The sequence below is a fragment of the Cricetulus griseus genome, chromosome 2, assembly GCF_003668045.3.
Source record: "Cricetulus griseus strain 17A/GY chromosome 2, alternate assembly CriGri-PICRH-1.0, whole genome shotgun sequence".
In the NCBI taxonomy this organism is placed as follows: domain Eukaryota; kingdom Metazoa; phylum Chordata; class Mammalia; order Rodentia; family Cricetidae; genus Cricetulus; species Cricetulus griseus.
The window spans coordinates 122990146-123062234 of record NC_048595.1 but is presented as its reverse complement, the minus strand read 5'-3'; positions in this window follow the sequence as shown (position 1 = coordinate 123062234).

Genomic DNA, 72089 nt, shown 5'->3' with positions numbered 1-72089 from the left:
CTCTCTCTGTCTTTCCCTAAATCCAAGTTCATACAGTATGTAGATGATATTTTACTTTGTAGCCCCTCCTTGGAAGTTAGCCGGACTGACACTTCCACCCTCCTAAATTTCCTGTCTAGCAGGGGTTACAGAGTCTCACCTTCTAAGGTTCAATTGTCTACCACTCAGGTTACCTATTTGGGACTAACCATTACCCCAACCCACAAAGCTATTACTGTAGACAGGAAAAACTTAATCGGGTCTCTTGCAGTTCCTTCTACTAAAGAGGAGATTTTATCATTTCTGGGAATAGCTGGCTTCTTACGTACCTGGATCCCCTCTTACTCCCTCCTTGCCCGCCCCCTTTATGAGGCAGCTCTCGGACCTCCCCATGAACCCCTCCTTAACCCTGTTACTAAGCCCTTTCAGAGACTTAAACAGGCTCTCCTAAAAGCCCCTGCTCTTCATCTACCAGATTTAACTCGTCCTTTCTCCCTCTATGTAACAGAAAAAGAAGGATTTGCCCTTGGAGTTCTAGGTCACCAGCTAGGACCTTCCTTTGCACCTGTAGCTTATCTGTCAAAGAAGCTAGACCTAACCACCCAAGGATGGGCATCCTGCATACGTGCTTTAGCAGCTGCTGAGCTTCTTATCCGTGAGTCAAAGAAACTAACCTTTGGGTCACCCATCACTGTCTTCTCTCATCACAACCTGTCCCTTCTCCTAACCTACAGAGGCTTACAAACTCTACCTCCTTCCCGAGTTCTTTCCCTCCAGGTGGCATTAATAGAAGATGCCACACTTACTTTCCAATCTTGCCCACCCCTTAATATCTCAAATCTTCTACCTCAACCTAATGCTAACTATTCTCCAACTCATTCCTGCATTGAAACCTTAGAGGAACTATTGCCCCACCCTTCACACATACAGGAAGGCACACTACCTCAGGCCACCTATACCTGGTACACAGATGGCAGCTCCTTTTTACATGAGGGGACCCGTAAAGCGGGCTATGGCATAGTGTCAGACACCAGGGTGGTAGAAGCACGGGCACTTCCTGCCCACACTACTAACCAACAGGCTGAATTAATAGCCCTCACCCGTGCCTTTCAATTGGCACAGGGACATTCTCTAAATGTTTACACAGACTCTAAATATGCTTTTCATATCCTCCTGTCCCACGCAGCTATTTGGAAGGAACGTGGGCTACTTACTACAAGAGGAGGATCCATAACTAACTCAGATTATATTATGGCTATGCTAAGGGCCTCTCACCTCCCCAAAGCTATAGGAATTATTCACTGTCGGTCACACCAGACTGACAGCTCCGTTATCTCTAGGGGCAATAATCGGGCTGATAGAGCAGCTAGGGCTGCAGCCCTCCGAGGCCCAGATCTACCTCACCCACCACAGGGAGTTCATACACTACAACCCACATCCTCACAGCCACCTCCTAACATGAGACAAATTCTGTCCTACTTACACCAGCTCTTCCACCCTAACAGTAAGGCTCTTTCTCTGTTTGTCAAGGCTCACCTCAAACCTACTTCTGAGGACTTAAATTTCTTAAAAACTATCACTGCCTCCTGTAAAACCTGTCAGATGTCAAACCCTAATTCCAAGTATCGTAACTCCCCTTTTCCCACCCACCAGGCTAGGGGCTCTCTCCCAGGGACTGACTGGCAACTTGACTTCACCCACATGCCCACAGTCAGGCGAGTTAAATACCTCCTGGTACTAGTGGATACTTTCTCAGGATGGGTAGAAGCGTTTCCTACTACTAACAAGAAAGCTCAGACTGTCTCTAACATCCTTCTCAGGGAAATTATCCCCCGGTTTGGGATTCCAGCCTCTCTTCAGTCAGACAATGGTCCTGAGTTTACCTCTCAGATCTCTCAAACCCTGTCTAAAGCTCTCAATATTCCTTGGCATTTTCATATTCCATACCACCCCCAGTCCTCAGGGAAGGTGGAGAGAACTAACCGTTCTTTAAAGACTGTTCTGGTTAAAATGTCACAGGAACTTCACCTTGACTGGGTAAAGCTTCTGCCTCTGGCCCTTTTCAGGCTTAGGGCTCTCCCTAAACAACCACTTTTCATCTCACCCTTTGAACTCATGTACGGGCGGCCGGCTCTAACACCTGGCCTCTCACCTAAACCCTCGCCTCTCCCTGACCGCTTGCTCACACCTTTACTTCATCATCTCCGTTCCCTCCTTTGGGAATTTGCTGACCACTCTCTACCTCGGCCATGTGCCACCCCCTGTACCTCTCCAATTAACATAGGGGATCAAGTACTTCTTTCTCCTCCAGACCAGAGCCCCTCCCCCCTGTCTCCTAAGTGGAAGGGCCCTTTCAAAGTAATTCTTGTCACTCCAACAGCAGCTAAGCTTGAGGGCCTTCCCCACTGGATTCACTTATCCCACCTCAAGCCCTTTACTTCTCCACCTGAGACTCACCCTTCATACACAGTTTCTACAACAGGACCCTGTTCCCTTGGGTTTCAGAGGACACTGAAATCATCCACTTTACCTCCTATTTAAGAAAAATAAGGCTCAAGTTTTACAAGGCTGATTTAAACTTTCCTGCTTCTAATTACACTCTGCTCATTAATTTCCAAAGTATCTCACAATAATTTACTTAGCTGTTGTTACAGGAATGCCAGCCTAAAAACCATGGATCTAAAGATACAAGGATCACCAAGTGTTTGTGCCTTCTGGTTAAAGGTAACCAGAAAGATTTCATACCACCTAGATATGATTTAATATGTCTAATCTTTGTTTTCCCAAACTTTAAGGACTCTTATAAGTTCCAGGGAGCCGAATCAGATCCAAACAGGTCAGATTCACTCCAGGTAATATCCAACCCTTCCCCAGTCCCAATTTCCCTTCCCTCATCTTGGGACTCCTCGGGAACCCCTCCCTCATCTTACAATCTTCCCGTCAAATGACAGGACCTAAGAAAATTTTTTTTCCTAAACTTAACCTTGTCCTCTATTCTACAAACATCTTGCCAGGACTAAAAGGCACCAGAGTGGCCCGGACTACAATGAAACAACAATCAACTCCAGGACGTGGCAGCACCCCCAACCCCCCAAAGACGATCAACGCCCCAGGCCAGCAGGAAGCAGCCTTAAGACATCTTCGCCCCTACTTCCCTAACCTGCCACGCCCAATTCTCTAACTTTTATAATAAACAACAGCCGGGATTGTAAGAACAAAACACCTGGATGACCCTAACCCCGCCCCCTAACAAGCGGGTACTCACTCACCCGCCATGCCTTTCGACCTTTGCCCTACTGCGCATATGCAATCTTCCCTTTAAAAGGTCCTGCCCCACACCCCTCGCTCTCTTTCTCTCGGCTTCCCTAGGGTTGGCTGACTGCCCATTCCCCTTTCCCCCCTCTCTGATAAATAAACTCCACGTGGATTGCTTATTCGTTTTTCCTTTCCTTATTAGCAGCTGCAGCTTAAACAAAAGAACAACAAAGTAGAAACTAGGAAAAGAATAAAAAGAATCAATGTAACCAAGGTTTGGTTCTTCGAGAAAATCAACAGGATAGACAAACCTTTATCCAAACTTACCAAATGACAGAGAGTGAACATGCAAATTAATAAAATCAGAAATGAAAAGGGGGACATAACAACAGACACTGAGGAAATCCAGGGAATCATCAGATCATACTTTGAAAACCTTTACTCCTCAAAATTTGAAAACCTAAAGGAAATGGAAAATTTTCTGGATTGATATTACTTACCAAAATTAAATAAAGATTCAATAAGCAATTTAAATAGACCTATAACCCTTCATAAAATAGAAGCAGTCATCAAAAGTCTCCCAACCAAAAAAGGCCCAGGTCCAATAGTTTCAGTGCAGAATTTTATCAGAAATTCAAAGAAGAGCTAATACCAATACTACTCAAATTGTTCCACACAATAGAAGTTATGAAACAAGGAGGACCCTAAGAGATACCTACATGGTCCCCTGGAGAAGGAAAAGGGTCAAGATCTCCTAAGCCAATTGGGAGCATGGGGCGAGGGGAGAGGGAGTTAGAAGAAAGAGAAAGGGAGAAGAGTAGGGGAGGGGAAGACAAGAGAGAGCAAGAACATTGAGTCAGGGGAAGAATAGAGGAGAGCAAGAAAAGAGATACCATAATAGAGAGAGCCTTTTAGGTTTATAGAGAAATCAGGCACTAGGAACATGTCCAAAGATCTACAAGGTTGGCCCCAACTAACAATGTAAGCAATAGTTAAGAGTCAACTTAAAGCCCTTCTCTTATAATGAGCTTGATAACAACATCATATTCCATCCTAGAGCCTTCATCTAGTAGCTGATGAAAGCAGAAGCAGTACCAACAACTAAACACTGGACTGAACCCTGGGACCCAGTTGCAGAGAGGGAGGAGTGATGAGCAAAATGATCAAGACCAGGTTGGAGAAACCCACAGAAGTAGCTGACTGGACCAAGGGTTTGCTCATGGACCCCAAACTAATAGCTGGGAAACCAGCATATTACTGTTCCAGACCCCCTGATTGAGGATGTCAGTTTGGAAGTCTGGTTAATCTATGGAGCCTCTGGTAGCAGATCAGTATTTATCCCTAGGATATGAATGGACTTTGGGAAAGCATTCCACATAGAGGGATACTCTCTCAGCCTAGATACTGGAGGGTGGATCTAGGCCCTGCTCCAAATGATATGACAGACTTTGAAAATCCCCCATGGAAGACCTCACCCTCCCTAGGGAGCAGAAAGTGAATGGGATGGGGGTTGGTGAAGGGCAGGGGAAGAATTGATGTGGAGGGAACTGGGATTGAAATGTAAATGAAGCTTGTTTCTAGTTTAAATAAAAAAAGACATAAAAAAAGAAGTCATGAAATGTTCAGGTAAATGGGTGCTATTAGAGAAGTTTATATTTAGTGAGGTTACTCAGAACCAGAAAAAACAATGTTATGTTCTTTTTCATCTGTGGCTCCTGACTTCATATCTGCAGATGTGAGTGTGCAGTGTACATCATAGAGTAAACTCAGAAACCAAGAATGTAAAAGTGGAATATGGTGTGTGTGTGGGGGGGTGGGATTTGGGGAGACAGAGAAAATAACAAGGTATAAGTGATTTGAAGAGAGAAATGGGAAAATGTGAGGGCGTTTTAATTAGGGGAGAGAAGAAGGATAAAATAAAATAAGGATTTCTAAACAAATCACATGAGGTTATATTACCTATGTACCTGAAATTATGTGTATTACATATAAATCTATGTATACATGCATACATTTTAAATGAAATTTCCTTCTCTGGAACGGCAATGGTTGCCCCTAATGCTATAAGCTATCTAACAAAAACATCCACTAACACTCACAAGAAGCCCCTTTCAATTTGGTAGTCAAGATTGTCCAATAGATTCCCAAAGCATTATTGACTATTTCTGTTGCCCTTTGTTTTCTCCCCAAAGCTTAAGGTGAGTTCCCGTTACTGAAGATATCATTCACTTCAGGCAAAAAGACCTGAAGGATCTGAGTTGGGTCTAACATGAAAGCCATGAAAGTGGCATGCGTCCTTCCAAGTAGGGAAGCAACCAATACTCCTACCTAGCTTTGAAGCTATGAACCACAACAACAAACAGAATGGTATGATAGTCATAAGTGTTCAGTAATAGCACACATATCTTGGAATTAACCTACAGCTCTCTGATTTAACTGCTCAACAAGAGGACAATCATTCCTGGTACTGGCAAGTGGCCAACTACCCAGGGGTAGTGAGATCATGAATCTTGGATGAGAACCTCCAACCACCACTTTTCTAAACCATCTAAATTACTAACTCTTCTATAAATATTTAGAGTAGATTCTCCTGCTTCAAATGATCCAATCAACAGTAGTTCTTTACAGGTGCATGACTCTAGATCTGATCAAGCTGAAAACCAACATTTACATCACAGTGTAATTATTTTAATTTCAAAAGATAGAAAAAATAAAGAATGAAGAAACATCATTCTCAATATTTGTGAAGCCAAAGATGTGTGTTTTTCTGCTACCCAAAATTGAAGAAAAAAAGAGAAGGCACATAATATCTGCTCAATGAAATTAAGCAAACCCTCCTTAATTCTAGAAAAGACATGGATGTCTGTATACTGAAGGCTTACAGAATTCCAAATAGACGTGACCAACAATGACATTCACTATGGCATTATTATGGTCAAATATTCAAACTTACTGGACAAAGACACCGTTTTTAAATACTGTAAGAGAAACTGTCATGTCATTTCAAATCATATTTAAGGGAAGTTTTATTAGACTAAGACTAGAGAGCCCACAAGCTAGGAGAGAATGGAATGACAAATTTTGTGTACTGGGAGAAAATACATTCTAATACAGATTCATATACATAGAAAGGCCAAATATAAACTTCCTCAGAAAAACAAGAATAAAGAATTCACAACCACGAGACTAATATTATATCCAACATTTAAGGAAGTAGATGAGAGATAACTATCAGCATGGGATTCTGACAATGTATAACTCCTGCCAGAAACATCAAGAAAATGACTAGTATAAGTATATGCCTTTGAATAATATCTTGAATGTAAATGGTTTAAGTTCTCTAATTAACTGATACATACTAAATCAGGCATGGTATGCATTCCTATAAATTCAGCACTTGGGAGGCTGAGGCAGAAGTATCTTTAATTTGTGGCTAGTGTCAGCTACACAATGGTTATCTATCTCTACGTTAGTTAATTAAAAATTACAGTGGCTGAGTGAATTAGTAAAAAAAATAAAACCCAACAACATGCTGCCTACAAGAAACTCTTTATGAGGCTAACTTGTTTTAAAAGCTATGAAATCTAAGTAATAAAACAGTATGACACAAAAATGAATCTAGTTATAGGTGAAAAAGAACACATAGCCAATACTATACAAATATAAAGGATTATTTGGGATTGCTATGGGGAAACTGATACACTAAGAAATTAGAGAAATATAGAAGTAGACAAATGTATGGAAACAAATGGCTAACCTAAACTGAACAATGAATACATGAAACAGCTAAATATCCAACTACAAGTAATAACACTAAACCAGTAAAACAAGTTTTGTAATATTGAAAAGCCCGGGACTGGATGGCTTCACGATTGAGTTTACCACTTTTCTCTAAAAATTCAGCCAAAATCCTTTATATAAAGGATTTTGATACTTGCACTAGAAAATATCATCCTAATTATAGGATTGTAGCAGGCCTAAAAATAATGTAAACATTCCTGACTGACTGTGTGAGAATTTTAATTAGTCCTACCTCTCATCATGGGAATGAGACATTCCTAAATCAATCTGCCATTGTCTGGAACCTCACAAGGCCAGAGAAGTGGGAAGAACCAATTACACTGGAGAGGACTATATGGCACACTGGTTTGGAAACAAAATAAAATATACATATATTCCCAGAAGCAATAACAACCAAACAATACCTTTAGTCCTGCTTTATTGCTTGCACACACTTGGGAATCATGAGCAGGCTCCAGGTTTCTGCTGGCTTCCATTGTCTATGCCAAATTTGAAGAGGCCCTGGTGGAAATCATACAGCTGTGGATGGTCTTTCCTCCACTCTCATGAAACACTTTAGCTGTTTTTGGAGTGATGGTTAGGTATTTATTCCTCTTGATGCTTGCCATTAGACGTGCCTTTTATGTTTCCCAGGGTTTTATCATCTCCTTCTGCTGAGATATGATTTCATTTTTGTTTTCAGAGACCTTTCCATTCTGTCTCCTTTACTTGAGAGCCCGACTGTAACTCTTCAATTCTCTAAGCATTTTCCTTCTTGTTTGTCTCAGTTCACTACCCTAGCTCCTCACTCTTGTTGTGGAGCCATTCACTCTCTCAGCAGCTGCAGTGTTGCCTCTTCCACTGTTCTACCCTGCTTGCCAACTCCAGCAGCACTGTGGTCAGCCAGGCATTTCGATGCCACAGGGTCTGTAGCTTATGATTGCACATTTCATGTTGATATGACTCTCTGCCAAAGAAATATTTAGCTTGTACTCAGATTTGAGAGGTGTTGGCTGGATCTGGACAGAAGTCCTTTTTTCATGCATCCCATTGACACTAGATGCCTGAGTATAAGATAGGGTTTTTACACAGATTTTTGGGAAGGAGGGTGCTTGAGGCTTTAGTTTTCCTGGGACTCTTGCTACTTTTTTCTCTGTACTTTTACCTCTTGCAATTTCTCTGCAATATGTCAACTGATGCTCAGAGGAGAATCCCAAATGAACATTACACTGTTCTGCCTTAGGCCTACAGCCCAGTTTTTTTTTTTCCATGTGTTGGTGATTTGGTGTGATTGTGCTATTTGTCACTAACTTTGCTCCATCCTCTCTGATGATCTGATAACTGTTCTTCAAAACATCACAGACTAGGAATTTTCTTCAGGCACAAAGTTCTTGGTATTAGGGTCAGTCTAGAAGATATGTGCTCAGGTGGTGAAGCGACCCTTTCTCCCCATCTCTGGTGTTGCTTGGCAGCTGCTCCATGGGGACCCTTGCAATTACTCTCTACCCACTCAGCAGCTGCTCCACCACCACAGGGCAAGTGATGTGGCCAGTGTGCATCCCATTCAGTACCCCTAGCACTGCTCCATTACTGCTGCTGGTGCTTCAGTTGCCAGGCATGGGCATCTACCAAACCTTTAAAGAAATCAATGCTAACCAATCTACTTTGGACTGTTCCAAATGATTGAAAAGGAAGAAACTCTTCCAAATGTTGACAATAATACCCCGTTAATAAAATCCAGATAAGGATAAAGAAAGCTATAAAGCAATATCCCTGATGGCCACTGATAATAAAAACAGTAAACATAATATGACCAAATCAATTCAGTAGATCTGCAAAAGGATCATTCATTAGGATTAAGGTAGTTATTGTATGCATCCAAGAAATGGATGCATACAATAAATTCCACCAATAGAAAAAAAATCATTTAATGCATAAAAAGAATTCAACAACTGTAAATTTTCAAAGCTCTATATTAAAAAACCACAGGCAACATCATATTGCATAGAAGAAGTTGAAAGCACTTCTTCTAAGCCAAAGAACGAGACAAAGACCTCCACCTTCACTCAGTATAATACTAGAAATTTTAGCAAGAACAGTTAGACAAAACAAAAAATTAAAGGTAAACAAACAGGAACTGAGGAACTTGTGCTCTCCTTTTTTTTTACACATAGAGAAACCTAAAGACTTAACTAAATGATTAGAAACAATAACATTCAGTAGTAAAGTTGTTGACCAAAGAAGAAAGATAAAAAAATCGATAGCTTTTCTACATAGCAACACACACATAATGAGGAGGAAATTATACCAGCAAACCTATCCACAGTAAGTAAACCAATGTTACATACCTAGGAATGAACAACTAAAAGGTGTAAGAATTCTATAATTCTAAACAGTTTGTGGGCTGTAAAGATGGCTCAGAGGTTAAGAGCACGTGATGCTATTGCAAATGACTAGGATTTGATTCCTGCTACACTCATGGCAGCTCATAAATATCTATTCCTAATTACAGGGGATCTAATAGTCTGTTTCAGGCTCTGTAGGTAACTGGTATATTTGTGCAAATCACACACACACACACACACACACACACACACACACACACACACGACATTTAAGATAAAAAAAAGTCAAAAAAGTTGCTGATGAAGCAAATTGAAAGAATTCACTAAAGGATAGAAACATCTCTGATGTTCCTGTATTGGAAGAGTTAATATTGTTAAACTCTCCATATTCTCCAAAGCAATTGACATATCCAGCATTATCTTCATCAAAATGTCAAAATCATTCTTCAGAGAACTAAGCAAGATAACCATTAGATTCATAAGGAAGCAAAAATAACCAAGAATAATCAAAGCAACATTGAATAAAAAGAATTAAGATATCAAAATACTTTATTTCAAAACATACACAACTCTAGCATAATCAAAAACACATGGAATTGGCATAAGAAGAAATAGAGCAATGAAAGAAGATAATATAGAACCTAGAAATTTATTTACCCAGCTATAGAAAAATGACTATTGACACAGTTGTCAAAATGCATGCACTGGAGAAAAGACAACCTCCTCAATAAGTTATTACTGGACAGCATGATATGCACAAATGGTCAACACATAACTTCCAACTCTCACCCTATAGAAAAGTGGATCCCTAGCTCCTACTTTTGTAGTTGCTTTGATGTGAAGAGGTATTCTTCAGGAGACTGAAAGAGAACACAGACACCAACCCACTCACAAAACCTTGACCTACAATCTGTTCTACCTGCAAAATATGCTAGGTCAATGGTGTCACAGAACTTGTGGGTGTTACGATAAATCTTTCCACCAAAAGCTGCCTGAGTCCCACCGCCACATCTGAGCTTTACGCCAGCCGCCCGCCCGAGTTAGGCCCAAATGAATACACAGAGAGACTTGTATTAGTTACAAAGCTGCTTAGCCAATGACTAGGATTCTCATCTGTTAGCTCAGTCCCAATTATCATACATCTATATATTTTATGAGACTTATCTTATCGGATGCCTTATTGGTGTCCCTCCTTGCTGGTGAATCACATCCGCCACTGGAGCAGGACCAGGAAAAGAGAGCGACACTTCCATTTTCCTCTTCTTAAATATGAGTCTCCTTGCTACGTCACTTCCTGCCTGGAACACCACTTCTCTACTACATTTCCCAGAATCCTCTTTGACTCCTAGTCCAGCCTAACTTGCTGTCTCATTGGCCAAGCAAGTACTTTATTTAACCATCAGTAAGATAAACATACACAGAAGTATTTCCCCCATCATGTGGGAGTAGCCAATCAATTTCTGATTTGACTTAAAGCCCACTCCATAAGAAGGAGCCCATACCTGACACAGTTTGAGTAACCAAGATCAAACACAGGATAAACCAGAGACCTAGAGTAATACCAAATACGACTGGTCTAAAAACAAAACAAAATAAAATAACAAAATAAAAATCAATAATTACATTCTTCTATACTCACAGATCAGTGCCTTACCCAGTCATCATTAGAGTGGCTTCCTTGAGCAGCAGATGGGAACAGATGCAGAGATCCACAGTTGGAGCTCAGGGAATCCCACATAAGAGGAGGTGGAAAGATTTTGAGAGCCAGAGGAGATGGAGGACACCAGGAGAACAAGGTTCATTGAATCAACTAAATCGGGTATATAGGAGCTCACATAGACTGAAGCAGCAAGCACAGAAACTACTCTGGTCTGCAAAAGGTCCTTCACATGTCTATTATAGCCATTAGCTTAGTATAATTTATGACTACGACAGTGAGAACAAGTGGGTTTCTGATTCTTTTATCTGATCTTGGGACCCTTTTCCTCCTGTTGGGTTGCCATATCCATCTTCAATATAATAGTTTTGTTTCATCTTATTATATTTCATTTTGTATTGTTTGGTTGTTATCTCTTCGAACTCTTTTCTAATGAGAGACAGAAAAGGAATGGATTCAGAGGGGAGAGGAGGTGGGGGGACTGGGGAGAGTGGAGGAATGTGAAACTATAATCAGTATATATTGTATGATAAAAGAATATTTTCAATAAAAGAAAAATAAAAAATCAAAGATGGATTAACTATTTAAACTTAAGACCTGAAAATTTGAAAATACTAGAAGAAAATAGAGGGAATACTTTGAGACAATGGTAGAGGCAATGATTTTCTGAATAAGACCCCCAAAACACAAGAAATGCAAGGAAAAATTAAAAAGTTCCATGCAGAAAGGAAATAGAAGTGAAAAGAATCAATAAAAATGAGAAATACTTTTTCCAGCTGCTCTGTAACAGTGTGTCATATGTAGAATATAAAGCAACTCAATAGAATATTAAAAATATAATCAGATATTGGGCAAATACCCCATAGTCACTTCTCAATTGAATAAAAACTAATGATCACAGAAAAAATGCAAATCAAAACTTGAGTAATCTGTTTGTCCTATTCAGAATGGCTGTTATATAAAAAGCAATAACAAATGTTGCCAAAGATGTGGAGAAAGAACTCTTACACAATATTGTTATGTACATCATGAAGAATTCTATAGGAGTTCATAAAATAGCTACAACTTCATTTACAGTTTGATTAATTAAGCAAGCCAACACTTGAGCATATGCAGAAAGTAAATGAAATAATTACAACAAAGATATTTATACTCTTTTATTTATTACGTTAGTATTATATTATCAGGTTGTGGATTTGACCTTGGTACCCCACCAACAGATGAACATATGAAAAAAATGTGCTCCGTAATGGAGTACTACCTAGACATTAGGACATATTAAATGCTGTCAATTGGTACACAATTCATGGTAAATTAAATAGGCCAGTCACAAAATGATACATTTTTCTCATATGTGAAAACTAAAATGTTTACCTCAAAATAGGGTTGCTAGAAATTTGGGAGAATAGGGGAGGAATGCTGCATTCTAGAAGGCATGCCAACATGCATGGAAATAGAACATTTAATCCCATTAATACATACAAATATATGCTAATTAAATAACTTGAAAAGCACAAAAAAACTAAAAGAGAAGCAGCTACAGATGTTCATACATTTCAAGGGGATTAAGTATAAAACTGTAATGTTTAATTATATAATTCATTTAGGGAGATTTAATTAGGAATTAGAAAGGGCATGATAGGGGAAGAGTGAAGGAGAAGGGATAAATACTTAAGAAGGTTTGACAAATTTAATGATCATAAGGAAACATTATTTATTGTTTACTCTAAAACACACATATATAGAGTATATGTATATATACATACATATATATCATTTGAACAAAGTGACACCACATGGGGTGATAATGCTTTCCCCAAGAACCATTGACCTTCAATCAAAAACCCAAGTACTAGGCATGGGAAACATCCCTTCAAGGTGTTGATCAGGGGAGTCAGAGACTGCCAAAATAATATAGGCTATTGCCATTGTCCATGACTGCCTGTCACAGCATGAAGCTAAGACTCTATTACTAGTGGAACAACATATTAGGGGTTAAGACTTGGAGGAATTGATCTGGAACTGACCTGGAAAGATCAGGTGCTCTCTGTTTTTTGACAAGCTGTGACTTTCTGCTGCAAAGTTAAGTTCTTCTGTTGGAAGAAAGTATATGAAGATGGTAATAGTAGTTTCTTCTCCGGGTACATGACCACACAGTCATGGGTACCAGGCATGAATTCCTGCCTGCTAATTAGGCTTTAAGTCCAAGTGCACAGCTGTTGGTTGTTCCTACAATATAAATATCACAATTGTACCCTTTGGGATATCTTGTCATGCTGGTTGTCATGGTTCTTAGGCTTTATAGCTGGGTAGGGCCATTGGCTGGTTTTTCTCATTAGCAGATTGTATAGCATCTTCCGAAACTATGAGAGCTAATCCTTATAGAAGAGGCTTCCAGGTGTTGGGAAGCATATGGAGAAGTTGGAGGTAGTGAGGAATTTGGAATGAAACCAATCACATTTCATTTGTCACATACATAAAATTCTAAAAGAAAAAACGGAAAAGGAAATAATTTTTCTATTATTGACAATTGGTTTTTATGTAATATATTCAGAATATTATTTCCCCTCTCCAAACTTCCCCAACAGAAAGAAAAGAAAACATTCACATATACACTAAGTTATATAATATAAGTTATATAATATAACTTATATATATATATTATATATATATTATATTATAATATAATTATAAGTTATATAATATAAACATATATGAATCATAAGATCTCTAATTACTGAAGAACATATACATGTATAAGGAAAGCTGATAGCATAAAGCTGTATTGAACCAAAGAAGTTACACCAGATGGTAGCACATCTGTATGAAGAAAGTCGAACAAGTGCACAAGGAGAAAAGGAAATCCTTGATAAACAGACCAGAGCACATCTACAAAAATCCTCAAGAAAATACTATCAAGTCAAATGCAAGAGCACACTAAAAGACTACTGACATAATTCAGAGGAATTTATTCCTGGGATACAAAGGTATCTTAAAATATGGAGTGAATCCATGTGATATGCTTACTACACAATGAGAGACAAATTATATTATTTCAATGTATATAGGAAAATCATTTGACAAAATGTAACACATGTTCATAGAAAAAACTCTTAAAAGTATAGAAGAATTCATCTATAATACAATAAAAGGCATACATTTCAAGCTGAGCTCATATGCATGGTGAAAAATTAAAATTTTATTCAAAATAAGTAACAAAACAAAGATTCCCACACTTATTGTTTCTGTTCACTATAACTCTGTAGCTCCTAAGTGAAAGATGAAACAAGAAAATTCAAGAAAAGCAAGGAAAATATAGTGGGAGGCTTGGAAAGAAATGGAGGTAACAAGGAGGGCCAAAAACCTAAAAGGCATCCAATTGAAAAGTAAGAAGGTAAAATGTCCCTGTCTGCAGATACTATGAAATATGAAGATGTTTGACATATACACAATAGTACAGAACATGTAGACTGAATTAGACACAAGTAGGTGGTAAGGTATGCTGTGTTCATGGATTGCAAGACTCACCATTTGCAATGCCCATTCTTGCCAAAGTCAGGTACAGATTCAGTGCAATCTCTATTGGAGTCTAATGACTGACACCCTTCACCCAGAAATGGGAACAGAAAAGCTAAACCTTGCATGATATCACAACAGATCCTGAAGAACCCAAGAAAACTCTTGGAAAAATGATCAAAGCTGAAGATATCACACTATCTCAACCAAAATCAACAACAAAACTATAGCATGGTATCAGTGTAAAAATACATGGTTCAACAGAGAAAAAGAGAAAATACGCAAGTAAACTGTGTTTATAGTCACTTGGTGCTGATAATGATGATAAAAAAGGCAAGCACTTACAGGGGGAGAAAGACAGACTTCAGTAGATAGTACTGGGGAAACCAAACATCTGTAAGAGCCCTCCCTTACATGAAATGCATAGAATTTAAAACCTGACTAACGACTTAGAAAACCTGAAACTGTAAAACTACTGGAAGAAGACATAGGGGAGATAACTATGACACTGGCTTTAATACTTTTGATATGATATCAAAGGCATAGGTAACAATTTAAAAAATGAATAGGTAGAGTTCCATCAAAAGCTGCACAGTAGAGACCACAATTTTTAGAGTGAAGAGCCAGCCTACAGGATGTGAGAGCATGTTTATGAGTCTTACATCTGTGCACCAGTGCTATCGATGCATCTTTCATTCTGTAGGAACTCTCTACTGTTTAAATGACTCCGCCATTTTCAAAACTGTACCATTGTATGTAGTATGTAGCTAGATTTTGTGACTAAATATTAATGGTACCTGATAATTTCTAGCATGTAAAAAATGAAACACACCAGGACATGTGGCCTTCTCATGGCTGGCCCTAACTCTACGACTGCTCATGCAGCTGACTCAGAAACCTGTCAGAAGGTAGGATCTGTTTCCTCAATGCAGAGGAATATTTTTCATGTTTTATTTTATTTTTCATATTTTTAGGCCATTAAGAAGGGAGTGGAAGCACAAAACTCCTTCCTCAGGATGCTTTATATAGACTTGCCTAGGAAACAACATCAAGAAGTCTGTTTGAAAGCCAATTCTTCTTAATCATCATACAAAACTTGACCCTGAACAAATTTGTTCTTACCCAAATTGTGTATGTTTTCTATAATGTAGAAGAAAGATGGTGAATAACATCATTTAGCCTGACATGTACCACTCAATACATAATTCTTTGTTACTGTTGGGTATAAAAAGTCACTGAAGTATATACAGTCACATATAGAAGGGTATATGTGATAAACATTAAAGTTGAGTTGATATTGCCACCTAGGATTTTTACATTTGAACAAAGCTGATAAAGAGCATTATATATATATATATATATATATATATATATATATATATATTGTGTGTGTGTGTGTGTGTGTGTGTGTGTGTGTGTGTGTGTGTGTGTGTATCTTACCCATACAAAATAGAGTTGTAGTCATTAGATGTTATACCAAATTATTCTACTTAATCCTAATCTCAAACCAAGATATTTACTTTGCAAGATAAGTGGGCATGAGCTAAGTAACGTGGCTAACAGTAAATAAATTTAAGCCTGTATTGGTCTATCTTAAACTCTCAATCCCAAATCAAATCAGGAAGCATTTGCTGTGACATTAGATGGCTCATAGGTCTTTAGGCATCTTGGCTTTCCCTTGGTTCCTATGACATTTAGTCCTCAGTTTACAATCCCTGCAATACTTAACTCCCTCCATCATGACTATGAAAGCATCATATCTCATACACTCAGTTGCTATGTTCCTAGTATTTTGAGCATTTAAAATTTTTTTTCTCATAGGTTCAGTTTCAAGGAGAGAATAAATTTTAATCCAGAATTACTCTATTTCAGGCACTGTTATCAACAATGGTTATTTAGAACAGTAGCTTAAAATAAAATTTCTGGGAATAGTCTCTGTGTGTCTTAGCCTGGCTCCATTTACTAGCCAAGTTATGCTGCCTACATACATTAATGAGAACCTTGTACCCCAAGCTTTAAATTTCTCACCAATATTAATGGGGGGATACATAGCCCTAGTATATTTTATATATGAAAAAGACAGAGATGGAGAGAATCAAATAAAAATAGAAATTATATAAATTATGTAAAATTTTCTAACTCTAGATTATCCTACATATGTATTTGTTTAATTGACATTAAATTCCTTATCTCTATGTATAATATCATAATATGCTTATGGCTCATACTCAGTAACAGTTGTGAATAAAAATCTGGGACTACCGGCCAGATGGTTTTAGTGCAGAATTATACTAGACTTCCTAAGAAGAATTAATGCTAATACTCCTCAAATATTCCACAAAATAGAAACTGTAGCATGAATAACATAAAAAGCCAGAGACCAATATTGAGGTTCAAGCTAAAGATCAGAAAAGCAAAGCAGCCAGCCAGTAGCTCTTACTTCTACCAAGGCTGAAATGGAGATCCTGTCTTCCTTGTGACTGAAACTGAAACTCACATGAGACCAGTAGCTTCTTCCTTATACACCTCTGTATTTCTGGGATTAAAAGCCTGAGCTCTGTTACTCTTTCACTCTCATGTAACCCTGGGTGGCCTTGAACACATAGAGATTCATCTGCCTCTGTCTCCTGGTTCTTGGGATTAAAAGTATGTGCCAACACTGTCCAGCTTCTATGGCTAACTAGTGTGGGTGGCTTCGCATTCTGATCTTAAGTGGCTTTATTAGATCATAAATGATATATCACCACATGAAAAAGAAGGAGAATTGCCCAATTTCATTTTATGAGGCACACTTACCCTGATACCCCAATGAAGAATGAGAATCATGGTACAATTTCCCTCATGAATATCAATGCAGAAATACTCAATAAAATATTTGGAAAATGAATCTAAGAACACACCCAAAAGATCATCCACCATGATAAAATAGGTTTCATCCCAGAGATGCAGCGATATATGAAAATCAATAACTATAATCCACCAAATAAACTAACTAAAAGGAAAAAAAATCATGATCATTTCATTAGATGCAGAAAAAAATAGGGAAATGTCCAGACATCTACAAGTTTGACCCCAACTAACAATCTAAGCAATAGTCAAGAGGTTACCTTAAATGCCCTTTTCCAATAGTGAGATTGATGACTACCTTGTATGCCATCCTAGAGCCTTCATCCAGTAGCTGATGGAAACAGAAGCAGACATCCACAGCTAAACACTGAGCTGAACTCTGGAATCCAATTGCAGAGAGTGAGGAGTGATCAGCAAAGGAGTCAAGACCAGGCTGGAGAAACCCACAGAATCAGCTGACCTGAACAACGGGTTGCTTATGGACCCCAGACTGATAGCTGGGAAACCAGAATAGGAATGTTCCAGATCCCCTGATCGAGGGGGTCAGTTTGGAGGTCTGGGCAATCTATAGGGCCACCAGTAATGGAGCAATATTTATCCTTAGTACATGAATGGATTTTGTGAGCTCACTCCACATAGAAGGATATTCTCTCAGCCTAGACACACTGGGGAGGGTCTAGTCCCTGCTGCAAATGATGACAGACTTTGAAGATCCCCACATGGAAAGCCTCACCCTCCCTGGGGAGCAGAAAGTGGTTGGGATAGGGGATATAGGCATGGAAGGAGGGGAGGGAGAGGGAACTGTGACTGACATGTAAAAGAAACATGTTTCTAATTTAAAATTGGTCTAATTACAATTATGAAACTAAAACAGAGAGAATAAAAAACTTCCAATACCCTTTCACAATAAAATACCTGGAGTCTAGGGATACAAGGAACATACCTCAACATAATAATGGCATTTTACAGATAGCCCACAGCCAGCATCCAGTTAAATGGATAGAAACTCAAAGAAATTTGTCATTGGTTGTTATTTTATTTTTTTGGCTCTCTGTTTTTTGGGGAGCCTGCCACCCAGCTCCCAAATAAATCATACAAGGAGAGACCTATTATTCCTTATAAATACCCAGCCTTAGCTTGGCTTGTTGCTAGGCAGCTTTTCCTAAATTATCCCATCTAACTTTTGCTTCTGGGATTTTATCTTTTTCTATTTCTATATAATTTTTCTTTACTTCTTACTCCATGTCTAGCTGTGTATCTGAGTAGCTGGCCCCTATCATCTTCCTCTCCTTGTTCTCTTGCTATTTTCATCTTCTCCCAGATTTCCCCTCCTATTTATTCTGTCTGTCAGCTTCAGCTGTTCTTCCCCTGCCTCCCTATTGAGTGTTCAGCTCTTTGTTAGACCACCAGATCTAACACAGGCAAAGAAACACACCTTCACAGAGTTAAAGAAATGCAACATAAGAGAATGCAACACATCTTTGGATCATTAAAACAAATATCCCACAGTATAAACAAATGTAATACACCTTAAAATAATATTCTACAACAGCAATTTCACTAAAGTCAACAACAAAACAAGATTTGTTCACACTATCCATACATATTCAATATAGTACTTGAAGTCTTAGCTAGAGCACTAAGACAACTGAAAGAGATCAAGGAGATAGAAATTGGAAAGGAAAATATTTATAAATGATATGATAGTGTACATAAATGACCCTTAAAATCCCACCAGAAAACTCTGACAGCTAATAAACCCTTTCAGCAAAGTAGCTGGATACAAAATAACATAAAAATAACAGTAGCCCTTCTATATACAAATGACAAACTGCTTGAGAAAGAAATTAAGGAAACATCACATTTCACAAAAGCCTCAAATAATATAAAATATCTTGGGGATAACTTTAACTAAGCAAGTGAAAGACTTGTAGGATAAAAACTTCAAATCTTTGAAGAAAGAAATTGAAGAAGATATTAAAAGATGGAAAGATCTCCTATGCTCATGGATCTGTAGGATTAATATGGGAAAAGAGGACATCCTACAGAAAGCAGTCTACAGATTCAATGCAGTCCCCATCAAAATTCCAACACAATTCTTCATAGATCTACAAAGGACAAGTCTCTGCTTCATATGGAACAACAAAAAACCCTAAGAGAGCTAAACCAATCCTGAACAATAAAAAATTACATGGGGTATGACTAGTCCAAATTTAAATTTATCCTACAAAGATATAGTTTATCAAAACAGCATGATATTGCATAATAACTGACATGTTGATCATGTGAATCAAATTGAAGACAGAGACATAGATCCACACACTTCTAGACAGTTAATTATTTATAATGACCCCATTAATATAAACTGAAAAAAAGACAGCATCTTCAAAACATTGCGCTGGTCAAACTAGATGTCTGCATGTAGGAGAAGGCAAATAGACCCATATTTATTACTATGCATAACACTCAAGTCTAAATGGATCAAAGGCTTCAAGATAAAACCAGATACAGTGAACCAGAAGAAAAAGTGGAAAATAGTCCTGGACTCATTAGTGCAAGAGAAGACTTTTTGAACAGAACACTGATAACTAAGATCAACAATCCGTACATGGGACCCAATGAAACTGAAAAGCTTCTATGAGACAAAGGACACTGCCCTTAGAACCTTGCGGCAGTCTACAGAATGGAAAAAGATTTTTACCAACTCCACATATAATGAAGGACTAATATACAAAATATATAAAAACTCAAGAGACTATATATGAAAAAAACCAAATAATCCACTGGGCAGTGGTAATCAATCCTTTAATACCAGCACTTGAGAGGCAGAGGCAGAGGCAGAGGCAGAGGCAGGTGGGTTTCTGTGAGTTCAAGGCTGGCCAGGTCTATAGAGTGAGTTTCAGAACAACCAGGGCTACACAGAGAAACCCTGTTTCAAAAAAATCCAATGAAAGAATGGGGTACAGATCTAAATAGAGAATCCTGAATAGAGAAATCTCAAATGGCTGAGAAGCACTTAAAGAAATGTTCAACATCCTTAGCCATTGGGAATATGCAAATCAAAACTACTTTGAGATTCCATCTTCTACCTGTCAAAATGACTAAGATCAATAAAACAAGTGACAGTTCATGTTGGCAAGGATGGGGAATAAGGTGGACACTCCCATAGGAGGGGTGATAGATTTTATGGGTGGACTGGGTGCTAGGAGAACTGGAACAGGAAAATCAGATGGGGGTGGGAGGGAGTGGGAAGTGACAGCTAGAACTGAGGGGCATTTGATGGGTGGTCGGGAAATCTTGTGTAGTGGAAACTTACTAAAATATATGAAGGTGGCCCTAATGAAGTCTCTACAAAATGGGAGAGACAGAGTTTCACAGGGCCATCTCTTATTACCAAGGAACTTTCAAGTTCCTGGACTGGGTTACAACCAATTGAGTTTTTGGCCTCAGGGGTCCCATGGAAATCTCCAAACAACCCAGCTTCTATTGATTGCCAAGACAGGTTGCTCTCCACAAACTGACAGCAAGTCCTCATTGCTAAAGACAACACACACACACACACACACACACACACACACACACACACACACACCCTCGCTGAACATGGTGAGGTCAAGGGCTACCTACATAGAACATTTACCCCTACATTCTAGTGTATTTGATGTGGGAAGGTATTCTGCAGTCTACCAAAAGAGGAACATAAACACCAACCCAGGAACAACTTTTGATTTACAATGTTTTCTACAAGATTTGCCAGAGCAATAGTCTTATTTGACTTAAGGTCCACTCGACCCGCAGGATGGAATGCATACCAAGCAGTGTTAGGGTGACCAAGAGTAGATCTTCCAGACACTTAGGGCAAAATCAGATTGTATTTGTCCAAAAAAAAAAAGTGCTGATAAAATGACTCCTAATAACATTCTGCTATACTCATAAGTCAGTGCCATACTCAGCCACCATCAGAGAAACTTGTTCCTAAAGCAGATGGGAATAAATCCAGAAAACCACAGCCAGACAAGATGCAGAGAGTAAGAGACCTTGGAACTCTCAGCTCTAAATAGGATGTCTCCATCAAAGCCCTCCCCTCAAAACTGAGTGAAGACCACAGCAGAAAGTGTGGAAAGAGTGTAAGAGCCAAAGGTGATGGAGGACACCAGAGGAACAAACCCTTCTAAATCAACTGAGCGGATTTCCCATGACCTCACAGAGACTGAAGCAGCATGCACAGGACCTGCATGGGTCTGTACCCACTTTCAGTTTACTGTTTTTATGGAACTTCTGAATATGTGAACAAGTGGGTACCTGATTTTTGTGCCTGCACTTGGACTCTTTTCCTTCTGTTGGTTTTCCTTATCCAACTTTGATGTGAGGTTTTTGTTTTATTATATTTTGTTATGTTTTGTTTTTATCACATAGAAGCCTGCTCTTTTCTAATGAAAGACAGAAAAGGAGTAGAACTGGATGGGGGAGAGGTAGAGAGAAACTGGGAGAAGAGGGAAGGGAAACTATAACCAGAATATACTGTATAAAAAAGAATATTTTCATGAAAAGGAGGGTGTGGTAGTTTGAATATAATTGGCCCCCATAATCTCATAGAGGAGTAACACTATTGGGAGGTGCGGCTTTGTTGGAGCGAGTATGGCCTTGTTGGAGCGGGTATGGCTTTGTTGGAGGTAGTATGTCACTGTGTGGACAGCCTTTGGAGTTTCCTATGTTGTGAAATTATTTGTTTAACTAGGCAAAGATGTGTTATATTGTTTTGTTTATGCTGCCTTTGATAACAATGGAAAGCTGTGTTGCATTTGTGTTAATTAAATAAAATTAGTCTGGGCTCAGAGAGGCAGGGTTAACAACTAATTTGACAGGAAGTAGGAGGGAGGATCTTAGTGTGGGCTTTTTAGTTAGGGCAGTATGGAACAAGAGTGGCTTTCAGAATGCCAGATAAGAGGGAAAGTTAGGCAGTTGCTACTCTAACTTTCTGAGCTTGAGGGTTTCACCCTAGCTTTTGAATATTGAGTTTTATTACAACAATAGAGACTTAGTCAAAACTTCCTTTAGTGGCAACAGCAGAGCCATAATGGGGGGGGGCAGGGGGCGAAAAGGAATTCCTCCAGTCTATGGCTTAGTAGCCTGGCCACTAGTAGTTTGAGGTACAGCCACTGGGAGGAAGATAAATCAGCATTCTATGCTCAGGATGCTGCCCATTGTCTTCAGGTGAGGTCCTGTTGCCTTCTGGTCAAGATGTAGCCAGCACCACATCTGCCTGTATGCAGTCATGTTCCTCATCATGATGGTGATGGACTGAAGCTCCGAAACTGTAAGGGAGAAACCCAGCTAAATGTTTTCTCTATAAGAGTTGAATGGTCATGGTGTCTCTTGACAGCAATAGAAACCTTAAGACATGGAGAAAAGGAAGTGTTCTTAGAAGGCAGACAGACAGACATATGAAACAAATACCGTCTTTCATGTGGCAAGTCCATTTTGCTTCTTGTGATCTTATCCTTTAAAATACAAACTATGAATGGAGGCAGAGGCAGGCAGATCTCTGTGAGTTCGAGACCAGCCTGGTCTACAAGAGCTAGTTCCAGGACAGCCTCCAAAGCCACAGAGAAACCCTGTGTCTAAAAACCAAAAAAAAAAAAAAAAAAAAAAAAGAAAAAGAAAAAAAAGAAATTGATGATGAAATATAATTTATCTTTCATCTGTATCTTATGCTTTAGATGTCACATCTAATAAGGCTTTCTTAATTCAAAATTATGTTTACTATGTGCTAAAATTTTGTTATGTGTTGAGTAGGTTTTTGATTCTACATTTATATCTAGGATACATGTGATGAATAAAATGAATCTCAATTTTCTTGTATGTGGAAAAAAAAGCAGCCAGTGCTCTTAACCACTGGACTATTTCTTCGGCCCCTTAGATTGTTCGTTACCCATAACAGGAATTACTACTAGAGTCATAATAATAAAAATAATAATAAGAAGAAGAATGATAATTATACTATCTTCTTTTTTAAAAGAATCTGGGACTTTATTCTGGGCTGAACAAAAATCTTGATCACTCCTGTGACAATAGCATATCTGAATGCAAATGTGTTCCAAGTGGTACCCTTGAACTTTATTTTCCAGCCTTGCTCTCAGCTGTGAAAGGTCAAGCTGTACCTGTCTTTCTCAGAAGAGTAGGTACATGTGAGTTTATTATATTGTGCAAACAGCTGGTACCCTGAAAGGGACCATTGCAGGAGAAGGAAGGGGGTCCACAAAGGTATGCGCCTCCCTTTTAAAATTGTTTTGCTTAATTATTATTTGTAACCCAATAGAAAATAAATGACACCATTATATCTTTGAAAGACCAAGACTTGCTGGGGAATTTAAGTTTGTTTAATAACCATGAAGGTATTTTTCCCCATGAATAGAGTGAACGATAGGTGGGGATCTTCCACCTGGAGGCAGAAGCCTGTGGACTGGATGGAAGCGTGTGTTTTATTTCCTTCCTAGCAGATGAGAGGGTATAAAAGCAGTCACCTGTCAACCCACTCCAGCAATGAAATTCAGCAGCCTGTTGTCCCAATCACTACTCTCAATCACTCTAAATGGCCTCGAGAGACAATCCTTATTATAGGACATGCTCCTAAGAGTAGATAAATAGAGCTCCACCTGCCAGCCTGCATAGGGAAAGATGGACATTCTTGGCCAAAAATATGAAAGGGCCTGGAGCTTTATTGACATTTACATCAAAAATAGTTAGCAATGAAAGCAGCTGTTGTGGCATGCTTTCGCCACGACGTGTTTGGAATATGCTGGGAATTGAAATACAGACCTCCTGACAAGCAATTTACCTTCTGTCAGTCTCCATGTGCTTGCAGCGTTGCTGGTGCTTGCTGTGATAGGCCACTTAAAGCTGCACATGTGTACAGTTTGGATGAAAGATTAACTACAATTTGAGGCAGGAAGTAACGAGTTGTGGAGTGTCATTCATAATGGCCTACATTGTCATCTGCAGGGTGACACCATAGCAAGAAGGTGCCTCTGTTGTGACCGCCTTATGGAATCAAATGCCATTCATTCTAATGAAGATCTGACTACAATCCTAATAAGCAGAGTGCAAGACAGCTTGGGACTGGAAGCATTAATCTGCCTTGTTTGTTGACATTACAGTAATGACTAAAATGCCATTATGCAAGAATTTCTTTCAGGAGCCATTCAATAGGGGTTATTGTAATACAGAGTATAACAGCCTGGAACAAAGGATGTGCCCGGAGTTAATTTCTGTATTCATTCTTTTCAGTTGATTCAGTATATTAAGTTTTCCTCTCTTAAAAATTTCAGGAGATGAAATATTATGATGTCTCACGACTGCTTTGCATGAATGTGGCACACAATGCAGTCTCTTCAGTGCAGGCCTTCATCCTCTGTGTTTGGGTGGCACTTATGATGTAGACTTACATCTGAAGGATGTTACTCAGTTGCTCCTTCCTGACTAGTGTTGCTTTGACCCATGCTGTCTGACATTCTCCCAACAATGCAGTCACATCTACCTAGTCACACAAAGAATAATTAATAGTTTTCTTCCCATAGCTAAAATGCTCATCATTTGTGATATGATAAGATGCTTAGCAATAAAAGGTCAATGGGTAACTGACACAGTGACCCAACACCTACAAATCATCATGCATTTGGCTTCATTTATTCTCTGCATTTGAGGACCTGCTCTTTGACTTCTTGGCTAACATTTGATCTTTGGTGTTACAGTTCACACGCCTTTTAGCTTTTTATCACCCAAGAAGGAGAAAGGCATTTAGAACAAGAGCCACTCAAACACTCAGTGCTTTTGCACTGTAATTACATATGTAAGACCCTTGTAGATGGTCCTCAGTCTGTTAACAATCTTTGAATCTAGTTTTCATAGTGGTCGTAGTGTCATGGTGTAGAAAACTTGCCAGTGAACTTGTAATGGTGGCCACACCTCCTTGGGCGTTGTCTCAGGCAGATGGAAGTGAAAAGAGAGGAGCTTGAGACATGGCTTTTCTTGGCTCACTCTTTCTAGTAGGTCAGCAGATCAAATAGGAAGAGCAGAGAAATGCTCCAGCAGTTCTTTATATTATTCTGTGTAATTGTTCCCTAGTCAACACCCATTTATCATTTATCTTGTGTCTAGTGATGTAATTACATCCTCACCTTCATCATGGACTGTATGTTTCTACTACTTTTGAAACAGAAGGGCCTTCTGAAGTTAGTGAGGGAGATGGTCTTCCCTAGGGAAGAGCACACCAATTGGTTATCCAATACCAGTAATGATCATCCCTGAAAATATATATGAGTAACATTACATAGGCCGAGTATACACACTCATGTGCGTTCACGTGCATGTGCGCGCACACACACACACACACACACACACACACACACACACACACACACACACACACACAGAGTTATACACATGTTATAACAATGAAAAAAGAGGCAATCAATGCCGAGGAGACCAAGGAGGGTTATATAGGAGGGTTTGGAGAATGAACAGGGAAGGGAGGAATGATGTAATTATATTATAGTCTCTACAATAAAGTAAATAAAGTCCTTAGTGAGATTGGGAATCTGAGCCTTGAAGCTTTTCATAATAGCTGTGGCTGTAATAACCTAACACAACCAGCCAAACAAGTTTTTCAACCAAGCACTTTAAGAAAGGACAGTATAATTACTATCACTGATCTCAAGGACAATGTAACTACTGTCACTGATCTCTGAGAAATGCTGAGACACATACCTAAGCCAACTTTGGGAACACAGTCCCATAACTAACTATTCTAAACACATTTCTACAAGTATAAACACAGCCCATGCCTTTGGGAGACTGCAAGTCCCCAGAATCCTTTGTTGTAATTGGTTCTCTGGAGTTTGGTGTCTAATGCTGGCTCAGCAGGAAAAGTTTATGTGAGGTGATGTGGAAGTGACCTTAGCCTTCAGGGAAACTGCTGAGTGTGAGCATATCTTCTAATCAACAGAGAAAAGCAGCAAATCTCTGTCAGAGATTTGGCAGAGGTGGGCTTCAGGGCAGCCATGCATATTAGTCTATTCCTGGAGCCCCTCCCTGAAACACAAAGTCATAGTAAACACCAGATCCAGTGACTTCTGTCTCTGTTAATTCCGGCCAATTCCTAATTCTTGCTTCTTTTATTATTGGTGCAACTAACCACAAACTTAATGGCTTAAAGCAACACAAAATTTATCAATTTACAGCTCTATCTTTCAAAAATAGTTTTTATAGGCCTGAAAAGAGAATTAGCAGCTAGCATAACTTTCTGGAGGCTCCATAGTCTCTCTCTCTCTCTCTCTCTCTCTCTCTCTCTCTCTCCCTCCCTCTCTCTCTCTCTCTCTCTCTCTCTCTCTCTCTCTCTCTTCCCCTCTCCCTCCCTCCCACTCCCTCTCTTTTCCATGGGTACCTATTATTTATAATTTTCACTTGTTTAAACAAGATGTGGCAGTGATACCTATAATCCTAGCACTTGGAATTACAAGTGCATGCCATTATGCCTACTACCCACTTCCATCTGTCCTCAGGCCTGTACACTGAACAGGTCAAACACAAGTCTCAATGCTGGGCTCTACCTCTGATCTCTTTTCTTCTTTACCACTTAGAAGGAGTAATTACAATGTAGTAATTTGGTCCACCTGGGTAACTCCACTCCCCTAAACCTGAACTTACTGTCCTTCACAAGGACACTCAACAGGCTCACAAATTCTGGGGTTTAGGGTATGTAGGTCACTAAAGGACCATGTTTCTTCCTGTCATACTTGCCAGATAGAGACACCCTTTTTTCTTTGCCTTTTTTTATGTACAGTCTTCAAAAGTAGTATGGAACCAAAGCTTAGAAACATTTGTGACTTGCTGGACATCATGCTACTATAGGCAGAATCACATACTTAGTGGTGATGAGGTTGGGGTTGAAATGAATGTAAAAATCACAATTTGGATTTACTGGAGAGAAACATAATATGTTCATGTATGAATCCTCAAAGAATAAAGAAAAATAGACTTGAAAAATAGACCCAAAACAACAAGAAAGCCTCTCTCATTCTGACACAAGTGTCAAGAGAGCTAGGCTGCCACATCCTGTAGGATGGGGGCAGGGGTTCAGCCCTGTGTGTTCCCAGTCAGTCTACTTCTCACAGCTTGAGTCTTTGCTTTCTTTGGCCTCTGAAGCTGGGCCTAATGCAGACCAAATATTTGTCTTCCTCTCTTAAACTGTTGGTCTCCTCTTCTTGTTAGTTATCTCCTCTCATAAGAAACCACTCTCCTAAGAAAATCATCAAGTTCAACCTAGAAAGAAATGTGAGCAGTACATTAAGTTGTGCTTTCCATCAGACAAGAGGGAAACAAACAGCCATGGCATCACAGTTCTGATGTTTCAGTGATGGTGAACTTGTTTGGATAATGTGTCTCCAAATGTCAATGTCTTTTTTTTCAAGTGGTGGTAAAGCTGGGTGTGGTGTCAGCCACCCATAGTTCTAGCACAGAGAGTCTGAGGCAGGAAGTTAAGGTAACACAGTAGGTCTCCATTTGAAAACATGAGTGGTAGTCTGGTATAGTTTTAACAATTAATTGATAAAGAGAGTATCTGATAGTTAGGATGCTGGCATGGAGAATGTGCCGTTTGTTTATTCCAAAATTTTTCTCTTATAGCCATGAAAGAAATAGAGTTGAATGGCAAACAGTATACCATGCATAGACATGTTTCTAAATAGGTTCCTTCCAGCTAGTTCTCAAGTCTTTTCCTTGGTGTAGACTTCAGAATGTAGGGGACCAGTGAATCTAACAAAGTACATGGGGCACTGCTGCAGCTGGGTGATAAGAAATGATAGAGTCAATACACATCTCTTTTCCCAAGGCAGGAAATGGTAAACAAAGCTCTTGTTTTTATCTTCCTTCTTCTGCCCGGAGCTCACTCACTTATGATTTGTCCTTTTATTCACATCTTTGCTATTTCTTGAGTCATTGTGCTAGTTTTGTCAACATAGAGGTTTTACTTTTAACAAAGCCTTAGTTGTCTTATAAGGCATGGGCACCAGAAAAACAATGATGTAACTATAATATGAGATCAGAGTAGGAGGCCATCTTCTGCAATGACTGAGAAGAGAGGATCAGGAGGATCTTTGTGGGAATAAGACATCTAACACGAGGACTGGATAGGTAGGGATTATCCTGGTGAGGAAGAGTTCATATTCTTAGAACGCAATCTTGTACCACCTTTGAGAGGTGACAATGTGCTCCTGTGTTAGCAACATTTCTATCTGTTTCTTCTATCCTGGTAGATCATTTGAACAGCAAATGTGGAAGTGAGGGTCACTTTCACCCAGGACCTTCATACATATCTACAACATCCCAAAGAAGGCAGCACATGCTCTTTGGGGGAGAAGTTGTTTTATTTGGATTTAGGCTTCCCCAGATGTGTCCATGTAATACTATGCCAGCCTTTTTCTTTTAGGCTACCAATCAGCTCCGAAATCATGACATGGAGACTTAATATTAGTTATGAATGAGTAAACGTATCTTAAGCTCATTTCTGGCTAGCTCTTATAACTTAACCGGTTTCTCTTCATCTACATTTTGCCTTGAGGCTTTTTACTTTTCTTTCTTTCTGTATATCTTACTTTCCTGCTGTCTCCATATCTGGCTGGCAGCTACCTGGCTTCTGGCCCCAGGCATGTACTTCTCTTTCTCCCTTGTTCTTTCCTTCTTTTCTCTTTTCTCTTTATCCCAAGCCTAGATTTCTCCTTCTGCTTATTCTCTCTGCCCACAAACCCTGCCTATCCCTCTCTTTCCTAGCTATTGGCCATTCAGCTTCTTAGTAAACCAATCAATTACCTTAGGCAGGTAGGGTGAAACAAATGCAACACATCTTTACATAATTAAACAAAAGCAGCACAAAAATGTAACACAGCTTTACATAATAAAAAAAGTCAGCAGAAACAAATGTAACCTTCACATACTTAAAGCATAAACAAGTGTAGCACGTCTTTACACAGTTAAAATAATATTCGACAAAGTAATGCAGAACTATTTCTCCCCTCAGAGCTACTGATCACTTTTCTTCTTGTTTGTTTTTGTTTTCAGAGACATGGATTTCCTTATGTAGTCCTCACTGTTCTGGAACTCACTCTATAGACCAGGCTGGCCTTGTACTCATAGAGATCCTACAACTTCTGCCTCCAGAGTGCTGGGATAAAAGGCATGCACCACCACCGGCTGGCCTTGACCACTTTTCCATACCATACTTTGGAGAAAAATAGCCCCATGCTCCAGATCCTGCCATAGTGACTTTCTCTACAGAGCTAGAGAATATGTGTTGTAAACAAAATCAGTGGTTGGCCTACCATGGAGCTACCTGAAAGTAAGTAGAAAGAGCTCTAGTTCTCCTGCTTTGGGTTCTCCAGCTTGGGCTCCAAGGTGCCATTCAGTTAGGAGAGTAAATGGCTACATACCACTGAGGGTTGCTGCTTGGGTGCCAACCAAGAAGCTTCCCTCCTATCATACCATGTGTAAGAATTCATAACAGTAGTAGAAACGCTCACAATTTTAAAGTTTGTCAGCTTTTATAAAAATATCCAAGCAATAGTGATTCCTTTTTTTTTTTTTTTTTTTTTTTTGACTTCACAGGATTTAACTGATGCTTGGACATTGTATGTATTCGCATGGTATTCAGTGTAAATAAAGAAACACAGAAAGGGTTTAAGAAAGAGGTTATTAGGAGCTAAAATGGGGAAAAAGAATGACAGGGTTGATACTGGGAGCAAAAGCATAGTTGTAGGAGTTGAGATTAAAAAAAGCTTCCCAATGGTAAAGGCTTGTTTATTAGTCTCTGGCGCTACTGGATAGTGATGAAGCCTTTAAGAGGCTCTATGTCAAATGTTCATATATGAGTGAGTATGAACCATGTTTGTCTGGTTTACCTCACTAAGGATGGTTTCTTCTAGTTCCATCCATTTGCCTGCAAATTTCAAGATTTCATTGCTTTTTTCTGCTGAATAGTACTCCATTGTGTAAATGTAACACATTTTCTTTACCCATTTTTCAGTTGAGGGGCATCTAGATTGCTTCCAGTTTCTGCCTATTACAAGTAATGCTGCTATGAACATATTGAACAGATGTCCTTGCAGTATGAATGTAGATCTTTTGGGTATATGCTAAGAGTAGAATTGTTGGATCTTGTCATAGACTGATTTCCATTTTCCTGAGGAACCACCATACTGATTTCCAAAGTGGTCGTACAAGTTTGCACTCCTACCAGCATTGGAGGAGTGTTCCCCATTCTCTACATCTCTCCAGCATAAACTGTCATTGGTGTTTTCGATTTATCCATTGTGACATACCTGTATCTCATAAGCTGGTATCTCAGAGTTGTTTTGATTTGTATTTCACTGATGGCTAAGGATGTTGAGCAATTTATTAAGTGTCTTTTACCCATTTTAGATTCCTCTATTGAGAATTCCCTGTTTAGCTCTGTACTCCACTTTTTAATTGGATTATTTGGTGACTAGCTTCTGGAGTTCTTTGTATTTTGGAAATCAGCCCTCTGTCAGATGATGGGTTGGTGAAGGTCTTTTCGAATTCTGTGGGCTGGCATTTTTTTTTTTTTTTACTGACTGTGTCTTTTGCCTTACAGAAGCTTCTCAGTGTCAGGAGGTCCCCTTTATTAATTGTCAATCTGAGTATCTGGCTATTAGAGCTTTCTTATGCCTTTCCTAAAACCCCTCTTGAGCCCTGTAAATTGCAGTTGCCTGCTACCACACAGCCAGCCGACTTCCATGCTGGATTATGGGCAGCTATGAGATTTGCAACCTGTCTGCCCTTGTGTTTTTTCCTTTTCTTTTCTTTAACTCAATTGAATTGCCTGTAATCTTCTACTTGAGTCCCTTCTTAAGTTTTTTCATGAATGGGAACCCATGACAGGACCCTGATTTACCTGGTATCACACAGTGATCTCCTCATCAGGACTTCCACAATTTCCAGTAAGACTTCTTTGCTGCCTTTTAATTCCTTAGCTGGTGAAGAAAATGAGCCCATTCCTGCAATCCTGCAATCCTCGAAAGCATCAATTTGTTATCACACACCACATACATGCATTGAACAATACTGTACTGTATAAATGTGCACAAGTTTCACATGCCAATTAAAACAAAGATTAACATACCCACAAGCCAAAGTGCTGTATTTTGAGGTTTTATTTACTGAGCCCCAACATGTTTCACAAAGGAAAATATGACAATCAGAACCTATATTTATTGCAATCTTGCTTCTTCTACATAAAAAGAAATCTACAAATCTAACATCATAATGGTGTTATATATGAGTATAAGTTTGAAAAGTCTAAACAAGAAGGTTCACCCAATGCATTTTTTCCAAAGGCTACTGCTATACTTCTTAAACTAATATAGAGGTTTTCTTCTTCTTTTTTTTCCTTATTCTGTGCAACAGACTCTGGAAGAACAGAAGAGTCTGGACTTCTTTCTGTGCATTCCTCACTTGTAATTGGTTGTATATCAGTACAAACATAGCTGCTCTCTACAAATTTGTCTCCCAGACTAAGGCAGTACAGAAGAGAATCCTGTCAAGGTCAAGAAAGTGCCTTTAGGTAAAAAATAGGAAAGATATCCTAAAGAAATGGTTCCCATTCTATGGGTCGCAACCCCTTTGGGTAAAATGACCCTTTCAAGGTGTTACCTAAGACCATCTGAAAACACAGATAATTACTTTAGGATTCATAACAGAAGCAAAATTGCAGTCATGAAGTAGCAACAAAAATAATTTTATGGATGGGAGTCACCACAACATGAGGAACTTTACTAGCATTTGAAAGATTGAGAACTACTGTCCTAAAAGTTCAGAGTTCTGCAAGACTGGCAGCATCTGAAAATAGTTGCATGTGGCTTCATTTTGTCCAATTTACAACAGGAAGGCAAGACTAGTCCTTGATATTTCTTCATAGCCAATAAAAGAAATGTGGACTTTTTTTTTTTAGTTTTTTTTATTTGAATTAGAAAGATTATTTTACACATCAATCCCCATTCCCTCTTCCTCCCCTCCTTCCCTGCCCCCAACTAACACCCTACCTATCCAATACCATTTCTGCTCTCTAGGGAGAGTGAAGCCTTCTGTAGGGGGTCTTCAGAGTCTGTCATATCCTTTGGGATAGGGACTAGGCCCTCGCCTGTGTGTCTAGGCTGAGGGAGTATCCCTCTATGTGAAATGGGATCCCAAAGTCCATTCCTACGATAGGGATAATTACTGATCTACTACAATAGGTCCCATAGATTTCTGAGGCCTCCTCACTGACACCCACATTCATGGGGTCTGGATCAGTTCCATGCTGGTTTCCCAGTTATCAGTCTGGGGGCCAAGGGCTCCCTCTTGTTCAGGTCAACTGTTTCTATGGGTTTCACTAGCATGGTCTTGACCTGTTTGCTCATCACTCCTCCTTCTCTGCAACTGGATTCAAGTTCAGTTCAATTTTTAGCTGTGGTTACCTGCTTCTACTTCCATCAGCTGCTGGATGAAGGCTCTAGGATGGTATATAAGTTAGTCATCAATCTCATTATCAGGGGAGGGCATTTAAGGTAACCTTTCCACTGTTGCTTTGATGGTTAGTTGGTATCATCCTTGTAGATCTCTGGACATTTCCCTAGTGCCTGATTTTGCTTTAAACCTATACTGGCTCCCTCTTTGATGGTATCTCTTATTTTGCTCTCCTGTATTCTTCCCCTTACACAACCTTCCTGCTTCCTTATGTCTTCCTCCCCCCTCCTCTTCTCCTTTCTCATTCTCCTAGTTCCCTCTCCCCTTCCCCCATGCTCCCAATTTGCTCAGGAGACCTTGTTAGCCATCTTTCTCCATCTGCTATGTGAATGTGAAACAGGCTCTGTATAGGCTGGGTTAACCAGTGTTCTCCAAAGAAAATACATATTAAATGTTATACTGGTAATTTATAAATACTATAGCAATCCTATCATTATTATGTTACCGTAAAAAGATGAGAGGTTCCACAATCTCCCAATGAAAATATGTGAAGTTCTGAGAGCCAAAGATGTGTTTTTATGTCAAAACTAGAACAGGTCTTAAGGTCTGAGAACCAGGAATGCTAAGGCAAAAAAAAAAATGAAGTCTTAGCTAAAATAGTCAAAGAAAGAAAGAAATCTAGCTTCTTTCTCTGTTCTTTTGTATTCAGGCCCCAGGGGACACATTCAATGAAATAGATACACTTGACTCAGTTTTATTGTTTTCTTCCATAAACATTGCCACGAAGAAGTATTGTTTGTCCAGATATCTGGGCATCCTATAGCCCAGGAAAACTGACATAGAAAATTATCCATCATATGAGGTTTTTGTTTTCCTTTCCTTTTTGTATAATTTTTCACAACATTTTAAAACTTTTGATTTCTAGTTAACTTCCAGTTAAGTCATAAGTCCCAAATGGCTTAAGTATTTAAAATTGCAAGACTAAACAGACTGGAGTTAGGAGATAATGCCATCTAGCTCTTGTCGTGTAAGTACATGATGTGTTGGCATCAACATGACCCCAACAAATTACATGATTACCAAGAGATGTCCACAGAGAACATGGACATCTTGGGGGAATCAAAAGCATGGTAAATGGCCTCCTAACTCCTCCTCTACTCCACTGTAATAGTTTGAATATAATTGGCCTTCATAATCTCATAGGAAATGGCACTATTATAAGGTGTGGCTTTGTTGGAGTGGGTATTGCCTTGTTGGAGGAAGTGTGTCATTGTGGGGACAGGCTTTGAGGTTTCCTATGCTCAGGATACCAGGGATTGTCTCAGCTGACTTCCTACAGGATGTAGAACTCTCAGCTCCAGCACCACATCTGCCTGCATGCCACTATGCTCCAGTCATGATGATAATGGACTAAACCTCTGAAACTTAAGCAATCCACTCCAGGTAAATGCTTTCTTTATAAGAGTTGCCATGGTCATGGTGTCTCTTCATAACACTAGAAACCCCAACTTGGACAGCCACCAAATGCTGTCTTCTGAAGGCCAAAGGATTTTCTTATGGGAGATTTCCCTCCTTGAGGTCATACTCACTGTGTTCAAATGCCATCTACAGAGAAAACAAAGTTACCATCCTTTCAGAACTCTGAATCAGGTTACTACATAGTTAAGTTCCTGCAGTAACAGTTATTTTGTTATTACTGTTGGAACACGAATGATTTGGCTTTCCTGATACGGGGACAGTGATCTGTTCATAGGGTTGAGTGACTGGAGACACTTGTTATGGCTCCCTAGAGGATGCTATGCTACTATCCTCCAGCATGCACAGATGTGCATTTCCTCATGGGTGCTCTGTAACGCCTCCTATCCACCTTCTACGCCAGCCCTACTTACTCCCACAGTCTCAGAAAGAGCAAACATTTCATTATCAGAAAAACTCCCCTGTGACTTCTTTCCCTCCCCTCTGATTTCCACTCTAAATGACTCAGTGTAAGTTGATTCTTTCTCTGCTGCCACCTGACTCCTGAATAGCAGGTCAGCTGGCAGATGTGCTTATGGCTTCTGGGCCAGGTGGGTCAGCCCTCTCAGCTTGGTGATGGATGACATACTCACCATGTCATACAAGAAAATGCCATGTGCTGATGAAGGCACAAGTGTCTTTAGTAGTCTGGATGAGTTCAAACCATGATCTATTATCATTCATTCATTTCATGAAAACCACTTAAACAATAAGCATCAGAATGCTAGTCCCAAGAAGGAGTAAGCAGAAAAAGAGAGGGGGTGTTTGGCAATTTGGGGTTAATGATAACTATCTTACAAATTGAATTCAAATCTGGTACAGCAAAAGTCACATGCTGTCATTTATTTCATTGAGGTTGAGTAGGCAGTATTTTGAGGTTTCTAAGTTGGATGACTCAATTATTAATAATAGCTATGTGTGAGATTGTAGGGTATCATCTGAAAATGTTTTCTTGGATATGATTAATAAGTTGAATTTAAATAAAACTATCCTGTGTGCCCCAGAATATCTTCAGTTTCTATGGGTTCAAACAGCAAGCAGTCTATTATCATCCACTCTTTGTGGAATAGGATGGAAGAAGTGTTTAGGCATTTCAGACATTTTGAAGTTTAATAGCTACCAAGATGAGAGTGGCAGGTAGACTCTTACAAATGCTATTCTTTTTTTATGTTTCAAAATTCCCAAGGAAGCTCCATAGTAACATTTGCAAGTGTTTCTGTAAGAAAGTAAGTTTAGGAAACATTTAAATATTTATGGAATGTTAGGAGTGAGGCATTAATTGGCAAACAACTTAATTAAAATGCTTTCTCAAGTCATTAGCAACAAATACTTCCCTATCTGCTTTGCATGCCGTTTGTCTTGTTATGTTTGTTAAGCCAGCCTGTCAGTCAAACTTTGCTTCAGGTAATTTTTTAGCTCTGTGGGGAAAATCTTCAAAAATTACATCTGAATTTAAAATATTTTGATTACCATTTTTATCTAACAAATTCTCTTTTTCACTTCATCTTCTATATGTCCCAGTAAACCTCCATCCTGGGAGTTTAGGGCCTGAAGATGAAATTCTGCATCAAGCATTACCAAGTCTCCACAAATGCTCTCCAGAGAACAAACTGAATCAATCTAGAATCAACAAACAGTGCAGTTAATTAATGAGAGCACCATGAGGGAGCTTTTTTAAACAATGTTGACGGCTGCTGCCTCAGGACCAATAGTACCAGAAGTTATTGCTGGTTTGAAAGAAGTGACTCTTAGGGTTCCCCCAAGGCACCTCTTGCTTGCATTAGCTATTTACCACAACTTTTCCTTTTATTTGCACCCTAGAGGAAGAACACTTATTTCCTAAATCACTTTAAAAGTGGTGCTTATGCTTGCCAGTAGCCTGAGGTACAGAGTGAAGGTAGCACAGAATAAACAAAACAGAAACTAAGTCTGAGTAACTATTAAAACAGTCTACAGGAAAAGTACTTATTCTGGGAATTGTATTTCAAATCACAAATACTACAGTGCTATGTGAAGGGTGAGGCTTGCTTGATACGGGCCTGGTCTAACTAGGGAAAGCATGAGGCTATGTAGCAAAGGGTGAGGCTTACAGAGAAGGGTGGTGGACATGAGTGAGTAGGGAGATAGAAACATCTACCTTAAGAAACCCCATTAAACTAAGACAACAAAGGGGCACTTAGTTCTTCCAAGTATTGCACCATGGTATCTCACAACATCATTGCCCAAAACTGTCAAAAAAATTCCAACTTTTACAAAGATGAAGACATGCTGTTGTGTTTCTTTCACTGCTCCTAAAACAGTGCCTGACACATTGTAGTCTATTAAAACGTGCTAGTAAATGAATGAGCAGACTGATGACTGAAATGAACGGAAGCTGGTAAAAGTAAACCTACATCTCTACCCATGACTTTCTCAGCACGGAGAACCACCTAGTGCAATCCTTACATTTAGAACTGGCTATTTCCCTTCATGCCTAAATTGTGGTAAAAGATATAAGATCTATGAATATCAGTCATTAGATAATTATTTTCAATAAACCTGCTAGATGCCATGCACTGGGCTGGACTAATAGGGGTTGGAGAAGAGATCTGGTTCTTGCCCTTAATTCTTACTCTGATGTGAAAATCTGATCCCAATTACTAATCACACCAGTATATAACTTCTAAAATCTGATAAGTAGCTTAAAACCAATTCTGGGTTGTGTTATGATGTATCTATGAGTTCAGAAGTTTAGAGTTTTCCTTTACAAAAATAGTTTGAACACAGAATGGTTAATTTAAGAAAGATATAGGGAGTAGGGCTTGATTAGAATACTTATTTAGGGTTATTTCTTGTGAACTGAGATCTTATAAAACTCATGACAAAGGGTTAGTAAAGATGTCAGCAGCTCAGAGTACACAATGTAACTCTCAGCCCTTCAACCTGTGTCATCACATCAGATTGCTTTGTTGGAATAAGAAGGCCTCAAATTCACGAAATCATAACTCCCTTTGCTACTGAGATTTTATAGTATGTCTGAAAGAAGAAAAATTACTCCTTTAATTAATAAATAACAAAATATAGTTGCCAATTTAAAAATATGGTTAATTTTAACAATAATACCATGGAAATATGTCAATTGGTTGTTCTTTGTACCTCAAAGGACATTTTACATTCTTTTACCTACTTAATTACTTATTAGTAGTTTTATTGGGCTATAAATTTGTATTTGATTTTCAGGCAAAAATACCACGTGTGTGCATCTGTGTGTACGCTTTAATGTTTGTGTGTGTGTGTGGGGGGGTGCATTTGTTTGTCTGGTTATTTGTGTGTACATGTAGAGGCCAGAAGAAAATCTCAGCAGCCCTATATCTCACTTAAAAATAACAAAAACACAAAACAGGGTCATTCACTGGCATCTTTGGCTTACTGAATTGGCTGCCTTCCTGGTGAGTTACAGAGGCCCTCCTGTGGCTACCTTCCCAGTACTGGGATCAAAAGGGCACATTACCATATCTGGCTATCTTTGTGAGTGTTTATGACTAAACTCAGCTCCTCATGCTTGCATAGCAAGCACTTCATTGAGTCATCTCCCCTGCCCCAACAAGATTCTTTTGTCCATGTCATTGTTTATCTTAGCCATTTTAATAAAAATTATTAAGGAGAATTATTACAAGTCATGTCATTGAATATATTTGAAATTTAAGAAATATTTGGATAGAAAATTCCTTAGCTTGGTGGTGGTGGCACATAACTTTAATCCCAGAACTTGGGAGGCTAGCCTGGTCAACAGAATGAGTTCCATAACAGCCAGTGCTATATAGAGAAACCCTGTCTCAAAAAACAAAAAGAAAACAAACAAACAAAAACCAAAAAGAGGAGAATTCTTCTACTCTCACTCATATTTACCCTGTGTGCCAATGCATGACCAGTGCTGCTAAATAGATAGATACTCTTTGTTGAATGGCTGATATGTTTACAAACACTTGTACCTCCTGGTGGCTACATTATGTTTATAGTAGAGATGGTTGGTGTTGGAAAACAGACATTGTTCTTCCTATGCTTAATTTTTCCCAATGCATTTACCATAAAATAATTTCCATCTAATACAATTAAGTCTCATCACTGATAAAAGTTACCAGAATTGATTAACAAAGCTACATTTTTCAGGCTAATGAGGCCATGAAGGTTGGTTGTTAGTTGTTTCTGTCACAAAAACCCAATACATCAACTTCTAAAGAAGAAAAGCTGTTTTTGACTTATCAGGGGAACCTTTTCTCTTTAGGCTTCTGAGGATCATACAGTGGAGAAGCATTGGCATGATGGCTAGAGCATGAAGTGAGAAGAGCTCAGGGTCTCCTCTCCCATTCCAAATGACTGCAAGAAGTTTTAATGTCTCTTACATGTTCCACTGCCTTCTAGTTGCCACACTATGGGGAACAAGCTTTGAATAGGGACCGTTCTAGGACCCTGCAGATCCAAACCACGGCTGCCAAAAGAAAAATAAGAAAACAAGATCAGCTTTGTCTTTCGTCATGATTCCTGGTGGACATAAAAGACATACCTGTCTAATGGCATAACAAGCAAACTCTAACTATTACAGAGTGGTCATGGGGTAGTGGAGACTGGTTCACATACAAACTATAGATTAGTGTGCTCATGGGGTGATGAAGGCTGGTTCCCATAGTGATTCTGTTTTAGTCCATTTCATATACCTCCATTCAAAAATCCTCCATGTCTAAGTCTTGGTAAATGCTTCTCTTCACCTTACCATGCATACCCCTGTCCTCATCTACAAACCTAGGGATTTCTAATCCTCTAAATTACTATATTTCCAAGTCATACATGAGTCAAAGAAAACAAATGTGTAATATCTGTGATGTCACAGACCACAATAGAATAATTTATTAAATTTAGGAGCCCATCCTATATGGAGAGATACTCCCTGAGCCTAGACACAAGGGGGTTGGCCTAGGCCCTATCCCAAAGAATATGACAGACTTTGAAGACCCCCTATGGTAGGCCTCACCCTCCCTGGGGAGCAAAAAGGTATGGGATAGGTAGGGTGTTATTTGGGGGGGGCAGCAGAGGAGGGCATGGAGAGGGACTGGGATTGACATGTAAAATAATTTTCTTTCTAATAAAAAAGTATAAAGGCAAGAAAAAAATTAAAACCCTTAATTTTACAGTACTATTTTTCAACTTAAAATTAAATCTCAATTGCCTAGTTATACAATTAAAATCAGATTTATAGAAAAATCAGCATAATTTGGGGACAAAATTAAAAATCAATGAATTAAAATTAATTTTCATGGTATAAATATTTAGGAGGAGCATTCAGTAAGCAATGCCTTAAATATTAGAATACCAAAGAGGAAGGGATTGCACAGAATGCAGAGTATAATAGGGGAAAAAGGATACAACAGGTATTAAAATAGATGGCAGGGGAAGAACAAATTACTTTTAAGAATCTCTCCATTTATACAAATCTATTATTCTTCAAAGGGGAAATGGGTGTAATGTTGAAGGACTATAAAAATGGGCAAGAAGTGAGCATATACCAAAATTATGCTCAATAATACTACAAGGACACTTGCTGTACTATGTTCATAGCAGCTTCATCTAGAACAGGAAACAATCTATATGCCTCTCAACCAAAGAATGGAATAAGAAAATGTGGTACATTCCTTGGTGGAAAGAAACAATGACATCATGAAATTTGCTGGCAAATGGATGAAACTACAAAAAAAAAATCAGACCCAGAAGACAAACATCCAGTATTCACTCATAACTGGATATTAGATATATAGCAAAGGATAACCAGGCTACAATCCTCAGCACCAGAGACTCTAGCTAAAAGGAGGACCCTAAGAGGGACATATAGATCTCCCTGGGAAGGAGAAATGGATGAGATTTCTTGGGTAAAGAGGGGATAAGCAGTAGAGGAGAGGAGATGGGAACATGAGGGATCAGGGTGGTTGAGTTGGACTGGGAAGGAGTAGGAGAGCAATGAAAGAGATATCTTGGTAGAGGGAGCCATTTTGGCATTAAGAAGAAACCCAGTGCCAGTGAAACTCCTAAGAAACCCCAGGATGACCCCAGCTAAGACTCCCAGCAATAGTGGAGAGGGTACCTGAACTGGCCTCCTGTAATCAGATTGGTGACTGCCCTAGTTGTTGTCATACAACCTTTATCCAGTACCTGATGGAAGCTATGCAAGCATCCACAGCCAATCATTGGGCCAAGCTCCAGGAGTCCAGTTGAACAGATGGAGGAAGGATTATATGAGCAAAGGGGTCAAGATCATGATGGGAAACCCACAGACACAGCTGACCTGAGCATGTGGGAGCTTACAGACTCTGGATCAACAGCTAGGGAGTCAGCATGGGGCCGATTTAGGCCCTCTGCATCTGGGTGACAACTGTGTAGATTGGTCTTTTATGGTGGCCCTAGCAGTGGGACCAGAACATGTTCTTGATGCATAGACTGGAATTTTGGAACATATTCTTTATGATGAGATGTCTTGTCCAGCCTTGACACAAGGGGGAAGAGCTTGATCCTGCCTAAACTTGATATGCCATGCTTTGTTGATTCCCAAAAAGCCTTATATTTTATGAATGGAGACAGAGGAAGAGTGGATGGGGGCAGGTAGAATGGAGATGGGGAAGGGAGAGCGGGAGGTAAGGAGAGAGGGAGGTAAAGAGAGAGGGGAAACTATGGTTGGTAAGCCAAATAAATAAATAAATAAATAAATAAATAAATAAATAAATATTCCCCCTTTTTATTTAAATAAGAAACAAGCTTCTTTTACATGCAAATCCCCATTCCCTCTCTGTCCCTTCCTCCCCTGCCTCCACCAACCCCCTATCCCAACCCATTTCTGCTCCCCAGGGACAGTGAGGCCTTCCATGGAAGATCTTCAAAGTCTGTCATATCATATGGAACAGGGCCTAGATCCTCCCCATGATGTCTAGGCTGAGAGAGTATCCCTCTATGTGGAGAGAGCTCCCAAAGTCCATTTATGTACGAAGGGTACATACTGCTCCACTATCAGTGGCCCCATAGATTGTCCAGACTTCCAAAATGACCTGCTCATTCAGAGGGTCTGGAACAGTCCTATGATGATTTCCTAGCCATCAATCTGGGGTTCATGAGCAACCCCTTGTTCAGGTCAGCTGTTGCTTTGGGTTTCTCCAGTCTGGTATTGACACCTTTGCTCATCACTCCTCCTTCTCTGCAACTGGATTCCAGAGTTCAGATCATTTTTAGCTATGAGTGTCTGCTTCTACTTCCCTCAGTTACTGGATGAAGGCTCTAGAATGGCCTATAAAGTAGACATCAATCACATTATTGGAGAAGGGCTTTTAATGTAGCCTTTCAATTATTGCTTAGATTGTTCATTGGGGTCAACTTTGTAGATCTCAGGACATTTAATGGTTCTGTCTATTATGGTACCTCTTTTCTTACTCTCCTCTATTCTTCCCCTGACTAGATCTTCCTGCTCCCTGATTTCTTCCTCTCCCCTCCTTTTCTCCCTTTCTAGTTCTTCTAACTCCCTCTCCCTTCCTTCCATGCTCCAAATTAGCTTGGGAAATCTTGTCCCTTTCCCCTTATATGGGGGACCATGTATATCTCTCTTAGGGTCCTCCTTGTTTCCTAGCTTCTCTGGCGATGTGAATTGTAGGCTGCTACTTCTTTGCTCTAGATCTAAAATCCATATGAGTCAGTACATACCATTTTTGTCTTTTTGTGAATGGGTTACCTCACTCAGGATGGTTTCTTCTAGTTCTATCCCTTTGCCTGCAAATTTCAAGATTCCATTTTTTTTCTGCTAAGTAGTACTCCATTGTGTAAATGTACCATATTTTCTTCATCCATTCTTCAGTTGAAGGGCATCTGGGTTGCTTCCAGGTTCTGGCTATTAAAAATAATGCTGTTATGAACATGGTTGAACAGATGTCCTTGTTGTATGAATGTGCATCTTTCGGGTATATGCCTAAGAATGGAATTTCTGGACCTTGTAGTAGATTGATTGCTATTTTCCTGAGGAACCACCATACTAATTATCAAAGGGGCTGTACAAATTGGCACTCCCACCAGCATTGGAGGATTTATCCACTTTCTCTACATCTTCTCCAGCATAAACTATCATTGGTGTTTGTGATTTTTAGCCATTCTTACAGGAGTAAGAGTTGTTTTGATTTTCATTTCCCTGATGGCTAAGGATGTTGAACACTTTCTTATGTGTCTTTTAGCAATTTTATATTCCTCTATTGAGAATTCTCTATTTAGTTCTGTATCCCACTTTTTAATTGGATTTTTTGGTGTTTAGGTTACTAGCTTCTTGAGTTCTTTATATATTTTGGAAATCAGTCCTCTGTCAAATGTGGGGTTGGTGAATACCTTTTCCCATTCTTTGTGCTGCCATTTTGTCTTGTTGACTGTGTTCTTTGCCTTACAGAAGCTTCTCAGTTTCAGGAGGTCCCATTTCTTAATTGTTGATCTCAGTGTCTGTGCTCCAGGTGTAATGTTCAGGAAGCTGTCTCCTGTACCAATTAATTCAAGGGTATTTCCCACTTAGTCTTCTAAGATGTTCAGTGTGGCAGGATTTATGTTGAGGTCTTTGATACATTTGGACTTAAGTTTTGTGCATGGCGATAGATACGGATCTATCTGCAGTCTTCTACATACCAGCATCCAGTTATGCCAGCACCATTTGTTGAAGATGCTTTCTTTTTTCCATTATATAATTTTAGTTTCTTTGTCACAAATCAGTTGTTTATAGGTATGTGTGTCAATATCAGAATTTTCAATTTGATTCCATTTGTTTACCTGTCTACTTTTATGACAATACCAAGCTGTTTTCAGGACTACAGATCTATAATAGGGCTTGAAGTCAGGGATGGTGATCCTTTGGGAAGTTGTTTTATTGTACAGGGTTGTTTTGGCTATCCTTGGTTTTTTGTTTTTCCATATAATGTTGAGAATTATTCTTTCAAGTTCTGTGAAGAATTGTGCTGGGATTTTGATGGGGATTCCATTGAATCTATAAATTGCTTTTGGCAAGATTACTATTTTTAGTATGTTGATCCTACCTATTCAAGAACATGGGAGATCCTTCCATTTTCTGGTAAATAAATGTTTTTATAAGATAAGATTATAAATTAAATTTCTCACATGATATTATTTAAAAGAAAGCAAGAAGTATGCCAGCTCAACAATGAGGCAATTTAACACTCTCTGAGAGGAGTAATGACTAGACCCTCTTCTTGGCACCTCTGCTACAAACCATAAATAGAGCTATTAAGTGGTGGTGCACACTTAAGGACCCAAACAAGTAACATCTATCTAAAGTATAACTTGACATGTCCAAAAGCAACAATATCAGGTATTGTACTAAAAGAATGAATATTGAATTTTTTCATGTACTAATCATTACCTATAGGGATAGCAGATATTTTGGTAACATGGAAATAAAAAGTTTTTGGAAAGTCTTTGGAATGATATCACCATAACTAAAATCTGAAAACTCAATCCAGTTCCACTTTAATTTTTTTTTTGTGTGTGTGTGTGTGTGAGCGGGTAGCTAGGAACTGAACTCCAGGTTTTATGCATACTAAATTGCATAAATTGAACTCCAGGTTTTAGGCATGTGCTCTTCCATAAAAGCACACTCCAAGCATTTAGTTTTGACAAAAAGTTCTCCACTGAAGCCTAAGATTATGAAACAATTCTGGGAAGTTTCCATAACATAAATTGACCATATTGGTTCCAAACCCACAAGATTCCTTTAACTTCAAAATGGAGGAGAATGATATTGTGACTTTTAAAGAGGTTCATGCCAAGGCAACTTCTTTCTTTGTGAGCAACTTGCTGCCTTCTATATTTTGTATTGTTGAGACTTGGACAGAATTTAGTCAACCTCTGTGGTGGCAAGGGCATCTGTGCATTTACCCCAAAGTGTTTAACATGCTGCTGTCAAAATGAGAGATATATGTGCAGTTCAGAATGGAAGATTTGGTTTCACAGAACCCTGGAGATACTGCCTAGTACAGGAGTGTCTGTTTGGATTAGATGGTTTCTAGTTAAACAGATGGGGTACCAGCCTCCTGGGATTAAAACTGGCAGAACCTTTTAGGGCATTCAATAAAAGAATCAACACTGTTTAAAGAGGAACCAGAATGCCTAGGGTAAAAAAAAAAAAGACACTGTTTTGCATGCCAGTAATAAAGTAGACATATCTATAACATAAATGTGCCAATGAATATGATTCTTCTACAAAGTGAAATTATCTAAATTAATAAAAAACTATAACTATATATTCTTAGATTTTAAGATTTCATACAACAGTAATGCAAATTTAAATTTTCATTGGAAAATTAGTACCCTATGGCTTAGAATTAAGATGATCCATGTTAAATGTTGATCTCTTTTTTCTACCATTTTACCTAGTTCTCATAACACTTAATGACTGTTTTCAAGGTTTTATAGTCTTAAAACATGATTCATATTCATCATGAAAGCAAGACATTCCAGAAATGAGTTTCAATCTGAAGGAATAGCCACAAGTATCTTAGAAACTTTGAATCTCATATCTCCTTTTTTCTCATCTGAGAAATGCTGATATGGTAGAAAAGAACCAATCAACAAGATAGCCATAGTCTTTTAACACTGTGTTAACCCTTCCCTTTGAAGAAGAGCCCCCTATAGAAATCTGGATCAAGTGCACATGAGAGACTGTAGATTCAGTTTTGCATGTAATCTCTCAGCTTCATTGGGGATACCCATATATAGACTCCAACACTCCATGTACCTTGAGTTCAGGAGAGAAGTTTACTTTAGAGGTGCAGAATTTAGGATGACTGCATGGGCAGCTACTGCCATGAGTGCTGATGAACCAAGAAAAATGAGTGCCACAAAAAAGTGAATGTATGATAAAATTTAAATTCAAACAATAGAATTACTTTCTCAAGGAGATTAAATATTTAAGCACCAAAAATATTAAATATCACTATGAACAACTATTAATTTTTTCTAAAGCAGATTACACAGTGAGGCAAGGAGCCTGGTTTCTGGTAGAAAGAATAGAAAGGTAAACACGGGGATCACCAGTTGGTAGACTGCTTGAAGATCATGTATGAAGTCTTGGCTTTCATTGCCAGCATCCCATACACACATAGTGGTGTATGCCTATAATCCCAGGCCTTGGGAGAATCAGAGGTTGAAGGACCTCCTTTGCAACATAGCAAATTTGAGGCTAGTCTTTGGTTTATGGAAACCTATCCCCCCAAAATAAACAATAATAAAAATAGAATATGTGGATTTAGACTTCTAGGTAACCTGACTGAAAGTTAAAAATGTCCATAGTGAAGACTAGAAGAGGAATTTCAAGTTTAAACAAGGAATGGGGGGTGGAGCTATTTGTTACTCTGCTTATATGTAACCTTTTGTTGTTTGCACAATAATAGCTTTAGTGTTGGACTACTAGAAAGGAAGTTAAAATAGGAGTTTGTGTAGAGCAAGAAGGCTTAGTAGGTAGAGGCACTTGAATGTAGGCTTAGAAACATGAATTGCCATGTGAGAACTCATTCCCAACAGTTGTCCTTCAGAGGACTGGAGTTCTACAGCATGCATGCAACTATAAATACCCTCCCCCCATCACACACAATATACACACACATAGGAAATAAGGAGTTTGAAATTTGGGAATAGTTAAATCCAGAAAAGAAACACGTAAACATTTTATAAATTTCTCCCTTAACACAGGAAAATGATGATAAAAAGTTAACAGAAGGAAAAGATGTATTGGAGCCAAACCTTTATAAAGTTCTTAACTTATAAAGACAAACTCCAAGAGTGATTGGCTTTTAGAAGGAAAAAATTAATATTTAGGTAGAAGCTATGTAGCTAAGAAATTAAACTTTGAAAAGTGAAAAATGTCAAAATGTATATACATGACAACATTGAATTTTAAGACACAAAACACAGACTATGAAAAATATAATATGATAATGGGAAGAAAAATAGTTATAGTTACTATGGACATTAATGTGAAGATTCTTCAAAAAGCTATCAATAGGTTTACAATATAAATCATCTCTATTACACTTGAACTTTTACTTAACACCAATCTGAGATACTTAATCATCCATGTTCATTGCTGCTCCAGTCACAATGACCAGGGTATATAAACAGCATATATGTTCACCAATTGAAGAATGGATAATGAAAATGTGGTATATTAACATAATGGAGTACTGTATTTTTAAAGAAAAATGAAAATATGGGAGTAACCAACCACTTTTTTTGGATTTAAGCCCAAGTTAAAAGATGAACCCCATACCCAGCACCATTCTTGGACCAATAACCTGTGGCTAGACAGGCTATTATAAGCCCAAGAGGAGATCCTTCAAATGTTATCCTTCTAAATGGACTTAGTATTAAACTGACTTATAATGACTTTTATTTTTGCTAGTTTTTTTGTTTGTTTTGATTTTTGAGACAGTCTCTCTCTACAGGTACCAACTGTCCTGGAATTTACAAAGTAGAACAGGCTCTCCTTATAATCACAAAGATCTGGTTGCCTCTGCCTCATAAGTGCTGGGATTAAAGGTGTGTGCCACCATATCTGGCATAACTTATTTTTATACATCTAGATTAATGCATCTTCTCAACTCTCATCAGAGGAGTTTCTATTTATTGTAGAATCAATTAACACATAGACCCATAACTGGTCAAGATACAGAGAATAAGAGACTATAAAATAGTTATCTCTAATGGAATATCTATATCACCTCCTTTCCTCCAAAGTTTTAGGGAATTATTGAATAAAAGGAGACTGAATGAGTGTAAAAAAGCTTTAGTATTAGTGCTGAAATATTATTTGCTTGACATAATGGAACCTTTTCACATGTAAACACACAGTGGCTATGAATGCATTCACAAGACTTGCACATGATCAAGCCAGATAAAATCCCAGCATGCAGCATGCTCATGAAATCTAGCCCCTAGCTGAGGTGCTATTGGCAACTGATGGTTTTCTGAGAAGGAGAACCCACTTTCTTCAGGAATGTATCCCTTGAGAGATGCTTCAGTAGATATTCCTATACACTTGCATATATTAGCAGCACTAAATGGATGTAGTTGTTTTTTTTAAAGGCATATAAAGTTGGGATTGAAAAATAGAATAGGCTAAGGGAAGAGTTACAGGGTAAGGAATGTGGAATAGATTTGATCAAAACATTATAACCATGTATATAATTCTGAAAAAATAAGAAAAAAATATATATGGATGATGACTGTCTTTGAGATGTCTGGTAAAGCCCTCTGACATATAAACTTGATCATCTGAGTTTAACAATTAAAACCTACATAAATGTTGAAGAAAAGAACCAACTCCAAGAAGATTTCCTCTTATTTCTGTCTGTGCACATATAGATATGCACATGACTACTAATAAGATATATAAGTAGTGAGAATTCAACAAAGCCACAGTGATAACAGAATACTTAAAACCTTTTCTGGAGTTTGTGATAAAATAATAAATCAGTAAACACACAGAAGACTTGAATAGCTGGCTTGACTCTATACACAAAGTGTTTCTGAAAGCAATCGTATAGTAAGGGTGAATCACCATATTGGAAAGATGAGGGGAAATTCATAGAAGAAATACATATGGGTAATATGTCAATACAATGAAATCTTTTTAAAATATATGTATTAATAAATATTCTTTACTTTTTACTATTAGTCTAAGAAACATGACACAACTTTCTCTGTTAGATCAAGCAGATAAATAAAAACAATACACAAAGCCATGCAAATTGACACAGACCTGTAACATGCTCCAACCCTAATTTGGAAGGCTGGGCAGGAGGACTGAGTTTTCAAGATAAGCAAATGCTATGAAGTAAGATCTTGTTGGAGGGAAAAAAAGAAAATCAGCAATTTTTGTGAGAATACAGGAAACTTTGAAACAATTTGCATTAGTGGCATGCATATAAACCAGAACAGTTTACTGGAGATAAATTGGTAGTAATACTGAGTTTTATATATTTAGAGATTTTTTTGTTGTTGTTTAGGAAATTCTTTTTTATTTTTTATTTTTTAATCATTTTTATTTGAATTACAAACAAGATTGAATTACATGACAATCCCAGTTCCCTTCTCCCTCCCTTCCTCCCCTACCACTCTCCCATCTAAAACCCTACCTATCACATATCCTTTCTTCTAATCTACACCTGACTCAGCTTTCTGCTCCCTCATGTCCTCTGCATAGCCAACAGGAAATTCTAATTTTAATACTTTATTCAGCAAATAACAATTTAAAGCTATTCGTACAAGATGTTTCATGTGGTGATGTCAACAGAAGTGTAAATTGAAATCAATATATGAATTTAAAAATAAAAGAGCAGGTTCACAAATATCAAGGAGAATAAGCCAAATCTTCATATTCTGACACAAGAAAATTAGTTAGGGAGTAATGAAAGCAGAGCTGAAGTCTGGTGGAACATGCCTGTAATGCCATCTACTCAGTAGAATGACGAGTACTTGGGCTTCCAGGAAATCCCATATGATTTAATAAGATCCTGTCTCAAAATACAATGAAAAAGAAGTACTGGCATGCATGGACCCTTACATTTAGTCCTCAGTACAACAAAATAAATATGAAGAAAAATAGGTTATATGAAGAATAGTAAACAAATTGTAGTCCATTTTATGCATATTAACATTTATGTGTAGCAGACAAAACACAATAGGTGCTTTTGTTTACTTTAAAAAATTTCACTTCTATTTGAAGGGTTACTTAAGTGCTTCTCTTAGGCAATATTGATATTCTGTGATTCACTTAAAATTGTTATCTCCTAGAAGCAAAGGTGTCTGTATCTTAGATGATCAATTTACCAAGGAAGGTAAGGGAATCTATTCAGCTTGCTCTTATCTGCAGTGAAATGCATTAGAACTCTCTCTGCACCAACTATGTCAGAGAAAACTCAAAATGTGACTACTAAAAAAAAAAAAGTAAAGATAGCCTCACAAGCAGGTCTAGAAGCAACAATCCTGAAGTTTTTGGAAAACAGTTTTTCCAGTAGAACTGTTATCAGAACAACTAGAAACAACTTCAGACAGAAGTGTGTGTGTGTTCTGGAATAACCATAACACATAGCCTAAAGAATGACTCAAACATTTTATTCAATAAATGTTTTATGAATATTGTGTTGGAGTTAACTGTTTTTCAACATTACATGCAACAGTGAATGAAAACTTCAAGTTTCTTCTCTTCATGGAACCTTGAGGCTAGTATGGAGGAAAAAAATTAACAAACAAAATACAGACAGACAGACAGACAGACAGACAGACAGACAGACACACACACACACACACACACACACACACACACACACACAAGAATCATATTATGTAATGTCAGGAGATTATGGAGTGAAATATTACTAGTGAGTGCTAAGTTGAATAAGAATATTACTGTTTTATGCAGAAATGATTAAGGCAGGCTTGGTCAAGTGGGATTTGGAAAGATCACAAGGAAGTCAGAAACAAGCCATGGAGGTAGCAGAGAAAGATGGCTCTAGGGAGCAGGGCCAAGCCACAATAAATGTGTTTGTAGAAGGGACATGAAACCCTCAAAGAGTGTGTATTGGCCGGGAGTACCTGGACATGAAAGATGATGAAGGGCCACACTATGCATGGTGTCCAATGCCCTTCTAGGATGTTGGTTCTTCTCTGCAATAGAGGGGGGTCACTAGAGGATTTTGAGCAATAGTAGCCTTGGCTGGGGCTAAATCTGTAATTAGTTATTCAGAGGATAGCCACTGTCTGCACAGTGACCTGTATCATCAGTATTGCCTTTTAAATTAAGTTATTAATTTTTGTGCATATGAGGAATAAATCTAACACTTTCATAAAGTTTTAATTTTGCAACAATCTTATATGAAAAAATAGTAGCAAGATGGCAGCCAAATATAGAAAACAGAGAAATACTGTGTAGAAAAGAGGCAATCTATGATCAGCATCACAGGAAGATAGGAAGGGAAATTGTCTTGAATATACCGGAAGGACCTGCTAGGACATGTGCTGGTGTGCATATTTATGCAAAATTTTAGGAATTTCCATCCTGATGCCCTTAATCTCCCCTGGATCATATAAAAAGGTTAATTTGCTTAGAGAAAGATTCGAGAGTTGGAATTGGGGAGTTGAAGCGGTTGGCAAACATTTGAAATTGCTGTAATGGGAAATGGAGCTGAGAAGGCAGCTGAAATTGAGGACCATAAAAATATAGTGTCACCATTGCTCACATTTATGTGACTCTCTCCAGCATTCCCCTAACATCTCAGAAACTAGAGTAGAAAGGGCAGATGTTCAGAGTAAAACAAGCTTCTGAACTCAGTGCAACATCAAAAGGCTTGGGCCGAGGGACACTACCAAAGATAAAATTTATCTTTTAGGCAATTACAAAAGTGGACAAAACATATGAAACAGAATATTTAGTTCTCTGCAACCACGTAATATAAAATAGTGTCACCTGAGGGATAGAAACAAATGAGGCAATACCTACAGTTGTGCAAGCTAACATCACATACATAGGTGTATCTCAGTGGAAGGGTAAACATGACCAGATCCCAGAGACCTGGCTGAGTACAATGGCTGAGTTTGGAGTTCTGAGAAGTCAAAGTAGCCAGGGCTGGATAGTAGAGGAAATAGCCCCGCAGAGATAGCTCCAGAGGTCTGCAGAGGATTTCATCTGAACATTTGACAAGGGTTCATTGGTAGACACATGGAGGGAGGAAAGTCCCAGAAGTCATGGCAAGAAGAAAGTACAACAATTCCTCCTATTGATACAGAGGAAAGAAGATCTCTCATTTTACCAAGCCATAATAAAAGACCTCCACGTGAAAGGGTAATCAAATATGTAGGGCATGGAAACCTGGGCCTAAATATGAACATAGGACGCACATTACTGAAGTCCACTTAAAAATGGACCTAAAAACTGATTCCAAATAATATTGTCCTGTTCTAGAATAAGGCTAAATAGTATGTGATTTAGTTAGGGTTTCTATTGCTATGAAGAGACATCATGACCATGGCAACTCCTATAAAGGAAAATATTTAATTGGGGTGGCTCATTTACAGTTGCAAAGGTTTAGTTCATTGTCATCATGGTGGGACATGGTAGTGTGTTGGCAGACATAGTGCTGGAGCTAAGAGTGATACATCTTCCTGGCAACATGAAGTACACTGTGTACCACACTGGGAAGCTTGAGCAAAAGAGACCTCAAAGCCTACCACCATACTTCCTCCAACAAGGCCTATCTCCTAATAGAGACACCCCCTTTGGGAGGCCATTTCTTTCAAAACACCACAATATATTAAGAAATAAAAATGATAAAATTTATAATTATTGGTGTTGAAAAATGAAACACTATCTAGCAAAACAGCAGAAAAATCATATTTCAAGCCAAGAGGCATGTGAAGCCATGTAAGGAGACTCAAATTAAAGGTGGAGAAAATTATCTTTTGTACTATAAAATAGTATTAAATTACAAACAAATTTCATATGTTTTAAAAAGTAAAAATTATGATCTTGTTAAAAATAATGAATATTGAAATTTAATATGAAACTTAAAATTCACTGAAATGGGCAGCAAATGAGGCAGAGGAGTGATTGTGGGGTTAGTCATAAGATATGGCCATATAAATATTTCAAAATAAAAATCAGGGTAAAATAGTATTGAGTTAAATGAACAACAGCAAAAATGAACATTGGAAACTATGGAGAATTGTAAGCAGTTACAAGAACCTCAGTGGTTAATGGAACCTCAGAAAGAAAAGAGAAAGAAAGAAAAGAATAAAGAAATAAATTTCCAATTTTCTAAATGCGGTGAAAATTATTAATTTTATAAATCTAAATATAAAAAAGGTTAGGCAAAATGAATAAGAACAAAACTGCATATATTAATATATATATATATATATATATATATATATAATAAAGCAATAATGAAGGTAATCTTACAGATCCCATTTGGTAGGGGGAAGAAGACATATTTTACAAGCTGACAAATGAAAGGCAACAGAATTTATAGCATAAAACATCAATAGCTGAAGACAGTGGGTTGATATATTGGGAAGAAAATAGGTAAACCATTTAGCCAGCATGAATTCTACACCCAGAAAGTGTAACCTTCAAATGAAGGAAAGACTTCTAGCATCTTACTGTGTCAAAAGATAAAAGAACATCTCTTCAATTAAAAAGAAGAAATAAGAAAAAGGCTACACTATTTTATGGCTATCACTTCAAAACCACTTGTGGGAAACTTCATCCTAATGTATAAGTTTTAAGAAGCTGGAATGTTGGTAAGTCAAAAAGTCACAAAGAAGGTCTGGAGAGATGGCTCAGCAGTGAAGAACACTTGCTATTCTTACAGAAAACTTGAGTTCATTGCAAGCGCCTACATGGTGATTTACAAATAACTGTAATTCCAGTTTCAGGGAATCCAGTGCCCTCTTCTCCCTTTGTGGGCATAAGGCATGAACATAGATCCAAGACACAAAGCTGTCAAGATATACATACAAAATCCTTAAAAGCCATGAATACCGCTTTCGTGACTAAATTAATGCCAATGATGGAAAACTCAAATCTGTGAATTCGGGCTTATTCTCTTTCTACCTCTTTCCTCCATGTCTATTCTCTTTCATATCTATATAGTATGTCATTCACAACCAGCAGTCTTCCAGTGCAAGCTCCTTGATCTTTGATTTTCCAGAACCAAGAACTGTGAACAAAATTATTTTCTATATGTTTTCCTGTCTTTGATATTCTATTGTAACAATACCAAACAAGCTAGGCAGAAGATGATACACAAAACAATAATGACACCAACAGAAAAGTCCGATAATTTTCTTAAGATCATAGAATCCCCAAACATTCTGAGATCTCAAAGATGAGCACTTCCAAAATTCTTTATGATGCAAGACTTGTTTTCCTAGGGTACAGAGACAGGAAGAGATAAGTTCTGTGATTAGGTAAGGACAGAGAGAGAAACGGTACCAATGATTAGTTAGGTAGTCCAAGAAGTTAAGAGATTGGCTATAAGACAGTTTCTGTTTATGTGAGTTACTACACACAGACAATCACAATTACTATCCGATTTTAATTTTTTTTTTACAAATTTAATTTGAGCTCTTTATTTATTTCTGATATTGATTGTGATTAAGAGCCCTCACAGCTTCAGACCCACTGTTTGTAAAATATGTGTCCATCAAAAGGTAATGCTTTTCCCCCCTCTTTTTTTCATTAAATTAGAAACAAGCTTGTTTTACATGTCAATTTCAGTTCCCTCTCCCTCCCCTCCTCACCTGCCCGCCACCGCCTATTCCAACCCCTATCTGCTCCCCAGGGAGGGTGAGGCCCTCCATGGGGATCTTCAAAGTCTGTCATATCATTTGGAGCATGGCCTAGGCCCTCCCCCATGTATCTAGACTGAGAAAGTATCCCTCCATGGGGAATGGGCTCCAAAACTCCATTCCTATACTAGGGATAAATCCTAATCTACTACCAGAGGCCCCATAGATTGCCCAGACCTCCTAACTGACACCCACATTCAGAGGGTCTAGATCAGTCCTATTCTGGTTTCCCAGCTATCAGTCTGGGGTCCATGAGCTCCCCCTTGTTCAGGTCAGCTGTTTCTGTGGGTTTTCCCAGCTTGGTCTTGACCACTTTGCTTGTCACTCCTCCCTCTCTGCAACTGGATTCAGAGTTCAGCTCAGTGTTTTTCCTGTGGGTGTCTGCCTCTGCTTCCATCAGCTACTGGATGAATGCTCTAGTATGGCATATCCTCTTTTCTTCTCCTGACTCAATCTTCCTGCTCCCTCATGTCCTCCTCTCCCCTCCTATGCAATTTGTGTTGTTGTTGAATTCTAACTTTAAAGCACAGTGGGCCAATAATATACAGGGGGTTATTCTGATTTTTTTGTATCTGTTGAGGTTTGCTATGTTGCCAAGTATATGGTTGATTTTAGAGAAGGTTCCATGAGGGTCTGAGAAGAAGGTATATTCTTTTGTGTTTGGATGGAATGCTCTATAAATGTCTTGCTTTCTCCATCTATAGTGATTGAAAGCTTTGCTTACAAGCAATATAGTAGTAGTAGTCTAGGCTAGCATCCATGGTCTCTTAGTGTTTGTAGAATGGCTATCCAGGACCTTCTGGCTTTTAGAGTTTCCATGGAGAAATCAGATGTAATTCTAATAGGTTTACCTTTATATGTTACTTGTCCTTTTTCCTTTGCTGCTCTTAATATTCTTTGTTTATTCTGTATGTTTGGGGTATTGATTATCATGTGATAAGGGGACTTTTTTGTGGTCCACTCTATTTGGTGTTCTGTAAGCTTCTTGTACTTCATTGGCATGTCTTTCTTTATGTTGGGAAAGTTTTCTTCTATGATTTTTGTTGAATATGTTTGCTGTACCTTTGAGTTGGGTTTCTTTACCTTCTCCTATACCTGTTATTCTTAGGTTTGGCCTTTTTACGGTGTCCCATATTTCCTGGATATTTTGTCTTAGGGATTGGTTGGACATAAGATTTTCTTTAGTTGATGAATCTATTACTCCTAATGTATCTTTAATACCTGAGATTCTCTCTTCTATCTCTTGTATTCTGTCGGTTATGCATGCATTTGTAGTTCCTGATTTGTAGTTCCTGATTTGTAGTTCCTGATCCATCTTTTCTAATTCCAGCATTCCATAAGACTGTTTTTTTTAATTTTGTTTTTGTTTTGTTTTTTGGGTTTTTTTTCTCTATTTCAGCTTCCAAACTTTGCACTGTTTGAATTTTTCTTGCAATTTTTGGTTTGTCTTTTCCTCCATTTCTTGAATTTTTTGTTTTCAACATCCTTAGCACTCAGGGAAATGCAAATCAAAACAACTCTGAAATGCCATCTTACACCTGTCAGAATGACTAAAATAAAAAACACCAATGATAGTTTATGCTGGAGAGGATGTGGAGAAAGGGGAACACTCCTCCACTGCTGGTGGGAGTGCCAACTCATACAGCCACTTTGGAAATCAGTATGGCGGTTCCTCAGAAAAATGGGAATCAATCTACCACAAGATCCAGCAATTCCACTCTTAGATATATATCCCAAAGAACCACATTCATACAACAAGGACATCTGTTCAATAGGACAGATGTTCATTGCAGCATTGTTTGTAATAGCAAGAACCTGAAAGCAACCTAGATTCCTGTCAGCTGAAGAATGGATAGAGAAAATGTGGTACATTTACACAATGGAGTACTACTCAGCAGAAAAAAAAAGGCAGTGAGTTATCTCAATTGATTGTTCACAGTCAGTTCAAGATTCCAATTTTAATTTTATAGACTATGCTTTCCTGTTACACACCCCTTCCCCCAGTGTCTTTTAGCAATATAAGCTTAACACTGGGGATGTTCTTGCCTCAGACTCTTGGGAGCTGGAACTGTGTTAGGTGGTACAACTGCATATTTCTTTACTCTGTTCTCTTTAATTCTACCTTTACCCAAAGTTCCCTTGTCCTCTCGCTTCTTCATTATTTCCTCTTCAACATTTTTCCTCTTGTGTCCCAATACTAACCACCAGGGGTTTTAAGCTTGCTTTTACTTCTCCTTCCTACTATTTGTAATTAATATAGTGAAATACTGTTCTTATTCCTTTATTCTACAAAAAGTTCTTGGAACTGAAGAGGTTATTGTTCTTAATAGACTGCCATTGTATTTTAAAGGTAGACATGTCCAACAGTTGTGGCTATTTCCATATTTAGTATCCTACTCTCAGACTGGATCTGGATAAAACTTTTGCTACTATGAGCAAATGGGCTGAAGGCTTAGCTGATGAGCTATACCCTCAAGTATGTGAGGCAGAATGATAGAATCAACCCTACTATAAACTTGTCCCATTTGAACACTAGAAATGTCCTCACTAAAGGAATACATGTGAACTCCATCCAGTATCATTAACCCAGATGTGCAAGTCCCATTGCAGAAACCAAGGAACATGAAAAATCAAGGCAGTACTCTTACGGAGGTTCTTTCTCACCAGCCTCGTACCACAGCCACCTCAACTCCATATAAACACACAAAGACTTACATCAATTATAAAACTGTTTGCCAATGACTAGGGCTTCTTATTTACTAGCTCTGCCTTAACTATTAACCCATTTCAATTAATCTATGTATTTCCACGTGGTCTTGGCTTACCGAAGAATGCATGATCCTCTCTTCCTGGGCTTACATGGCGACCCCATCTTCCTACATTTCTCAGGATTCTCATCTTCTAGCCTTGCCTATCTTCCTGCCTGGCCAATCAGTGTTTTATTTATCAACCAATATGAGAAATATATATACAAAAGAGCATCCCCATCACAGCACAACCCCAAAGAAATTATCAATTCCAATGTGAGGGAATTAGGTGACATTATGAATGAAGAATTCAAAATAATGAATATAAAGAATGGTCAATGAAATAAAAAATCAGATACAAACTCCTGAATGAATTTAAAGTGAATACAGATAACAGTTGAATGAAATAAGGAAGTTAAGACAGGGCATGAAAATAAGTTTAATTAAGTGGTGTAAACACTAACTGAAAAATTGAATATTTTTTATAAATAAAAGTAAGACCCTGTCTCAGAAAACAAAAAAGTAAAATCTCCAGTTTGATACCTCATCAATAGGATGGATCAATTAGAAGACACCATAGCAGTGCAGAGAGTAAGGTATATATAACGATACAGATAGAATAACAAAGTATGAAAAGAATAGTTGAGATTTATGGGATGCCATAGACTGAATATATGAACCATGGGTATAGAAGAGTATAAGCTAAAATCATAGGAAAGGTGTTTCAATAAAATTGGGAGCATGGGGGAGGAGGGGTATGAGGAAGGGGAGGGAAGGAGGAGAATATGAGGCATCAGGTAGATTTAAGTGAGGGAAGAATAGAGAAAGAGCGCAAGAAAAGAGATACTTAAATAGAGGGAGGCATTATAGATTTAAAGAGAAAACTGGCACTAGAGAAATCCCAGGAACCCACAAGGATGACCCCAACTAAGAATCTAAGCAATAGTAGAGAGGCTATCTTAAATGTCCTTCCTCTATAATGAGATTGATGACTACCTTAAATGCTACCCTAGAGCCTTCATCCAGTAGCTGATGGAAGCAGAAATAAAAATCCATAACTAAACACTGAGCCAAACTCCTGGAATCCAGTTGTAGACAGGGAGGAGGGATGAGCAAAGCGGTCAAGACCATGCTGGGGAAACCCACAGAAACAGCTGACCTGACCAAGTGGGAGCTCACTGATTCCAGACTGATAGCTGGGGAACCAACATATTACTAAAGTAGGCTCCCTAAATGTGGGTGTCAGTTGGGTGGCCAGGGCAGTCTATGGGACTTCTCTCAGTGGAACCCGTATTTATCCTTAGTGCATGGACTTTAGGAGCTCATTCCCTATGGAGGGATACTCTCTTGGCCTAGAACATGGGGGAGGGCCTAGGCCCTGCCCCAAATGATGTGACAGACTTTGATGACCCCAATGGGAGGCTTCACTCTCCCTGGAGAGGGTATGGAGAGTGGGATGGGGAATGGTGGGGGGCATGGGAGGACAGGAGGGAGAGGGAACTGGGATTGGCATGTAAAATAAGATTTTTTTAATTTAAATAAAACACACACACACACAGGGGAGAGAGAGAGAGAGAGAGAGAGAGAGAGAGAGAGAGAGAGAGAGAGAGAGAGAGAAAAGAAAGTAACAAGTATTGCAAAACCAATACTATGACAGGAGCTAATGCATACCTTTCTTTCAGTAATAACTCTGAATGATAATGGTCTCTATTGTCTAACCAAACATACTGATTAGCAGATTGGATTAACAAAACAAAACACAACAAAACACGATATATCTATTCATTGATTTATGAAATGTACCCCACTAGCAAAGGCAAACATGGGGTTAAGGTAAAAGGATGAAAAAAGTCATTACAAGTCACAAAATCAGAAAATAAGTAAGTGAAGCTACACTAATATCTAAAACAAATATTATTTCAAACATAAATTAGAGGAAATAATGAGAATTACTTTATATTGATTAAGGGTCACAATCCATCAAAGGGAATTTGCAATTCCAAACATATGTTCATCAAGCACTTGTGCACCCAATTTTATTTAAAAGCTATTGCATGTACAGGAACATTTTGATCACAGCATAATAAAGGCAGATGACTTTAATAATCCACCCTTAATAAATAATAAACAAATTATCCAGAACAAAACCTCACAAAAGACACACCAGGATTAAAAGACATTAAAGATGAAATAGATTTAACAGTTATCTGTGGAACATAATACCCAAACACTGCGGAATTCACAGTCTTCTCCACATCTCAGAAACTCTCTTTAAAATAGGTTATATGTTGGGGTACAGGGCAAGCCTTAACAAATTTAAGGAAGCTAAAATATCTTGTATTCCACCTGATCATAATGGAACAAAACTATAAAAGAAACACCGAGAGGAAGTACAAAAAGAATAGAAACACAGACACATGTAATGACACATTATTGGTTAATAGGTAGGTCATTAAAAATTCAGATGGAGACTAAAATCCTATCATTGAGTGGGTGTGCAAATGTGACCTAACAAAATGTTTGGGATATAATGGAAGCAGGTATAAGAGGCAAACCTACAGTCATAAAATGCCTAAGGTCTAACTTAGAGAGATTTCAAAATAAATGATACATTTCAAGGTTTCAGAACAAGAATAATTCAAACCTAATCCATAGATGATTAAAAAATATTGAAGTAGGAATTAATAAAATAGAAGCAAAGAACAATATAAAGAATCAGTAAAACAAATAGTTGGTTCTCTTGAGAAACAATATTGACAAATATTTGTTCAAATTAAGGAAAAAAGAGACAAACAAAATTAATATAAATAAAAATAGAGACATTACAATAGATCCTAAAGAATTTTAGGATCTTCAGGGTATACACTGAAAATGTATATTTCAACAAATTGGGAAATCTATAAGAAATAGCTACATTTCTAGACATATATATTTTTATCAAAATTAAACCAAGAGAATGTAATAACTTTTATGTGGGATGTCATTCTGTATATGTTTCTCTTATTGGTTGATGAATAAAACACTGATTGGTCAGTAGTCAGGCAGGGCTACCAGACAAGGAAAATTCTGGGGAGAGGAATGCAGAGAGATGCCACCAAGAAATGCTATGCTGTCCAAGGGGTAACATGCCAGATTATGGGTAAGCCACAGCCTCATGACAATACATGAATTAATTAATGGAAATGGTTTAATAATTAAGACAGAGCTAGCCAATATAAAGCTTGAGCTATTGGCCAAACATTTTATACTTAATATAAGTTGTTGTGTGTTTATTTGGGGCAAAGGGGCTGTGAGACCAGGCAGGGCAGAAACCTCCATCTTCACAACTTGAATTGGTCTACAGTAAACAATGAGATTGAAGCTATCTACATGAAGTTCAGGACCAACTCTTTTCACTGCTGAGTTCTAACAGATATAGAAAGAGACCTAACACTAATTCTTCTCAAACTACCCCATAACATGAAAGGGACAGTATTTACCATGCTTAGTATACAATATCAATATTACAACAATAGAAAATTAGATAAGGACATAATCAAAATTAAAATTATGGGTCATTCTTCCAAGTGCATAGGTATATGAAACGATTCAATTAATCTCTTATAAACAGAGAAGATAACTGACCACATTCAAGTTGGCTTGACCCCAGAGATGCAAGAATGTAACAATATAAACAAAGCATTAAATGCATTATAGCATATAAACAGGTTCAATGCCAGAAACCTCATGGGAATCTTAATAGATACAAAAGAAGTCTTTTGCAACATTCCTGATTTGATAAAATCTTTAAAGCACCTAGGAATAGGAGAAAATCACTTCCAAAGGTTGTGTACAGAAAACATGGATCTATCATTATACTTAATCAGGATTAACAATGTGCTTTCTCCAAAATCATCAATGAACCAGGTATTTGTTTTCTCTTCTTTTATTCAATATAATGTCTAAAGTCATAGCTAGAGCAAGAAGTCAAGAAATAAAAGCAATATAAATTAGGAAAAGAGTAAACAAAATTATTATTATTTGTAGATGATATGACCCTCTACTTGAGACTCTAAAGACTCCACCAGAAAACTCTTGGAACTTATAGGAAAATCATCATAAAAGCAACAACAACATTCCTCTACACCAGTGGTTCTCAACCTTCCTAGTGCTGTGACCCTTTAATACAGTTCCTCATGTTGTGGTGACCTCCAAGTATAAAATTATTTTTGTTGGTACTTCACTACTACAATTTTGTTACCATTATGAATCATAGTGTAAATATTTGTGTTTTATGATGCTCTTAGATAATGCTTGTGAAATAGTCATTACCTCTCAAAGGGGTCATGACCCATGAATTGAGAAACCATTGTTCTGCACCAATAATGAACATGTTGAGAAAGAAATCAACTAAACAATCCCATTCATAATAGATCCTGAAATTCATATGGAAACTCAAAATACCCCAACTAGCCAAAGCAATGCTTAGCAAATGGAACAATGATACAAGTATCACCATACCTGCACTGAGTTATTACATTAATATGGTGCTGGTACCATAATAGACACAAAGAACAGTGAGGTAGAAATTTAAAAACCTAAGTTGTAGCTATCCACCTAACTTTAAACAAAGATGCCAAAAGCATACATCAGAGAAAAGACAGCCTCTTCACAACTGGTGCTGGGAGAGTCAGAACTAGATATTTACATGTAAAAGAATTTAACTAGATCCTTATCTCTTACTCTAAACATAAATCAATTGAAATGGATTAAGCAAACAGAGCGTAAAAACACATTATTTAATTATGTACTGATGAACTCAGGAAATAAAGCCAAGATATGACAAATGGGTTACATGAAATTACAAGGCATCTGCATATCAAAGGAAATACTTCATCAAGTGGAGAGGCACCCTCACGGTAAGTCTTTACTGGCTACCATACATTGGATTATTGTCTGGACTATATGAAGAACTAGAAAAATGCTAAATATTGAAAAAAATCACCTATCAATTAAATAAGGAGACAGTTCTCAAAGGATTAAGGATTAATAGCCAATAAACATATGAAAAATGTTCAACATCTTCAGCTTAGAGAAAATGCGAATTAAATTATAGGGAGATCCCATTTTGTTCCAATCAGAATGGATGATATTATGGAAACAATCAACATGCAACCATGTATGGTGTAACACCCCAGTAATCCCAGCACTTGGGAGGCAGATACTGAAAGATCCAAAGTTCAAGGTTATCTTTGTCTGGAGAATAGCAAGTTCTAGCCAGCCTAGGCTACAGATTGAGACATTATCTCAAAATGATGATGACATGGAAGAGGAGGAGGAAGAAGAGGAGGAGAGGTTAGAGGGTTGTAGAGAAGGCTCTGGTTCAGAGGTCATATTCTCTTCCAGATGTCTAGAATCAGGTAGCCATATCAGATGGCTCAAAGCCACCTATAATTCTATATCTGAAGTGGGTGGAATCTGACACCTCTAGCCTCTGTGGGCACCTCCTTGCACACACACACACACACACACACACACACACACACACACACACACACCTGTGGAGAAGACCTTAGACATGTACTTTGAGCTCTATCAAAATGTAATAAAATCCCAAACTATAAAATGTTATGTTTCATAGATATAAAATATCTTTTATCAAAGTTGGCAAAAGGGTAGCTGAAAACAAAATTATGGGGAAAAATTACTATTAAGTCAAAATTTTCTGCACTTTAGCAGAGTTTTAAAACTCTTGTCATAAAACATGTACATATCTCCCTAGTATCATGATTACAAGGAACTCTTCATATGACCATTTATTGAATATTAACACAGAGATACATTCTGTGTCAGTCTTTTCAACATTATTTTTATTAGGGAAAATCACCAAATTATCAAACAATAGTAATTATAAGGGATTACTTATATGAATTATACACACAATATGATACTTTGACTTTTAAATTATATTGTATACAGTATAATCCCATTTGGAAATTATAAAAGATGGACTGACAAAAAGATAAAGAAATGATTAGAATAGAAAAAGGTATAAAATATGTATCTGAATATACATAGAACAATGGGATATTATCCAACTTTTTAGAGTCAGGGATCCATAATATTTTTGACTGCATGAATGAAACTGAATGAACACTGGGGTACAAAAAATATAAAGTTGTGTTTATTGATGGAATCTAAAGAAACTGAATTAAAGAAAACAGAAAGAAGAGTGAAAGGGGTTGAGATAAATTGGTGAAATGTATACAATTTCATTAAAACAAAAGAATAATTTTTTGGGGGAATGATCTTCCCAGTGTAGCATTATAACAATCTTGTCTTAGATGTTTCAAAGTATTCAAAGAGTCAACTTTAAATGTTGTGACAGCACAGAGTATGAGCACCTGAAGTGACAAGTATGCTCAACTAGCTTCATTGAATTTTTTTACATTAGGTACATAAATCATAGCATCATTCTACCTTGTCGATAAATGTGACTTGAAAATATTTAAATATAAAAGAGAAAAATGCATACTGATAATATTTGTCACTTTATAGGGGTTGATGTGAAATAATATTTGACTTAATCATACTATAAATTGCTTTGTGATTAAGTAAAATTATGTGGGGGCCAACTCAATAGATTTTGGGGGCTTATTTCGGGGCTTGATGAAGAATTACTTACAGCAGGCAGAGCACTGAGATGTTTGGCCTCAATGTCAATGATGACTTCCCTGTAGCTGCATAGAATACTTCCCTCATATATTTCTGTATATTCTAGAACCTCCAGAGACACTGAGGCTATGTGCAGTTAGGGCCAGGGTCCATTCCTGTTGGCTGGGAGGTGCCAGAGGGTGTGATCAGAAGCTCAAGTGAGTGTCAGGACCACTTCCACCCCTCCTTCTATGAGGAGCAGTCAACATGAAGGATCCTGAGGCTCTCTTGGGAAAGGTGCAGAACATTCCAATGAAAATGACAGGAGAGACTGCTCCTTTGCTTAGAATATATTTGCATTCTCTTTTACCCACAGCACAATCCTCTATATTAAGCCTGACTCTTTTGTTTTCCCCTTTCTTTACTTCCTTATCCTAAATTGGGTCCAGGTGCAGAAAGGGTTTGGGTTAGTGGAAGGGAATTCATTGCCATCCAAACTCCATATGGTCACAAGAGACACGAGGAAATGGAAGAAGCTTCAGTCCAAATGATACTTGCCATAAAGCTGCATTTCTAAAACTACGTCTGTCATATTATTTGTGCCACATGAATCATTTGGTTGCAGCAAGGATAAAAGGAGCTTAGTACTAAGACTGCAGTGTCTGTGTGTGTGTGTGTGTGTGTGTGTGTGTGTGTGTGTGTGTGTGTGTGTGTGTGTGTCCTGCTCACAGAACATGCACTCATTCCACTCAGCTGTGCTGGGGTGAACTTGGACCACTTACAAAGTGCAGTGCTTCACTGTTGAAATGTTGGGGTTTGGTCCCCACTTGAAGGCGTTTACTTGAACTTGGCCTTGCCTTTGCTGTTGTTTTCGTCCTTTCCAAATTACTCCTTTTCTTTTTATCCTCCCTTCCCCTAGTCTGTCACATTCAATTGCAAGGAGGGAAACTTTGAGGATAATAAATGCTGCTGAACCATGAACAAAAAAAATAAAATAAAATGGCATCGCTCAGAGCTGCACATGATGTGGCTGGAGTGTGGCAGATCCTAGAGAGCTGGAATCACCGAATCCCGAGCATCTGCAGCACTTCTCCTCAGAGAGCGCATGCTAATCATCTCTCTTCATGGTCAGTAACCACATAAGGACAACACCAGACGATGCCAGTGGTTTTGGTTCTGCGGCATTTATATGCTTCCCTGCAAAGAGAGTCATGCCAGACAATATTCGTCAACCTTGTCCTTGGTCTTCTCTCTTGATTGAGGCAGATGTTTATTTTCCATCTGTACTATATGTCAGTGTGGCTGCAGCCTTCATCTGGCAAAGGGTCCCTGTAATATTATGAGGCCATCGCATAAGCTGGAAAGATTACTCTGGTGACTAAAATCAGTTTATGGCTAAAAACATTTATTCTTCATTTTGATAAGCTTTTAACAAATGGAAATTTGCTTTCTTACACTTTTGCCAAGCATAGGACCGTGTTTATTTCTCGCTATATGGGTCACGGAGGATTCCCAGCTGTTAGCTAGAGTCAGTTGTGCATTGCTGCACTCAACAACATCTGTTTCACAAAAACAGTATCCAGCTTTTAGCACTCAAATGGAGGTCCGACCATATGCCGGCAGACCACTTAGTTTTTACCTTGGGAACCAACTTTGCTCTAGTCAAGGTAACAGAGGAGAAGCTGAATATTTAAATGTTACCAGGCTCCAGTCACATCTTCATATGTGTTTGTCATTTCCCACTATATATAGTAAAACTGGTTCCAAGCATATCCTGCAAGCTGTTCCAGTGTTCAATTATTAATTGGAAGAAAGCTTGTTTGCAGAACAGTTGAAATGTATTTCTTGACATGTGCCGATGCTGAAAGTACCATAAGATAATACTGCAAATACAGCATCCAGTAAAAATGCCAGTTCATGTTAAGCACAGCTCACACAAGTCAGAGTACATCCCTGAGTCATGCCTGGCATACACGAAAATTACAGAGCACCAGCTAGCATCCTCCATTACAAAGTTCTCTGTATTGCTTGGCTTTTTCCTCAGACATCCACAATTTTAATTTGTCATTTGATTTTTTTAAAAAGAGAAAATAAAACCTCTGTCTTTGGTTTATATTATGAAAGACTTTAAAAAACAAGTAAGTGTGCATTGCCTATCAAATGTCAATCTCTGTCTTAGAAGTCTTAAACGCTGCTTCACTTGCTTTGTGGAAACCTAGAAATAGTGTAGTGATATTGATAATTTGGACTAGAAAAATGCTATAGACTGTACAAAGTGCAGGCCTCAGTTTTTCCACTTGCTCTGTTTCAATGTGAAGACATTTAGTCCTGCTTGGCTCTAAAACACTTTGGAAGTTCTGAGATTTTTACAGCAGTTCATAACGATTCTGTAAAGACTTCTATTTCTCTTTCTATTGTTCTCATGGGAAGGAATATGTTGTTGATATTTCTTTAAGGCTGTGGTGAGTGCCAAGAGAAGAGCACTTTTGGAGACAAAACCAAACATGAATCAGAAAATTGAGAGTTCCTTAGTCAGACCTGAATTGGGGAGCATTTTAAATCCTCTAATTTTATTTTCATTGAAAGTATAAAGTAAATCACTCTAGGGATGCTTCTTCATGTAGACTCCAGAACAAACAAGTCAAACCATTTATAGGAGACTCTCAAATTATTGGGTTGTTCCCATTTCCCATCTATAAATTTTATTTATATGATTATAAATTCACATCTGCATTAATCACAGAATTTTAAAGGAAGATCTGATGAATTATATCAGTGGCTATTCTAATCCTTAACTTTGGTTCCCTTCTACTTTATAGAATTACCCAAAGCTAAGTTCTTGCCAGTCACATACAGGAGGCTAAACATAACCATTTCATCTTTGTTCTCCACTCTCCTCCCTTCCCCTCCCTTTCCTTTCCCTCTCTCTCCACACTTCTCCTCCCCTCCCTCTCCTCCCTTCCCTTCCATCTCCTCCCTTCCCCTCCTCTCCTCTTCTGGAAGCCTGAAGTTACAGTTCCTGAGTTGCATCAAAAGGATTTCACTTTTAATCAGCTACTAATAAAATCTCTCCAGAACATTTAGTAATAAAATCCAAGTCTGTCATCCCTTCCGTAGATAAGCTGGGGTGGGGGTGTTGTTGATAACAGTGGGATGATAAATCAATGATAAATAGCTGTGTTCAGAAACTTAACTCTGTCCTTAAGTGCAAGAATAATCTATCATGGATATTAGCTACTCATATCCCAAGAACCTTGTTTATAACAAGTAGAAATTGTGGTATAGTAACTTCTGAAGAAGTCAAGCCAAGAAGCACATCTTACAATAAATTAAAGCCAGGAATGGAATGAGTCATTTTTTCCATCTCCCTAAGGGTTCTTTGTTCTCTTTGTTCTCTGTGCTGCAGAGAAAATTCCATTCCTGGAACACTAGAACTATCAGGAGATGGCCTCAGTTCAGTACCACCAGGGCTCTGATTCCAATTCCTACTCTGATCATTTCAGTTGAAGCCATATGTCCATACAGATCCATTCAGCCATGACCACAACCATATTACAGTAGTACAGAATTGAGCCTTGCCTCTTGCTTAGGGAATGCAAGAAACAGAGTTCTTTAAACAATGCAGGTTACCAGAAATACTAACATGATGTCAATCACAGGATAATTTATAAATTGAATTTCTGAATTCACAAAATCAAAAGTGTCATTCCTTATCTAATGCATGGTAATACGAAAGAACCTAGCAGGAAAACCTGAAGCAGGCATGTGGAGAGCAGACAGAGGTTAGAGGACAAAACTGTTTACATCATGGCTTAAATAAGGAACAGAAAGACAAGGATGGCCTTATAGGAGTTACTGGTCTAAGTGCCAAGTTGTATTGAGCAATTTCCTAATTAAGGTGTAGTCCAAACAAGATAAAACACAATCCTTAACTCCCCTCTGGGGAATCTTACTCAACTGAACACACCCATCTAGTTGTAACACCCTGGCAGAAGCATAAGGTATCCTAAAGAGGGTATCTGTGTCTTCTCATTCACCTATTAGACAATGGACCCCAAGGAACTAAAATTTCCTGAGGAAACTCCTCTTGGGGAAGGAAAAGGCTGGGGGACTTGTGCAAGCCAGATAGAGTTTATCTCCCAGAGATCTTTCCAAATGTTGACACCTTTCCTAAGGAGTGGGAACTAGCTGAGGAAATAGTGTGTGGAGCCACACCTTGAAAAGGACTGCTTAGTTAGACATATCCCTGGCCTTCTATTTAAACTTGAACTTCACTTCAGATTACCCCCGTGGCTAATGTAACTGTGCTGAGTATATTTCCTTTCTCTAAGTTTGTTTCACTCTTACTTCTCTCTTTCACTGGCACATTGATTGGCAATGCTGAGTGCCCTAGATTGTTAGGGCTGTCAGAGACCTTGTTTTTGTTCCTAACAACCCAAGCAATAGTACAATTAACATCCTCTATGAAAAGAAAATAATCTACAATTTGTAGTACATTTTATTTGTCATATCATAGTGCAGGTAAGTAATTGCCTCTAATTAAAGATGACTTAATAGACAATGGGCACATAAAAAGACTCGACATAATCTACACAAATTATATCCTTTCTGGTTTCTAAAATTATAATGCCCTTGGTTCTTGACTGAATCCACCTTCCTAGAAAACTTCTCTCTCCTAAATTCAGACAACTTTGGGGAGAGATGTAGCTCTGGTAGTCTTGTTTTTAATATATGAAGTAGTTATAATCTGTTCATTTTATTTTGTGTGTTTGAGTGTTATTGTCTTTATGTATATCTGTGTATCTTGTGAGTGCAGGATCTGAAGATAGTGTTGGATCCTCTGGGACTCGAGTTACAGATGACTGTGAGCCTCTATATGGGTACTGAGACTCAAACACATGTTCTCAGGAAGAATAGAAGGTGATCCCAACTGGAATCCTAGGAAGGATATTTGAGGATGTATCACAGGAGTCCCTAAGAGCACAGAATAAAGGGAAGTCAGGTATTTATTGACAAATCACACAAAGAAGGTAAAGTCACCAGAGGTCTTCTGCCACTGGAGGCACAGGAAGATTTGTCCCAATCCCTGACCATCTCCCAAAAGACCAAGAGAGCTTGCTTGCAGTCCACACATCTTACCTGAGACCCTACCCTGAAGTGGCCGGTACCCCAAAGCCTATTGGCTGAATGAGTTCTCACATCAGATATCCTTAAACTATATGGTTATTTTGCATTCATAAATTCATACCAATTTATTTGGTAAATTAATAATCAGCTTCAATCAAAAGAAATGATGAGAAGCAAAAGACAATCTAAATAACATCCATTGAGTCTTGATTTTAGAGAAAAATTCTGGGAAATGGTTGTCATTAAGCTATTAATTGAAAAAATAATCTCATGTCTCCAAACAAAGAGAACTCATAAATGCTTATCTTTAAACAACTGATAGGGGCTAAGCTCTGTGTACAATTAAATTGAAATGAGGAGTAGGATATGTCATTGGCTTTAAGTTCAGTATTTTCAAATATATAGACAATTCTATAAATGGTGTTCATGTGCCTGTGTGTATATGTGTGTTTCTTACTCTTTCCATTATTTTCAAAATATTTAAAGATGTAACAACCACATAATTTGTTGTAACAACCATATAATCTGTTGTACAGATAAGGAAAACACTAGTTACTAGAGGAAGAGGTTTTACCAAGAATTATTTCAAGGAAACTATTTTAACTAATATATACAGCATTTTAAAATAATAATAATTAATTTTGCGGGTGTGTTGGGAGTGTCAACATATGCACATGAGTATAGATGCCTGTGGAGGCCAGAAGAGAGTGTTGAATTCCCTGGAATTGTGAGACCATTCTCCTAACTACTGAGCTCTCTCCAGTCCCTATGATGTCATCTTATTTGCAGAGCACTTTAACTCTCCCCTTTCTTATCATAAAACTAGAACATGGTTTATAAACTCTTTAGGAAGACTTTTGGTAGAATTAGATGTGTTTCTTCTCCAGTTTCTTTTTAGAAAAAAAATATTCCTCAACAACGAATTATTCTTAGAAGCTCTCTTCATCTAAAGGATAAGTTTTGAGACCTTACTAGATCTGTAATCTGTTGAAAAGTCTAACCCATAATACACTGCCAGGTGAGATTGCCTGGCAACCAAGTAGTGTGTGTGTGTGTGTGTGTGTGTGTGTGTGTGTGTGTGTGTGTGTGTTTTAAATAGTTTATGGTGCTTACAATTGCCTAGAGTGGTCATTAAACCAAGGCATAAGGTGAGTAATTGGGGGAACAGTTTTCTGGAAAGGCAAGCACTTACAGATGAAATCATATCTGGGTGAAGGGACAAATCGTATCTTATCTGTGTAAGACAGGCTGTGAGTCTGGTTTGAAGAAGATGATAAATGTTCCTAGGAAAGAGAAAAATGTGCAATATAATCCCTGCAGGTTGAATAATTAAAGAAGATTAAATAATGTAGTATTATATACCTGGGGCAATGCCAAATAAACAGTGGAGGAAAGTGGAAAGACATTGTAAATGCTCTTGTGGAGAGGGAGACCATTTTGGAGCCTGATGCTTAAGCCAGGCAAGAGATGGCAGGAAGTAACAGTGAAAATGTCAGACCACAGAGACTTCAGGGACCTTCCAAATGCCGTGTGGTAATCTTCACACTTGGATGAAGCAAAGAGAATGTTAGTTCCCAAATGCTTAGATCTTTTAAACCATATAATATTGCCTGTTGGTTCTCAAGGGTATTTTTCCCCAGGACTCTCAAGGCTGGTGCCCAGGACCATACAGAAGGGGAAATTGTCTCCCAGGAGGAGATTTCACAGTTTTGACTACTTGTCAGATCACTTTGTGGGAGAGATTAAAGCTGAGACAATGGTAGTGGGATCACACCTTCACACCTTCATCAAGATTGCTTTTTGCCATCTATTTAAATTTAACTCTCAAATAAAGACCCTGGAAATGGGTCAGTAGGTCAGAGGCTTCATTATATGTTCTTTACCCAATATGGCCAAGTTATATATCTCCCTCTTCTGCTTTCCTTTATTGTTTGTATTTTTAATTGAAAATATATTCTTCTCTTATACAATACATTCCAACCACATTCTCCCATTCCTCCTAGCTCAACCCCACCTCCTCTCTCCCCCCAAAACTACTTTCTCTGTTTCCTCTTCAGGAGATATACAAAGTCCATAAAGACAAAACAAGACACAATAAGGCAAGGCGAAAGTCCTTATATCAAGGTTGGACAAAGCAACCTAATAGAAGAAAAAGAGTCTCAAGAGCAGTTAACTGTCAGAGATATATCCAATTCCACTCTGAAGAGTCCCAGATAGACACCAAACAAGCAGCCATAATATACACAGAGGACCTGTTGCAGACCCACACAGGTGCATGCTTGCTGGTCCAGTCTCAGCTAGCCCATGTGAGCCTTGTTTAGTTGATTTGTTAGTCCATGTACTCCTGATGGTCTTGATCCTCTCTGACTACTACAGTCTTTTATTCCTTTTTTTTCTGCCAGGTTCCCCAATCTCAGAGGGGAAAGACCTGGTAGAAATCTGTAATTTAGACCCTCTCTCTGCATAATATCTGGCTGTGGGTATCTACAACTGCTCTCATCTGCTGCTGGAAGAAGCCTCTCTGGTGATAACTGGACAAGGCACTGATCTACAAGTCTAGCTGAATATCATTAGCAATCATTTTATTTTTTGTTTTTTTTTTTAGTTTTTTGACAACCTTGTTTGGTTCCTCCCTAGGTCTTTGGGCTGTCCAGTCTCTAGTTCCTGGGCATCCAGGAAGTGTTGGACATGGGCTCCCTATCCTGGAGTGGATCTCAAGTTAAAGCAAACATTGGTTGGTCACTCTCAAAAGTTCTGCACCACCACTGCCCCAGAACATCTTGCAGGAAGGACAGATTATAGATTATGTGTAGCTGGCTTGGTGTCTAGGTTTCTTTTTCAGTAGCCTGCAGAGTGCCTTCTCATGCCAAAGAGACTAGAACATTTGGGGTAAAGGCTCTGAGCCTACTTCTGTTTGACCTTGTTACTTTCAAAGAGCTTTGTGGATGTTGTCATTAGCAATAGGGCCCTACTGTCATTTTTCAGTGAGAGAGAGAGTGGGGGGAGAGAGAGATTCCACCCTAGTATCAGCCTAGGTTGTTTAGGGATCTCCATGGGACCTCCTCAGCCAACAACTCAACCGAATGGAACCCAGTCCCGCCACTGGAAGTCTTGCCTGGCAAAAAGATAGCCAGCTCAGACTCTGTATCCTCCATTACTAGAAGCCCTCACTAAGGTCATCCTCATAGATTCCAGGAGGTTTCCACCCGAAGAGCCCCCTTAATCCAGCTGCACCCCCCTACTCTCTCCATCCAAACTCCACTTGATCCCTTCTGGTCTTGTCTCCATCTACCCTCAGTCCGTCCACAGAATCTATTCTATTTCCCCTTTCCGAGGGTGAGCCATGCTTCCCCCATAGCATTCCTCTTTACCTAACATCTCTGGGTCTGTAGACTCGAGGCGCATCTGTATGTTTAATTGTGGTAAATCCTAGCTTGTTAGGGCTTTCAGGATCCAAGCACTGACACTAACAATTCCAGAAAGAAAATGGCATATGTGCCATCATAGTTACATTCTTGATACCTACCACTCCCTTTGGGGGCAAGAAATACCCCCAAATACCTGAGCAAATACAAAGCACCAAGGGACTCCTGCTGTACCCAGTTCCAGTCTAGGGTTATGTGATGCACTCAATTGTGTATCTCCTCTACCACAGCCTTTTGTGAGTATTTAAAAAGAAAACAGAAAGTATTGTCCTGAGTCATTTAAAAACACCCAGTAAATTGGAGTAGTAGGGTGGGCAATGACTGCTAGTAGTGACTTGGATATTTTCTA